This window comes from Dipteris shenzhenensis, chromosome 8 (assembly GCF_047967505.1).
Source record: "Dipteris shenzhenensis isolate YYH24624 ecotype China chromosome 8, Dip_SZ_1.0, whole genome shotgun sequence".
Taxonomy (NCBI): domain Eukaryota; kingdom Viridiplantae; phylum Streptophyta; class Polypodiopsida; order Gleicheniales; family Dipteridaceae; genus Dipteris; species Dipteris shenzhenensis.
Window position 1 is genome coordinate 46200795 of NC_141603.1, and position 72089 is coordinate 46272883.

Here is a 72089-nt window from a genome sequence, read left to right on the forward strand (position 1 = left end):
ACCTATGAAATCAAGACCCTTGAGAAATAGTGAATGGATACAATTCGACATGCTAATCTTGCTAAATGGAAACAATGAATACAATGAGAAATGTGAATACAATAAAAATGATCACACCTGAAACACCAAACGTGCAAGATATCCTCTTGTCAAAGGGTACCATTGTTTTTTCCCTTTTGAATCTCTTATCCTTGCTTTCTCAATGACTAGACATTGTTCACTAGTCAAAGTACTAAGAAACAAGGTGGCATTACACTCACATATATTGTTTGTGTTAACAAGAGTGTCCCATACACTAGGTTTAATGATAGCATACTCATTTAATCTGCACGAATAGACAAGGTTCAAATAGCATTCTAGTTATTAGTTTCCATATCAAATTGTGCATGGCATCAAAGAAAACATTCTAATGTACTTACGAATTCATTCTTTGCAATCCAGCAAGCAATGCAATCTCTGGAGTACGACGAGGGTCTATCACTATGCACATCACCCTAATGTGTCTTGCCTTAGTCATGTAGGCCTCAAAAATCAATTGCATCCATGCTGTGGTACGATGATTGCCCTCCCATGCATTAAACATCTTCTTACACATAAATTGCCACTCTTTCTTACTTGTAAGCTCCTTTTTAAATTCACCTTCAACTTCCCTCCACAATGGTGTCCATGTTTCTCTAACTTCATTTGTGACTTTTGTTTCCTCCCCATTTGAAGTGCAAAGAGAAACAATGAAAGCCCCTTTTTCAGGTAAGTAACCTTCATATTGAAAAGCACTTTTAAGTATTGCCACATCAGACCTTAGACCACGTACACGAGCATATGGAATCATCCTACACAATGGTATTTGTGGACACTCATCAGAGCTAAGGACTTTGCATCTGCCAATGACATCACCTCCTCTTGCCATCTCCACCTCCATTTCTGCAAGATCCACATCTATTTCTTCATCCTCTTGTGGAAGTGACCGCTTAATGTCTTCATCCATACCCTAAATTGCAACACTATCCACTTCAAGAACCTCTCTTTCATTCCCAACATTGTCATGCACAGATCCCTTACTCGAGGGGCACTCTCTTTTCCTCCTTTGTTCCCTTGCACGAGTGGTAAGAGGAGGCTTTTTGTTTTCACAAAGTTTCAAAGCCCTATTCTTTACCATGATTCCAAGACTGAAATCCACCAACAACAAAAAGCAATCCATGATGAAAAAACAATCAATCCGTTACTTTTCAAGGATTTGCTATATCAAGGTAGGTCAAAAATCACCTTTTTGCTCGAGCCCCAATAAATGGCTCCAAGAGTAAGCATGAGCACAACACTAATATGCCGTCGTAAATTTACACGAGGTACAACCTTTTGCACAGCGTATTAATACGCTGTGCTACAACCTGCAAATTGCCTTGTTTAATGACCTCTGAAATCTTGCCTTCCTCAAGCACAAATATGGAATTGTCACAATGTTTGGAACCGTGTATTAATACGTTGTTCCTTAGCCAACAAATCATTGCCTAAAACACATCATTCTTGCCAACAAATCACCTCAATGGAGAACTGAAAAAGGCAAACTATAAAATATTTGTAGCATGAGACAATGATACAACATTTGAAAAAATGCAAGATTTAAAGGTTTCCCACTGCGTATTAATACGCATTCTCTACCAATGAAAATAATGCATTCAAAGCTTGCCTGCAAGCCCTTCATTCCAAACTTGCTATGGTACTAGATTTTATCTCCACGGCTCTAGTCGAGTAGGAGATGACAATTTGATCAAAAAGCATTGTGATGTGTGAAAGTGGTTATTCAAACAGTGATTTAATTAAAGATAAAGTGGTAATTCAAACTAAGAGGAAGTGAGAATTCAAACAATGATTCAAGTAGAGGCAGTCATTTCAGCTTACTATAATACCAATTTGGCATACGCGGTGCTCAACCCATGAAAGGGCGAAGAGCGCTTGTAGAGAAGGCAGCCATTTCAACGTACATGAGACCAGTTTAGCACCGCGTATTAATATGCGGTGCTCAAGCCATGAAAGGGCGAAGATGAAAGGGCGAAGAGTGCTTGTAGAGAAGGCAGTCATTTCAGCTTACATGAGATGGAGGCTGGAGGCTGGAGTGTGGATGGATGCGCAGGAGCGAGCGAGCAGGCAGGAGTCACAAGCGGCCAAGGTAAGAGCGGAGCCATTCTGAGAGCCCCAGAGGCCAAGCCCTGTCTTCAAAATCAGAGAGAAAGGGCTAACAGGATCGTTGGGCTTGGATGTGAATTTGAAGGAAGGGCTGGCAGGAAAGAAAGTCCCAACATGGATAGCGAGGTCTTGGCCATTGCCCAAGGCGATGCCCGAGGAGAGGGGGATGCCTCCCACAGTGAAGGGGAGCTTGGCCCAAAGCAAGGGGCATCGCTCCTCACGAAATTGGAGCGATGATTTCACGTTCGGCAAGCAAGCAGCAGCAAGAAACGACTGAGCCAAAACGATTGGAAAAGCGGTTCTCAAGCTTCGATGCTTGATAACTGGGGAAGACGATTTAAAGGAAGCAGTGATGATACGTATCAAGAAGACCAGCGCCATGCTAAAGCAAGACGACCACCATAAGAAAGCAATATAATGCCTCCAAAAACCTCATTCATCAAGGAAAACGAGTTGCTCTTCCAAAGCTTTTTTCAAGTGTGTGAGGAGGAGGTGACGGAATCTGTTGGATGACAATGGCTGACGATGGAGCGTGAGGAGCACGGGCAAGCAATGCCACGCAAGTAAAAGAATGGATGGGGAGGATTGAGGGGAAGCTATGGCGATGGAGATGTGAGGGGAAGCTATGGTGATGTGAGGGGAAGATCATAGGCTGTGTGAGAAAGATGAAGAAGACCATCAACAAAAAGTACCCAAATCAAGCAACACTACATTTCCTCTCATCGGTCACTCCTGTAGAACACGCAAAAACCTTTCTTCCTCTCTTTGTCGTCATCTTCCTCCTCCTCAAACTCCCCTTCTCTTTGAATCCCCTTTGCCTTGCATCCCGCACCATAGCTCACACCTTTGGGACCCAACTACTCAACTCATCAACACCCACCGTAGAGCACAGACTCTCTACCCACATCCCTCACACGATGCAATAGATAGACACACTCGCAGACAGACAATTGCGAGTCAATTCTTGAGCCTCCCCCATCATGCAACATCAACAGGGAGACAGACAAATATCAACCGAGAATTGCTAGTCAGTTTTTGAGCTTCCTCGCCAACCAGAGCATGCACCATCAACAGTGATTTATATCATGCTCGTGAATGCTGATTTGAGGTTCAAGAGCGCCCATTATGCGAGATGGTGAGGAGTCCCCTCTGCCATTTATCATTTGCATTGCCTTGTTCCCTGGCAAATGCACTCGTTGCATGAGGTGCTATGCTTGAACGATCTGTGGATTACTATGCTAATTTGTTTGCAGCCCCTCCTCCTTTGCCTGTACATCATGACGAGAAGGTACCTGATGAGAAGGAGAAGAAGTGGCTGGTGCTGCTAGTGAGCTCACAAGGCAGGAGTCTTGGCATCAGGAGCAAAAGGATGTTTGAAGCAAAGCTTGAAGCAAAGATGGGGAAGCTTGAGAGCAAACTTTGCCTCTTAGATCCTTGACCCTCACAGAAGCAAAGCTTGAAGCAAAGATGGGGAAGATGGAACAATGGAGAGAAGATGAAACAATGAAGGAGCAACTGACAAATTTTCAGCATCCGTTTTTTAGTGTGATGGGGCGTCAGTTTTATAGTGAAGATGGCAGCCGCTTTGGAGCATGATGGAGCGTCAGATTTTTGGCAGCCGCTCAGTTAGGCAGAACGCTCAGTAATTTTTGTCCAATTAGGCAGAACGCTCAGTTTGGCAGAACGCTACTAATGAATCGTTCAGCTACAAATAGTTTAGAAGATTATTAGCATGATCGTTAGAAGTTAGCATGATGGATAGTTAGATCCTTAGCATGAAGTTAGAAGATCATAGTTCTGTTGATGGATAGTCACAAGGATAGTTACAAGTAAAAATGAACTTCGAATTTAGCACGATGTTAGAAGTTAACAAGAACTTGGATAGTTAGCATGAAGTTAGCACGAAGAGCAATCAACTTACTATGTGGCTATTCACACTCTCGGGCTTCATAGTCGACATCATCACTTGGTTTCCTCCAAAGTGCCATGAAGAAAAGTGGTAGGTTTCCTCCAAAGTGCCATGAAGAAAAGGAGTGGTGGGCTACCTCCAAAGTGATGGGTAGAGATTCACACAATGAATATGTATCTGACAATGTGCACCATCTACTGGTCCGTTGTTTTGGATTGTTCTCCTGCTAATAAAAATAACGCATCATGTACAAGTTCACAGAATAAATTCATATCCACCAATGGTAATTGGTAGATTTTATCACATTGAAACCTTTGTAATACAATAATAATATCAATTTAAAATTGTAAATTCAAGATTAATACACGTATTCATTCTTGTCAACTTTCTACCTATGGTGAGTGTTCTCCACTTCTTATCACCTTCTACTAGTAGCTTTGCAATTCTCAAAGCTCTCCATTTCTTATCACCTTCTACTAGTAGCTTTGCAATTCTCCAAGGCCTCCCCTTCTTCTCACCTTCTACTACCTTTGCACTTATGTTCTTCTATCTGAGACAATAAAATGTCACCTCAAACTATTCTACTACAATATCTGTAATCTCAAACACTTGTTATTAGATATGATACTGAGTTTTTTGAGGTTGCATTAACAGAAATTAAGGACCATTTTGCCATTGGAGATCAAGAGATTCAAGTACATCAACACATTGGAATTGAAGATGTTGCTATCTGTCAACCGTTGGTGGATTTGGAAGGGGGAGAGAAAGGCTTCAGATTGGATGACCGAACCCATCAACATTTCATGGTGGTCATAAGAAACATAGTGTCAAATGCATCATCAACTTCTCTTGAAGAGGTGAGTGTACTTACAATTTGCAAAGGCTTCCATTGTCTAGCTCTTTGCATGTCACCTTTTCAAGTGCATAATCAATGCATGTCATGCAAGAACTTCCAACGAGATATGATGGATATGTTTTGTTTGAGCTACCACCAATAAGTTCAAGCTCTCCTATGAAAGGAATGCATCAGAGGTGTGATGGGCATATTTGGACAGAGTATATGACAAGCACACAAGAGTTTTTTAGAGGTGGTGTAAGATTTAGTAGATGTGGAGGTTATTTGAGGTATTATAATGTGGATTGTGCTTACAATGAGCGCACTGGTTTAGTAAATGAAACACAGTGAAAAGGCAAGCTAAAGAAGACACCTTTGTTGAGATATCCAGCTCCACCACTCGTGATATGCCAGGGTGACCGTTGTGCATTTATGTCACCGACTTGTTAGCTACAGATGCGATGGGTCAGAGGTGTGATGGGCATATTTGGACAGAGTATATGACAAGCACACAAGAGTTTTTTAGAGGTGGTGTGAGATTTAGTAGATGTGGAGGTTATTTGAGGTATTATAATGTGGATTGTGCTTACAATGAGTGCACTGGTTTAGTAAATGAAACACAGTGGAAAGGCAAGCTAAAGAAGACACCTTTGTTGAGATATCCAGCTCCACTCGTGATATGCCAGGGTGATTGTTGTGCATTTATGTCACCAACTTGTTAGCTACAGATGCAGTTGGTACACCGCTCATGAATAATAGTTGGATGATAGCTATCTTTATGTACTCTAATTAGTGGCTCAGTTAGTATGCCACCTTAGTTAGCTGAGTTTAGTTTGAGACCCACATATAGGGTTCACCTATTCTTTTGTACTTAGAGTTCTTTTGGCTTTCACAACTAAGAAGAGGAAAACTATTTTCAGCCTCCACCCTTGTGTATATTCCCCCATTGTGTATGTGAGAAAGCTACAAGTGAGACTCCTTCCTTCTCTCCCACTCTCTTTACATGGTATCAGAGCTTAGTTCGTGGTAAGGAGCTCAAGAAAGCAAACCAAGTTCGCGGTGTCCTAGTAAGAGGATCAGTGTTGCTTTTCTTTTTTTCGAGTTTGGGAGCAAATCTTTGCAGGTAGCACAGCCGGAAAGTGCAAGAGTGCATTGTCTCAGATTGGGACGCCCTTCGCAGTGTAGTGCGGTGTGGCGAGAGGTGTGGTGCGGTGTGGCGAGAGGTCATTTCGGGGCCTGTTTTGGTGGCAGAAGTTTTCTGCAAGCACTCAGAAAAGTGCCCTATTTTTGTTGTGCGACCACTGTTCTGTAGGTCGGTGAAAAGTTGTTGCAGAAATTATATCGTATGCCTGTGCACAGAGATATTGGGAGTGACAAAATCATTCTTATTGCTTGTTGATGCATAATCGTTAGATTGGGATGCCCTTCGTGGTGTGGTGCGGTGTGGCGAGAGGTGTGGTGCAGTGTGGCGAGAGGTCATTTCGGGGCCCGTTTTGGTGGCAGAAGTTTTCCGCAAGCACTCAAAAAAGTGTCCTATTTTTGCTGTGCGACCACTGTTCTGCAGGTCGGTGAAAAGTTGTTGCAGAAATTATATCGTATGCCTGTGCACAGAGATATTGGGAGTAACAGAATCATTCTTATTGCTTGTTGATGCATAATCATCACTAGGAAGTGACTGTGTAGTCAAATACCACTCTCGTCAGTTTTGTAGATTTGCCCTTGTCAGGCAGAAGTTGTGTTTTTTGTAGTGACAGAATATTTTGCAATGTTCTATAATGGCGCCTGATGCCCTTTCACAGATTGTCAGTGAAAATCTTGACAAGAACAACTTCCAAGCATGGAAGTTTAGAATGACAAATTTCCTTAAGGGAAAAGGCTATTGGGAGTTCATTACTAGAGCTGAACAAGAACCAGTTATTCCTAATGTTCCCAATCAACAAGAGTTGCAGGCATTTAAAGGTTGGCATGAGAGAGCCATAGAAGTTATGTACTAGCTGTCTATCAATATTTTAGATTCTATAATTGTGCATATTCAGGATGCAAGCACGCCGAAGGAGGTGTGGGATACTTTGACAAAAATGTATAGCACAAATACGCAAGCCAGGAAAATGCAGCTCAAGCAGGAGTTGCATAATGTGCAGCGAGAAAATATGAGCATCAATGATTAGCACATGAAGGTGAAGATGATTGTAGATGCACTTGCTTCTATTGGGTCGCCAGTGGAAGATGATGATTTAGTTTCTGTGACCTTGAATGGTCTAGGAAAGGATTATGCACAATTCTGGACATCCATTGCCGTTCGTGAGAATTTTCCTAATTTTGAGGAGTTGATTGCTCTTCTAATTTCTGAAGAGCGGAGAAATGGTGGTGCATCTTCTTTAGGAGGAACTTCAAAAGAAGCTGTCTTCTACTCAAATTCTGGAAGAGGTAGAGGCAGAGGTAGAGCAGGCCGATTTGGAGACCGTGGCAGAAAAGGAGGCAGTCAATAGAGCGAGCGAGCCCAAAAAAGTGAGCGACAATTAGTTGAGGTGGTTGGAAAATCAAGCAAGCAAAGAAAGAATCTAAGTTTTTTATAAAATAATTGCTTGAAGTACAAAGTATTCAAAAAGATAGTTATGTGTCACAAAATTTATATTCTGATGCACACAAGTGATATTCATCTAAATCATGCCTTGTCATTTGATTTGATATGTAACATTATGCCATTTATATTTAATAATCAAAAGATGCAGGGATGATAAAAACTCATCTTTTGGGCCAAAACAATCAAATGTTGACATCTTGCCAAAATATAGGGATGTGAAAATGTCCTCTTTTAGGACAAAATAGGGAGCGCGTAAAATGTCCTCTTTTAGGCCAAAACAGGGAGCGTGTTAACGCGCTCCTCCCTGTTTTGGCCTAAAAGAGGACATTTTCACATCCCTGTATCTTTTGATTTACAAGTCCAAACGAGGTCCTGTTACATATCAAATCAAATGGCAAGGTGTACTTTAGACGATTATCATGTCTTTGTGCACCATCTAGTAAAATTTAATGCACCAAAAAATGAATTTGTGGCCAATTTGCTGCATTGGTAAGATTAGTGGGAGGTAAGAATAAATCATTAGGGAAGGATATTTTTGCAGTAACAAAGAAACATGGGTTTTGTTCCAAGAGTGAACAGAGTTAAAAAAATCTAAGCATTTATATATGCATGGAATCTAGACTAATCCATGCAAGGAGTCCTTGGAAAGATTATCTCAATTACTCTAGTGGAAAGAGAGAATTTGATTGTAGTAGGGTTTGTCTTTGATACAAACAATGACTTGAAAGTTAAACATACAAACTGTCTCATGGATGATGTGAAATTAGTGTTAATGGCTTTAAAGTTATATGCATGTTTAATCTTCTGGCATTGAGGGAACATATGCACTTTTGAATAAGTTATTATTTTTTACTACTAAAATGGGGGATTTATAAGTCTTTTATTGTTTTTTATCGCTCGCTTTTTTTGGCTTGCTCGCTTTTTGGTAATCCTCGTATCTCATGGCTTGCTCAACAAAAAAAACCTGCCATATTATTATTGGGTTGAAGCAGTTGCTACAGAGGTCTACATAATGAACAACACTCCCACTGCAGCAATACTCTGCAGCAATACTGTGAAGATAGTGGGAGAGAGGGAAGAAGTCTCACTTGAGGCTTTCTCACAAGCACAATGGGGGAATACACACAAAGGTGGAGGCTGAAAACAGTTTTCCTCTTCTTTGTTGTGAAAGCCAAAAGAACACTAGTACAAAAGAAATAGAAGAACCCTATATGTGGGTCTCAAAACCAAACTCAACTAACTAAGGTGGCATACTAACTGAGCCACGAACTAGTGTAGATAAGGATAGCTGTCATCCAGCTATTATTCATGGGCGGTGTACCAACCGCATCTCCAGCTAACAAGTCGATGACATAAATGCACAACAGTCACCCTAGCATATCGCGAGTGGAGCTCGATATCTCAACACTCCCCCTCGAGCTCAATCCCAAATCCTGCACACCAAGCAGGTCTCTGAACTTGCGCAGCTTCTCTGCGCCCAATGCTTTCGTGAATATGTCAGCTACCTGATCCTCTGTGCTGACATAAACTAGATCAATAAGACCTAGTAAAACCTTCTCCCCCACATAGTGATAATGCACCTCAATGTGCTTTGTTCTAGCATGAAAGACTGGGTTCTTTGCCAAATGTATACTGCTCATGTTGTCACAATAAATGACAACCGGCCTATCTGTAGACTGATGCATATCATAAAGTAGCTTATGCAACCAAGCTACCTCACATGTAGCCATTGCTGCACCCCTGTACTCAGCCTCTGTGCTCGACAAGGCAACTGTAGGCTGTTTCTTGCTGCTCCAAGTGACTGCAGCATTCCCAAAAGAGAACACATATCCACTGGTAGATCGTCTATCTGAAATGCTACCAGCCCAATCAGCATTAGTGTATCCATGCAACTGTATCTGAACCCCAGCCTCATAAAATAGTCCATACTGCAATGTGGACTTCACATACCTAAGTATGCGTCTAGCCGCATCCAAATGCAGTTTCCTTGGAGCCTGCATAAACTGACTTACCAACCCAACAGCGCATAGCTCAAATCTGGCCTAGTAATAGTCATGTAAATCAAACTTCCTACTATGCGTCTGTACATACTAGGGTCCTCCAGAAGCTCACCTGCATCTGCGCTCTCAGCTTCACATTCTGCTCCAAAGGAACTGAAATAGGCTTACAGCCTGTCATCCCATATTTGGACAGCATGTCCAATCCATACTACCTCTGCAAGAGCTGTATCCCACTTGGTGATCTAATCACCTCAATGCTCAAGAAATAACGCAGCTCTCCCAAATCCTTCATCTCAAACTTCTGCCTCAATAGCATTTTCACATGAAGGATATCTTCATCACTATCACCTGTGATGATCAAATCATCAACATAAATGACTAGCAGCATAATCCCTTTCTCTCTTTTTCTCACATAGAGTGAGAAATCTGCCTTGGAAATCTGAAAGCCAATAGTGACAAGATACTGTCCTATCTTGTCAGACCATGCTCTAGGTGCTTGCTTCAAGCCATACAAGTCTTTCTTCAACCTACAAACAAACTCAGGATGAGTAGCATGAACATAACCTGTTGGCTGCTCCATAAAGACCTCTTCTTGCAAATCACCATGCAAGAAGGCATTCTTTACATCCATCTGATGTAAAGACCATCCCTTTGATGCAGCCATAGCAATGGCTGCTCTTACGGTTGCCATCCTTGCAACCGGGTTGAAAGTTTCTTCATAATCAATGCCATACGTCTGTGCATACCCCTTGACAACTAATCCTTCCTTGTATCTATTCACAGAACCATCTGCATTGTGCTTGATCTTATAAACCCACTTACAACCAATTGCATTCTTGCCTTTAGGCAAAGGCACCAATTCCCATGTAGCATTAGCATCCAAGGCATCCATTTCTTCATCCATGGCTTTCTCCCATTTTTCATTTCCCATGGCTTGCTCAAAAGAAGTGGGTTCTGGTTCCTGTATCACTTTGACCATATAGGCATAGTGAATGGCTGTAAATCCATCATATTTCAGCCTATCCACAGGATACCTAACCCTGGTAGACCTGCGCAAAATAGGCTCACTTCCAGGTGCTCTCAAAACATCCCTGGTCTTCCTTACTCCAGGTGTAACAACAGAAGGAATACCCAACTCATCATCAATGCTCTGTTCTGAGCCACTGGATTCACCATCCACACAAGAGTGACCTGCATTCACATCAAACATGGGCTGATCTACCTTCTCTTTTCCTTTTCGTGATACCTGCGTACCACTCTCTGCATTGCTTTGAGGGGATTCTCCTGATCTCAATCTGCCTATCCATGGCGAAGTATGTGAACCACTGGTAGAGGACACTCTAGGTCCACTGATATTTTGTGATTGCTGCTGTGCATTCTGTGCAGCATTACCATTTTGTGCATCTACATCAATCATCACATTTACTGGTTTATACCAGCTGCTCATCTCATCAAAAACAACATCTCTGCTCACTGTGAACTTACGTGTAGAAGGGTTATAGCATCTATACCCTTTCTGCTGCAGAGAATAACCAATAAAGACGCACTTCTCAGCTTTTGGATCCAACTTGGACCTCAACTCATCTGGCACATGGACATAGGCAATGCAACCAAAAATCTTCAAATGAGAAATATCTGGTTTCCTACCAGTATACATCTCCTCTGGCGTCATGCCATGTATTGTTGCACTGGGAGTCCTGTTCATTATATAGACTGCTGTAGCAACTGCTTCAGCCCAATAATAATCTGGTAGATCTTTTTCATTTAGCATAGCCCGAGATACCTCTCCAATATGCCTGTTTTTTCTTTCTGCAATTCCATTTTGCTGTGGGGTATGACTGCATGAATATTGCTGCTTTATACCATGCTCCTGCAAGAACCTTGCAAACTCATTTGAGAGCTACTCTCCCCCTCCATCTGACCTTAGGCATTTTATTTGCAGGCCTGTTTCTTTTTCAACCATAGCTTTGAAAGCTTTGAAGTGCCCAAACACTTCACTTTTCTTTTTCATAAAATACACCCACAGTTTTCTGCTGAAGTCATCAATAAATGTGACAAAATAGTGACAGCCTCCAATAGATGCAGCTTTTGTAGTCCACACATCAGAGTGGATTAATTCCAATGGCTTTTTACTCTCTTGAACATGCCTAGGAAAAGGTTTCCTTGCCTGTTTCCCAAATTGACAGGCTTCACAAACCTTGTGCATTTCTGCAACCTTGAATTTAGGCAATCCTGCAACAATATTTTGGGCTTGCATTGATTTAAGTCGCTGTATATTAACATGACGAATGCGTTTGTGCCAGATATCAATATCTGCAACTACACCGGTCCCATGTGCAAACATTGCTGCACTCAATTCAGGCATGTCTGCATCCAACGTAAACATCCTGCCCTTCTTCTTTCCTTTTGCTATCAAGCGACCATTATTTTTCATATCCCCAACAAAGCATCCATGAGGATTAAATTTGACCTGCAAGCCCTGCTCAACCATCTGACCAACAGAAACCAGGTTCTTGGTGATGTTCGGGACATGAAATACATCAGACAAGTATTTCTTTTTCCCATCCTGCATAGACAAAGGAATTTTGCCAATCTGCACAATAGGATGTGCAGTATCATCACCAGTCTCCACAAATCCTGGCTTTTCCATTTTCCTTGCATCTTGCATCCATTCTGCATGACCTGTCATGTGGTTTGATGCACCTGAGTCAACATACCACACATCATTTTGTTCTTTTGCACTTGTCACAGAATTGGTCATATGCTGCACCATAAATAGATGCTCATTTCTGTCATCACCCTGCCTGCTAGAAGATGCATAATTGCCTTGCTGCAATTTTCCATTCATAATGTCATTCTGCTTTTTGTAGCAGTCCTTAGCCATATGACCCATTTTGCCACAATAGTAGCATTCAACATTGCTGTTTGCATTTTGGCTTCTCTGCCATCCACCACGGCCTCTTTGGCTCCCCCTACCTCTAGAGTTACCACGTCCTCCTGCATAGGACTGGTTTTCTTGCGTTTGCTGCATATTTTGATTTCTACCACGGCCTGCAGATCGGCCTCCTCTACCTCTGCCTCTACCTCTGCCAGCATTTGAGTAGAAGACAGTTTCTTTTGAAGTTCCTGCTGAAGAAGATGCACCACCATTTCTCTGCTCTTCAGAAATTAGAAGAGCAATCAGCTCCTCAAAATCAGGAAATTTTTCACGGATGGCAATGGATGTCCGAAACTGTGCATAATCCTTTCCTAGACCATTCAAGGTCACAGAAACCAAATCATCATCATCCACTGGTGACCCAATGGAAGCAAGTGCATCTGCAATTTTCTTCACTTTCATGTGGTAGTCATTTATGCTCAAATTTTCTCTCTGCACATTGTGCAACTCCTGTTTGAGTTGCATTTTCCTGGCTTGCGTATTTGTGCTGTACATTTTTGCCAAAGTATCCCATGCCTCCTTTGGCATACTTGCATCCTGAATATGCACAATCATGGAGTCCAAAATACTGATAGACAGCCAGTACATAACTTTCCTGGCTCTCTCATGCCATCCTTTGAATGCCTGCATTTCCTGTTGACTGCGAACATTAGGAAGAACAGGTTCTTCTTCATTTCCTGTAATGAATTCCCAATAGCCTTTTCCCATCAAGAAATTCGTCATTCTAAACTTCCATGCCTGGAAGTTGTTCTTGTCAAGCTTTTCAGTGACAATCTATGAAACAGAATGAGATGCCATCACAGAACACTGCAAAATATTCTGTCACTGCAAAAAACAGAGCTTTTGCCTCACACGGGCAAATCTGCAAAACTGACGAAAGTGGTATTTCACCACACAGTCACTTCCTAGTGACGATTTTGCATCAACAGGCAACAGGCATGAATCTGCAACTCCCAATATCTCTGCACACAGGCATACGATGCAATTTCTGCGGCACCTTTCCACCGACTAGCCGCGTAGTGGTCGCACAGCAAAAAACAGGGCCTTTTTCTGAGTGCCTGCGAAGAACTTCCGCCTTCAAAACGGGCCCTGAAACGGCCTCAAATCAGAAAAATATACTGCGCTCTCGCCACACCACGAAGGGCGTCTCAATCTGAAACAGTGCACTCCTGCACTTCTGGTTGTGCTACCTGCAGAGATTTGCTCCCAAACTCGAAATAGGAAAGCAACACTGGTCCTCTTACCAGGACACCACGAACTTGGCTTACTTTCTTGAACTCCTTACCACGAACAACGCTCAAGATAGTGGGAGAGAGGGAAGGAGTCTCACTTGAGGCTTTCTCACAAGCACAATGGGGGAATACACACAAAGGTGAAGGCTGAAAACAGTTTTCCTCTTCTTTGTTGTGAAAGCCAAAAGAACACTAGTACAAAAGAAATAGAAGAACCCTATATGTGGGTCTCAAAACCAAACTCAACTAACTAAGGTGGCATACTAACTGAGCCACGAACTAGTGTAGATAAGGATAGCTGTCATCCAGCTATTATTCGTGGGCGGTGTACCAACCGCATCTCCAGCTAACAAGTCGGTGACATAAATGCACAACAGTCACCCTGGCATATTGCGAGTGGAGCTCGATATCTCAACAAATACATGGCATGATGCTAGAGGAGAGGTATACTGGTAGGAAACTAGATATTTCTCATTTGAAAGTTTTTGGTTGCATTGCCTATGTTCATGTGCCAAATGAGTTGAGATCCAAGTTGGATCCAAAAGCTGAGAAGTGCATCTTTATTGGTTATTCTCTGTAGCAAAAAGGGTATAGATGCTATAACCCTTCTACTCATAAGTTTACAGTGAGTAGAGATGTTTTTGATGAGATGATCAGCTAGTATAAACCAATAAATGTCACCACAAAGTTCAATTTGATAAGAATGGTGCACAGACCTTGGATCTTCAAGGAAAGGTCATTGGTAAAGGTACACAGTGCAACAATATTTATGAACTCTCAGCTTTCAGTTCTCGAGCGGATGTGAAGAACACTAAGCTGTGGCATGAGAGGTTTGGTCATCTTAACCTTAGTTCTTTGAAGGAGATGCATAAATGAGGAATGATTGCAGACCTACCAGAAATTTCAGATCTGCTTGATGTATGTGAAGCTTGCATGATGGGCAAGTACCATCGGCAGCTCTTTCCTAAAGATGCCAGCAGGGTAAAGGCTCCTCTAGAGCTCGTTCACATGGACCTCTGTGGAAATATGGAGACGGAAGCTTTGGGTGGTTCCTTCTACTTCATGACGCTGATCGATGACTATAGTAGAAGGATATGGATATACTTCTTGTAGACAAAAGATGAGGCTTTCAGTAGGTTCAAGGAATGGCATGTAATGGTCGAGAAAGAATTGGGGAGGAAGGTGAAGAAGCTGAGATCAAATAGAGGTGGAGAGTTCACATCGACTGAATTTGAAAGTTACTGCAAAAGTCATGGAATCAAGAGGCAGAAACCCCCGCCACATACATCACAGCAAAATGGAGTAGCAGAATGCAAGATGCACGTCATCTGTGAGATGGGCCAAAGTATGATAAAAGGGAAAGATTTGCCCCTTTTGAGACCCCAATTCTCCCCTAATGTATTCTTATACTTTTATCTTTCAAATGACCAAACTTGTTGTCCAAAATCATTTTGGGACCCTTGGAAATGACATTCTACAAAAACATCGGTAAGGAAAATTGTACCCAAAAGTCGGTGAAAGCTTCAGTAAATAAATCGGTGGAAGGGTTTGTAGTAGTCGGTATGTATGTTGGTATGAGGTGTAGGGGTTGGTATATACCAACCTCTATCCGTACATATATATCGACTACCATACCAAATGATATTTTGACATCTACACCGACACCTTCCATGCCCGCCAACTATGCCGACGATCTTCTTACCAGTGCTCACGAAGCATCGATAGATAGCGTTGGAAAGAGGCCCGTGTCTTGTAGTGCTGGTTTAGCTTGACGGTCTCAACTTCACATATTAGACAATAACAAGTATATTGCTTTTCATTTTTGAATTTCACAATTTGAAAATAACAATATATTGCTTTTCATTTCTAAATTTCACAATTTCAATCAGTAATTGTTGTTTGTCTTGAACTAGCACCGGGTTGTTTTAGGACAATTACATTAAGTCCAAGCCATCTTGGTGTAGAAATTGAGTGGTATATGACCCGAATAGTAGGAAATTAAATTTAACTAATTTAAGTACTAAGAAACATTGTAATTTCAACCACTGGGACCAATAACAACTAATGTCTATTCAACCACGCTGGTTCAGGACAATCACACAACTGGTGATTGAGCTAAAGTAGCCATGGTTGCATGATGTTCCAGCCACAGGGCTAGTTTAGTAAAATAATAATATATTGCTTTTTTGTTGAGAAATATATGTTAGATTTCGATGCTCCACTCCCGTGTAACTATGCGGGAACCAGCTAACGCTACTTGTAAGCCCCCCATATGAGGAGAAGGCATTTGAATAGCTCGGTTATCCGGTAGGTCCTAGTTTGGACACCAGATGGGAGCCATTAGTGGCCTGATGGCTGGACAGCTTCAGATAGAGTTGGCACACCGCCAACTAGGCTACATGCAAGTATGAGAAGGCATCCCTTGATTGACTGCACTGAGGGTAGACAGAGCATTTCTTGGGGTAGCCCACTCTCGAGTTGTGGGGCCCGTTTGGAACCTCAGATGATTCCAGATGGCTGTGGGCTGAACGGTGGCCGTGGGTCAGTTGCTCCGTTTTCCACACCGGTTCTATCGTATGGTCAGTGGCCTATTTCAGGACTGACCCCCGTTTTGGGCGGACTAGGTTGGCCACCCAATTGAGCCTAACTAAATACGATTGGTGGGTATATAAGAGCAAGCCTGTGAAGCCCATTTCATCACTGGCTACAACAACCCTTATTCCTTAGCATTCAGCCTCCCTCTTCTACTATTTCAAGCATGCCATCAAAGCTTCTTTAATAGGAGCACACGGCTAGGAGGCAGCGCCATCTATTGTATCAGTTCTATAGTAATCAAAATTTTGATTCTCCACACTATCTTGTTTTCTCTCTTGTGTACGAGATCCTATTATCTGTTAAGCACAGACGTTGTATTATTTTCTTACATGGTATCAGAGCCTGGACTCTAGCAAGAAGATTTGGTAGTGTGTTTCTATTTGCAAGTAGATTGTGAGAGATGGCCTAGCCCGCAAGACTGCAAATCCCACCGTTCGGCGAAAGCAAAAAGTTGGATGGCTCTAACTATCCTCTCTGGAAGTTCAAGATAAGACCATCCTAAGCGCATATGAGCTTTGGGACACTGCTACTGGGGTGGGCATGAGGCCGGATCCAGCTAATGCAAGACAACAGATATTACCAACTGTGTGTGAAATTCTCGCGTGGACAAGAAGAAATGCAGATGCACTGTGTTCTATTGACTGCAGTGTTAGTGACTCCATCATGGCATTAATTCAACATGTCACCATAGCAAAGGAGGCATGGACGGTCTTCAAAAATCAGTACAAGACCATGAATCAGACACGGATTCAAAATCTGGAGACTCAACTCATGAACGAGAAGTTGTCTGAGTCTAAAGCAGCAGAGAAGTTCATCACCAAGGTGAAGAATCTACATGATCAGATGACTGCAATTGGCATCACCATCACCAGCGAGAATCTAGCACGAAGGTGCACACAGATTCTCCCACTAAAGTACGATGGTCTTGTTACGGTGCTGAATACATAGAATAGAAATCCGCCCCTCAACTTTGAGGATTTAAGCGCGATGCTTTTGGAGGAGGAGATGCGTCAAAAGATGAGGACTGGAGAAGATTCGGCTTTCTGGATTGGATCAAAGAAAGGTAAGGGTAAGGACTCTGGTAACCCATCTTCTTCTGATGATAAAAAGAGTACGAAGAAGATCAAGTGCTTCTATTGCAACAAGACAAGGCACAAGCAGAATGAGTGCCGAAAGAAGATTGCAGATGAGAAGAACGGAGTAAAGAAAGAGTCCAGCAACAGCGTGCAGGCAGTACCTATAGAGCTTTTTGTAGAAATTGAGGAGATTTGCACGGAGGCAGTTCATGTACATGCGGATGAACCTCTGATCATTGACAGTGGTGCATCATGCCACATGACCAGTCGAAAGGATTGGTATACCTCTCTATAGCTGGTAGGGAATGACATCATGGTAGCAATCGGCAATGATGCAAAATGTTCAGCAAAAGGAAAAGGTACGATTGCTCTCAAGTCAGATAGAGTTGTAAAACAGTTGTCCGATGTTCTTTATGTGCCAGATATCAAGAGGAACTTGTTGTTCATTTCTGCGATCACGGATTGGGACCTCAGAGTTCAATTCGATAAGAATGGTGCACAGATCTTGGATCTTCAAGGAAAGGCCATTGGTAAAGGTACACGGTGCAACAACATTTACAAACTCTCAGCTTTCAGTGCTCGAGCGGATGTGAAGAACACTAAGCTGTGGCATGAGAGGTTTGGTCATCTAAACCTTAGTTCTTTGAAGGAGATGCATAAATGTGGAATGATTGCAGACCTACCCAAAATTTCAGATCTGCCCGATGTATGTGAAGCTTGCATGATGGGCAAGCAGCATTGGTAGCCCTTTCCTAAAGAGGCCAGTAGGGCAAAGGCTCCTCTAGAGCTCGTTCACACGGACCTCTGCGAAAAGATGGAGACGGAAGCTTTGGGTGGTTCCTTCTACTTCATGATGCTGATCGACGACTACAGTAGAAGGATATGGATATACTTCCTGAAGACGAAAGACAAGGCTTTCAGAAGGTTCAAGGAATGGCATGTAATGGTTGAGAAAGAATCAGGGAGGAAGGTGAAGAAGATGAGATCAGACAGAGCTGGAGAGTTCACATCGACTGAATTCGAAAGTTACTGCAAAAGTAACGAAATCAAGAGGCAAAAACCCCCGCCACATACATCATAGCAAAATGGAGTAGCAGAATGCAAGATGCGCGTCATCTGTGAAATGGGCCTGAGTATGATGAAAGTGAAAGATTTGCCAAAGACTTTCTGGGCTGAAGCATGTAACACTGCAGTTTACATCCTCAGTTGTAGCTACACGAAGGCTGTGAACGGGATGACTCCACTGCAAGCCTTTTCTAGTAAGAAATTTTCAGCTGCACATTTCAGAGTTTTTGGATGTGACTGTTTTGTGCATGTCCCTGACACTACTGGGACCAAATGGGAACCGAAGAGCCGGAAGTGTATTTTCTTGGGCTACAGTGAAGAGGCAAAGGGTTACCGTCTCTATAACCTTGTTACCAAGAAGATAATTGTAAGTCGCGATGTGGTCTTCTCAGAACAACCGCATCAATTGGAGGAGGATGCTTCCTTCCCAGACAACCAGGACCAGGATATCCGTCTAGTACCACCACCAACAGTAGACCGAACTCCCCCAACGGTGCTTGGTAGGATTCAAGACAAAGAAGATGAAGAAGGGCCTGCAGAACCACAACGGCAATGGCCATTCCTGAAGTGGGTAAAGCAGCTTTTGGATGGCAAAGAACCTCCAGTTATTGAGGAGGAACCATCCGAACACCAACGGTCCAAGAGATTAGAGGAGCAAATAAGGGCACAGGAACACTTGGTCAACTATGCTTTGATGATAGAATTGATCCGTGCTGATGAACACAACTGTCTTGAAGAGGCACGGGGCAATGATAGGTGGATGGAGGCTATGCAGTCAGAGTATGGCTCCATAATGAAGAACAACACTTGGGACCTTGTAGATTGACCACCAAAACGCAAGGTAATTGGAACCAAGTGGGTGTACAAGACCAAGTACAAGTCCGACGGCACGTTGGATAAGTACAAGGCTTGGCTCGTGGCAAAAGGATTTGCATAGGTACATGGTTTTGATTATCAAGATACTTTTGCTCCCACAGCTCGACTATCCACAATTCGTAGTGTTTTGGCTTTAGCTACCTAGGGACGTTGGCCCGCGTTTCAGATGGATGTGAAATCTACCTTTCTGAATGGAGATCTCAAGGAGGAGGTATACGTGGAACAACCACCAAGTTTTGAGATCCCCGGTTCAGAAGGTAAAGTCTACAAACTAAAGAAGGCACTTTACGGGCTGAAACAGGCCTCACGAGCATGGTACCAGCGAATTGATGCCTATTTTCTGCAAAATGGGTTCAGGAGGAGCCCATCTGATGCAAATTTGTATATCTTTAGAGAAGGAGGCAGGTGTATGATCGTGGTCCTTTATGTGGACGACCTTGTCATAACAGGGAACCGTGAAGAGAAGATCTCGCAGACGAAGCATTTGCTAAGAAGAGAGTTTGAAATGACAGACTGATGCATTTCTGTTTGGGGATTGAAGTTTGGCAGGAGCCGAAACAGATCTTCATTTCATAGCTGAAGTATGCTGGAGAGATACTGAAGGCATTTGGCATGGCTGAGTGCAAGACACAGTTGGTACCCCTATGGAGGTTGACATGAAGCTCTCAAGCGAGGATTCATCACCACTGGTGGACGAAGCGCATTACAGAAGGCTTGTGGGTAGCTTGATTTACCTATGCAACACACGGCCGGACATCAGCTTTGCGACTAGTGTACTTAGCAGGTTTTCCAATAAGCCCAGGATAACCATTGGAGGGCAGGGATGCGGGTGCTGAAATACATCAAAGGCACACTTGATTATGGCATCACCTATACCAAGGGCGACATCTTGACCGGATTTTGTGACTCAGATTGGACAAGAGACGTGGATAGTAGGAGATCAGTGACAGGGTACTGTTTCTCACTTGGATCTGGAGTTGTGTCATGGGTCAGCAAGAAGCAACCCACAGTTGCTCTTTCTTCTACCGAGGCCGAGCACAAATCTGCATGATTTGCTTCTTGCGAGGCAGTGTGGTTGAGGAGGATTTTGGGGGACATGGGTGCAGTGCAGAACAAGCCTACACAGTTATCATGTGAGAATCAGAGTTGCATGGCGATTGCAAGGAACCCGATGTTCCACACTCGCACAAAACACATTGAGATTCAATATCACTTTGTACGCGAGCTGATCATGGATGGAGAGGTCAACTTGATGTACTGTCTGACTACACAAAATGCTGCGGACATCTTCATGAAGGCTCTTGGAAGAGACTTGCTAGAGAGGCATCTTCATCGACTTGGCGTTGGGCTGAAAAAGTAAGTTCACTTGCAGGTGGACATTGAGGGGGGGTGTTAGATATCAATGCTCCACTCTCGTGTAACTACGCGGGAACTAGTTAACTCTACTTGTAAGCCCCCCATATGAGGAGAAGGCATTTGAGTAGCTCGGTTATCCAGTAGGTCTTGGTTTAGACACTAGATGGGAGCCATGTGTGGCCTGATGGCTGGATGGCTTCAGATAGAGTTGGCACACCGCCAACTAGGTTACATGCAAGTGCGGGAAGGCATCCCTTGACTGACCGCACTAAGGGTTGATGGAGCATTTCTCGGGCAGCCCACTCTCAGGTTGCGAGGCCCGCCGTTTGGAGCCTCAGATGATCCCGAATGGCTGTGGGCCGAACGGCAACTGTAGGTCAGTTGCTCTATTTTGCACACCGGTTCTATCATATGGTCGATGGCTTCCGACCCCCAATCGACTGTTTTGGGCGGACTGGGTCGACCACTCAATTGAGCCTAATCGACTACGATTGGTGGCTATATAAGAGCAAGCCCGTGAAGCCCATTTCATCACTGGCTACAACAACCCTTATTTCTTAGCATTCAGCCTCCTTCTTCTACTGTTTCTAGTAGCATGCCATCGAAGCTTCTTTCACAGGAGCGCATGGCTGGGAGGCAGCGCCATCTATTGTATCAGTTCTATAGTAATCAAATTTTTGATTCTCCATACTATCTTGTTTTCTCTCTTGCATACGAGATCTTGTTATCTGTTGAGCACAGATGTTGTATTATTGTCTTACAATATGTTGATGTTACTTTCTATTTAACCATGCTACTAGGCTGATCAACAACTAATGTCTATTCAACCATGCTGGTTCTCGATAATTACATAATTGGTGATTGAGCTGAAGTAGCCATGGCTCAACTAATGTCTGTCCAACCACACTAGTTCAAGACAATCACATAACTAGTGATTGAGCTAAAGGAGCCATGATTGCATGATGTTCCAGCCACTAAGATGGTTTAGTAAAATAACAATATATTGCTTTTTTGTTGCAAAATATATTGCTATTAATTTTTGCTTAACCACACCACCGGGATGGTAAACAACTAATGTCTATTCAACCACGTTGGTTCAGGACAATCACATAACCGGTGATTGGGCTGAACCAGCATACGGTTGCATGATGTTCCAACCACATTTAGTCCAAGCTTGGTTTAAGAAATGAGAGAAGTAAAATATCTGAAGGCTCAATCACAAACAACCACTAGGCTTGTTTAGGCACCACTGACCTGTGTTGTATCAAGCATGTGTATGATGTGCTCCTTAAACACCTTGTGTCCCATCCGCTTTTTACATATGTCCTTTGTATTTGGACAAACTCTCGTATTTTTGTGCCAAAACGTCATCACTCTAGCAATGACTTCTGCACTTAGGTTGTCTCTCCTTTCTTCCCTTCTGGTGAAGCCCATGGACTTCTCGGATTGAGATGATCGTGCATTTCTTCTACTCTACATTCAACCGTTGGAGCCACTTTGGTCCTTTTGATTAACAAAATCTTCAACATTGTGCGCCCAAGATGTTTCTCCTTTATTTTAGGGGACACCAACATAGCCAATGTCGCCCTCTTTGTAGCTAGTTGATCTAAGCTGTGTACCCGTTTCACTTTCTATAGGCCATTTCTCAGGTTAGAGAGCATTGCCTCTTAGGCGTGCATCTCCCAAGGTGTTGGTAGGGTTGTTACTCTACAAACTTTAGGGTGCAGGCCAAAAGCTTGTGAAGACTCAAGACTGGTATTCACATGAATGGCCTAATGTTGCTGCCTTGAATGCTCCCACCAATTGTGATGCCCTAGGTCATGCTCTTTGCTCTGATGGCAATGATCAAATGTGTGCATTTGCAACTACTTCCTGCTGCTACTCTGTAAGGAGTATTATTTCTTCTCATTGTTTCTCCCTTCACAAATGTTGCAAAAATATCTTTTGCTGCCATTTTGATACCGTGCCATTGCTTTCCATGACCCACGATTTGTTCCTTGTGCCTTGAGTAGGTTTTCTATCTTCTTGTCTCGTAGCCTCTATCTACTTCTCTTGCAAGCCATGGTGAGCTACATGCACTACTACACGGGCCTTATTCTGATGGTTAAGCATTGATGTTTGGCACACGTGGGGCACAAATAGCTGGTATGCAAAGTGGGTTTAGAAAAGTGTCGCTATATAGCGACACTTTCCAGAGTTGTAGAAGGTTTTTATATAGCGACTTTGAGACACTTTCCTATAGCGATGTTTTACAAAGAGTGTTTTTTCCCATACTGACCTTTACAGATAGTTTTTTCCAATGACAAAATTTTTTTCTTTTCATACATGTTTGATCCTTTGAAAGGATAAAAGCACAAGAGCATGTACATCAAGTTTGAAGGTCATATATTCATGTCCAAGTTTGAGATGAAAAAAAATACAATGAAGAGAATTTACATTAATGGCTTCACCCTGAGCCAAGTCTAGCGCACCAAAAAAGTCTATCTCCAACCCTATACTGAGTTGATCTCCTATATAATCATCTTTCTATGGCATTGTATGTTCAGCTAAGCCTTGATCATCTTCTTCAATAAATTAGGGTGATTCTTGATGATCATCATCTTCTTCCTCAATATCGTGATCTCCATCTTCCTCTTGTATGATGTCATTATGTGCATCTTTCTCTTGGCTAATGTTGTGATCTTCATCTTCTTCACTAAATCCATCTGGATCAATTGGATCTGGCATTGGTAGTGGCATCTCCATATCCACATCTCTATCTTCAAAAATTTTCTTACTTCATGGTGCAACTTGGATCATGTACCACCATCTTGGATCAAGACAATCCGGATGAAAAACCACCTTTATTGAAGATGGGTGCCAAATGCCATCAATTATATATATGAAATTATGCTTAAGTACATGTACCAATTGATCTTTAAAAATGAAAGCTTTGATTAATTAAATCATTAGTATCCACGTGCTCACAATGCTTGGGAACAACAAAAGTATCACTTTCATCGGTCCAAAGTTTGGTGGAGTCTATTGCAAAGAAAACACTACTATCTTTCCTAACTGTTGCATGGGGACCGTTGTAAATAGTTCTAAACCATTTTATATCAAGAATGAAAATACTAAATCATCTGAAATCAATTTCATAGATTTCGTGTATGGTCCCACAATAATACAACTATGAGGAGAGAAGATTGGTATTCGAAGCACCTGCTTGGCTATCTTGTGTGAAGTTAGCCATGACTCCACAATCATATGTGACTCTCTTTGAATCGATGCATTCCACATGAAAATGTCATCCATATGACCATATTGTACTGTACTTTTTGTATTGCAAAAGAGCATCATTAAAACAATGAGGATGCCTCTATTTTATAGCATATATTGCCACAAATAATTACTTAATTACGTCAAGAGGTAAGAAACTTACATGCATCATACATGCAGATGATAACTCTCACTCGCGCTCATTTATTGTCTCTCCATCACTTTCGGCTTTACATAGAGCCAGTTCTAGCCAATCAAGTGACATGTGAGTGGGGAGAAGGGCGAGATCCCATGGATATGGTTGCGATCGCCTGTACATTACTCTGAATCTCCTCCTTGAATTTATTCCTTGTGCTTTGGCAGCTTCATATCTCTCAATCCACATAAGCTTCCCAAGAGGAAGGATGTATTTCTTAGACTATGTACCTTCCTTACCTATCTTCTTTACAAGATCCTATTTTAACAAGGCTCTCCTTTCAGGATAGCCAAGCACAAAGATTTTTACACCATTGCCAATGGGATACAATGCAATAGGGGAAGCCATGTGATGTGGACCACAATGTTTAAGCTATCAATACTTTGATGCACTTTAGTACTTAAGTAGGCCATTCTAAAAATTGGATGTGGAAGACCACAACATATCCTCCTACTCGACTAATATAGTGTCCCAGTGAGTGATCTCAAATGCCTTTTGCATCAATTCAATAGCCATTACATTAGCAGACCTAACATGACCATAAAATATAAATCAATACATAGGATGCTTACCATCATGGCATTGTCTCCTTTAATGATGCAAGCAAGGCAAATAGGTATAAACTGTAAACTTTAGACATGAAAACTTTAGGCATCAAAACTTTAGACATATTACCAGAAAACTTTGGACACGAAACTGTTAAAAGAGAAGGAGGAGGTGGAGAGACAATGAGCACAAGACACACGTGTTGAGGAGTAGTAGGAAGACTACTATGTGTGTCCCCTTTTCTTACTTTTTATTCCATCATACCCTAAGTCCACATATGACTAACATAGTGGTCATAGTGTACAAGACATAAGTCTATCTAGTAATATCAAATCCTAGATGAACAACTGGCGGGTAGCTATCGCTTACTCCACTATACATACTGCCGATAGAACGACATCCATAAAATAAGATCATCCACAAAATAAGATCAGGTAGATGATGACGGCTGGAGCTTGCTATATCTGCAACACTCCCCCTCAAGCTCGAGTCGAGCTTGTGAACTCCCATGAAGAATCGGAAGTTCTCAAATTTCTCTCGAGGCAGCACCTTCGTGAAGATATCAGCAACCTACTCTCCTGTCTGCACATAGGACATGACAATCTGACCTGCCAGGACCTTCTCTCTTATGAAATGGTAGTGAACCTCTATGTGTTTTGTACGTGCATGAAACACTGGGTTACTAGCAAGCTGAATACTGCTCATGTTATCACAATAGAGAGCAACAGGATCCTTGACATACTTCCCCAAATCTACAAGTAGGCTGCATAACCATATAGACTCACAAGCGGCCAATGCTGCCCCTCTGTACTCAGCCTCTATAGATGACAATGCAACTGTGGGTTGCTTCTTGGAAGACCACGTGATAGCGGCACTTCCAATGCTGAATACATACCCAGATGTGGACCTCCTGTCCATAGAACTACCTGCCCAATCGGCATCAGTGTACCCGAACAAGATGAGATCACCAAAAGATCTGTAGTGAAGCCCATACTGCACAGTGGACTTCACATATCTGAGGATCCTCCTCACAGCATCCAAATGTGGCTTTCTAGGCGTCTGCATAAACTGGCTAACCAAGCCAACTGCATAACTAAGATCAGGCCTAGTGATCGTCATATAAATCAGACTACCAACCATCTGCCGATACATAGCTGGATCTTCTAAGACATCACCTGTATCTGCTCTTAACTTGACATTCTGCTCTAAGGGAACTGAAACTGGCTTACAAGCCGTCATCCCATAGCGTGAGAGCATGTCTAGAGCATACTGCCTTTGCACCATCCAAGTGTCATAGGCATCCCTTATGATTTTAATGCCAAGAAAGTATCTCAGCTCACCCAAGTCCTTCATGTCAAATTCAGCCTTGAGTTTGTCCTTCATCTGCTGTATAAGCACATCACTGCTTCCTGTCAATATCAGATCATCAACATATAGAATCAGCAATATCATATGCTCCCCCTGAATATATACATACAAGGATGAGTCTGACTGACTGGCATGTCTGAAAACCAATTTTCTGCAAGTATGCATTTATTCTACCATACCAAGCGCGTGGTGCTTGCTTCAATCCATATAATGCCTTCTGCAACTTGCATACTTTTGTGGGCTGATTTGGGTCTTCATACCCAGGTGGCTGCATCATATACACCTCTTCCATAAGATCACCATTCAGAAATGCATTTTTAACATCCATTTGATGCATAGCCCATTTATTGTGCGTAGCCAAAGCAATGACAGTTCTAACAGTTGCCATTTTTGCAACAGGGCTGAAAGTCTCCTCAAAATCAATTCCATACTCTTGAGCATAGCCCTTAGCAACCAATCTTGCTTTGTATCTACCCACTGAACCATCAGATTTATGTTTCACCTTGTACACCCACTTGCATCCAATTGCTTTCTTGCCCTCTGGCAAATCTGCAAGTGTCCATGTGTGCTGCTTACTTAGTGCATCCATTTCCTCATTCATGGCATCAACCCATTTTGGGCTATCACATGCTTCCTCAAGGGAACTTGGCTCCCTCTCTTGGATAACCTTAACCATATATGCATGATGCATTGCCATAAAACCATCATAAGTAAGCCTCTGAACTGGATAAGTAACTCGCATTGACCTACGGGGAACTGTAGGTGCATTGTGTCTATCAACTATGACTGTACCTGGAGAAAAAGAAACCCTTCCTGATGATTGTACTTCTGGATTTTCATACGCAGCATCAAATCCCATATTCTCATCAAATCCATGAGTCCCAAAACTGAAGTTTGGACTGTTATAACCATTATTTCTTGGCTGTCCACTTCTTACTGCTGCACCACTATTTCTTGGACTGTTTTGAGTCCCCAATTGTTGTGCATTTCTCGCTGAATTTTCCAGACTGTCATGGGCTGATCTTTGCTGCCCTAAACCGCCCATATTTGACCTTAGTCTTCCTGTCCATGGAGTGACAGTTTTGGGACTGTTATCAACCCCTCCGGGCCCCAAACTTGCACTGTTTAGTGGGCTGTCCGCTGTGGGCCTGCGCACTGCATTGTTTTCTGTTTCTGCCAAAACACTGGCATCTTGCCCATTGGCATGAGGTGGCTTGAACCATGAGTTCAGCTCATCAAAAACAACATCCCTGCTAATATAGAACTTCCTGGTAGAAGGGTTGTAGCATGTATACCCCTTTGACTCTGAGGCATAACCCAAAAACACACATCTTACTGCCTTGGGATCCAATTTCCTTCTCCTTTCATCAGGGATATGTACATAGCATAAACAACCAAATACTTTCAAATGAGAAATATTTGGTTTGACACCTGTAAAGGCCTCTTCAGGCGTCATGTCATGCACTGAAGATGTAGGTGCCCGATTCATGAGATAAACTGTGCATGAAACTGCCTCTGCCCAATATGGTCTAGGCATATTCTTCTCATCCAACATGGCTCTGGAAACTTCTGCTACAAATCTGTTCTTTCTTTCAGCCTTTCCATTTTGTTGAGGGCTGTAACCACATGTTTTCTCCCTCTTAATGCCATGCTCCTTGAGAAAAGCAATTAAACTCATCAGACACATATTCGCCCCCATTATCTGATCTGAGGCACAAAATGCGCTGTCCTGTTTGCTTTTCCACAAGTGCTTTGAACTCTTTGAATTTTGCAAGTACTTCAGACTTCTGTTTCATAAAATAAACCCAAGTCTTACTTGAGTAATCATCAATGAATGAAACATAGTACTCATAGCCACTCAGACTAGGCTGAGATGGTGTCCAAACGTCACTATGTATAAGCTCTAAAATTCTGCGAGCTCTTCTCCCATGTTGGGGAAATGGCAACCTGGCTTGCTTGCCTATTTGGCATGAACTGCAAACTGTGGATGGACCACTAACCTTAAATGCTGGCACCCCTGTAACTATGCCTGAGGTAGGCAAAGTTTTCAGCCTTTGGTAGTTCATGTGTCCTATCCTCTTATGCCACATTTCAATATCTGAAATTTGCGCATCACTATGAGCATACATGGCTGCCTCTACTGCAGGCATATTGGCATCCAATTTAAACATTCTGCCTGTCTTTTTTCCTTTTGCAACCATCTGCATGTTATTGTTCATATCTTCAATATAACATCCTATTTTGTTGAAGCGAACCTGCAAGTCCCGCTCAACCATTTGACCAACAGAAATCAGATTTTTGGTGATGCTAGGCACATGCAACACTTCACCCAATGCCTTGATATTGCCTGCATCTGTATTAACTGGGACATTTCCCATGTGTGTGATCTCATGTTGAGAATCATCACCTGTGAACACATAAGATGGGGCTTTTACTGGTTCCAAGGATGTGAACCATTCCCCACGAGCAGTCATATGATTTGATGCTCCTGAATCGATGTACCAATCTTCTGCACTTTCCTGCATAGTGTTATCCATTGAATGTGTCATCGCCAATAGATGATCACTTCTGCTGGTACTCTCATAGTCTGTAGAAGCATAATTATTTTGTGGCAGCCCAATGTGTCAAACATTCAGTGCAACTACTGTCACAAGTTTGGACACTATGAAAGAGATTGCCGCAAGAAGCAGTACGACCAAGGCGGTCAATCCAACAGTAATCGAGGGAATTCCTGAGGAAGAGGAAATCATCGTGGTGGAGATTCTAGTCACAGTCATTTTGCAAATGAACATGGAAATATGTTTCTTGCAAGTGAGAAATTGCATCAGACTGATACAATGCACCTAGACACTGATTTCAATTCCAAAGAGGATTTTAGCTATCAAGTCAACCAAGTGGAATAGGATCCTTGGTACATAGACAGTGGTGCATCATCTCATATGACAAATCATCAGGAATGGTTCACAGAAATGAAACCATTAGAAGGTTAGAAAAATGTCATCTACACAGCAAACAATACACCGAATCCGGTTTAAGGGACAGGTGTTATCCCTATGAATAATTTCACTGGTACAAAAGGATTAGTCAAAGATGTGCTCTATGTTCCGAAGCTCAGCAAGAACCTTTTGTCAGTAGGTCAAAAGATGGAACACAACTATAAAGTCATCTTCAACGGTGATGAATGCATTATTAGAGACAAATCCAAAAGATGTCAGCTAGTAGCAAAAGGTGTCAAGGAAGGACGCTTATAGAGAATGCTAGCTACAGTACCAGATAAGCATGCCATGTCAGCTCAAATGCAATAGATGCCACTATTTGCAAAATGGCACAAGAGATATGGTCATGTCAACTTCAAGTACTTGTTAGATCTAAGGAATCAGAATATGGCAATTGGAATTCCGAAGCTATAGTTTCTTGGAAAAGTTTGTGAAGCATGCCGCTTCGGCAAACAAAAGCGAACCAAATTTGTCAGAAGTACCTTTCGTGCACGAGGTATTCTTGATTTGATACATACAGATGTATGGGGTTATGCCCAGACCCGTAGCATCAATGGTTCACTTTACTACTTGACCTTCATCGACGACTGCAGCAAATATTGTTGGGTCTACTTTCTGAAAGAGAAATCTGAAGTGCTTTCCAGATTTCAAGAATTCAAAGCCATGGTAGAAAACCAGACAGGCAAAAAGATCAAGGTCATGAGATCAGTCAGAGGAGGTGAATACATGTCTTCAGCATTCATGAACTTTTGTAGAAATCACGGCATTCGAAGACAATTCACATGTGCAGATACTCCTCAGCAGAATGCAATAGCTGAAAGGAAGAATGAGACTTTAGCAGATAGTGCTAGAGCAATGCTTAGTGAAAAGCATCTTCCAAATCAGTATTGGGCAGAAGCAATAGCTACAACTAACTACTTGCTTAATCGGCTTCCTACCAAACCGATACAAGGTATGACTCCTTATGAAGCATTCACTAGACACAAGCCATGCATTGGGCATCTCCGCATATTTGGTTGCATAGCATATGCCCACATACATGATGATCATCGCAGGAATTGGATCCGAAGTCATGCAAATGCATCATGGTTGGCTACAGTGAAGAAAGCAAAGCATACAAATTGTATGATCCCATCAACCGCAAAGTCATTATCTCTAGAGATGTAATCTTTGATGAGGAATCAGAATGGAAAACCTCACCTACACAGGAGATAGAAGCATCGACTTCACAGTCATCTACAGAACAGGTTGATGAAGAAGAGCAAGAATTGCCAGCAACACCCCAAGCAGCACCACAGCAGCTCAGACGGTCTACTAGGGAAAGCAGACCACCAGCCAGATTGACATATGCTCAGAAAGGCAAAGCAATTTAGGTGGAAACCACCAACTATGCTCTTATGAGTACCATCATGGCTACAGAAGAGCCAGTGTACTTCGAAGATGCGGTAGACAAGCCAAAATGGCAAACTGCTATGAATGAAGAAATGGATGCTTTGTATAAAAATAACACTTGGGAATTATGTGACCTTCCACCAAGAAAGAAGGCCATAGCCAACAAATGGGTATATAAAGTGAAGTACAATCTAGATGGCAATATTCAAAGATACAAAGCCAGATTAGTTGCAAAAGGATTTGCACAACAATATGGTCAAGAACTATGATGAGACTTATGCTCCAGCAGCAAAGATGGATTCCATATGGTTCTTGATATCACTAGCGACACTTAGTAAATGGAATGTGTATCAGCTCAATGTCAAGAATGTATTTCTCAATGGTTATCAAGACGAGGAAGTCTACATGCAACAACCCGCAGGTTATGTTGAACCAGGAAAGGAGAAAAAGGTTTGCCATCTCAAGAAAAGTCTCTACGGCTTAAAACAAGCACGCAGAAGTTGGTACAACAGAATTGACAAGTATTTTGCTGATCTGGGATACATGAAATACAATGCAGATCATACTCTCTACTACAAAGTTCAAGGGGAAGACATTACTATTGCACTTTTGTATGTAGATGATCTGATTGTGACAGGAAGCAAGGATAGCTTCATCAGAAAATTGTATCAAGACTTATCTGCAAAGTTTGACATGAAAGAATATCTTGGATTTATGCACTATTGTCTTGGAATTGAGTTCTGGAGAGATTCAGATAGCACATTTATGAGTCAGCTCAAGTATGTTGACAGTCTCCTGAAGAAGTTTCATATGGCAGATTGCAAGATTGCAGCCACTCCCATGGAACAAAGTTTGAAACTTACTAAAGGTTCAGAAAAGCCTACAGTCAATGACAGATACTACAAGCAAGTCATTGGATCTCTTATATATCTGACAATCACACGGCCAGATATTTGTTAATATGTAGTAAGCTCACTAGCACAGTTTATGGCAAATCCGAAATAGTCTCATTGGAATGCAGCCAAAAGAGTCTTGAGATACATCAAAGGTACAAGACAGTTTCGGATAGAATACAGAGGAAGTCATCCACGGTTGCATGGATACTATGACAGTGACTATGCTGGTGATCATGAGACAAGGAGATCGACACAGGGATATGCATTCTTCCTTGGTCAAGGTGCTATATCATGGTTGTCAAACAAATAGCCAATTGTTTCTTTGTCTTCCACTGAAGTAGAATATAGAACACTCACTACAGGTGCATGTGAGGCTATATGGCTTAGAAGACTATTGTCAAAAATAGATTACTTTGATGCAGCAACAATATACTGTGATAATCAATCGGCTCAAGCATTGGCCAAAAATCTAGTATATCACTCCAGGACTAAGCACATTGATGTCAGAGAGCACTTCATCAGAGAAAGAGTGTTACTTGGTGACATCACACTGCAGCATTGTGATAGCAAAGAAAATGTTGCAGACATCTTTACCAAATCAGTAAAGAGCTATTCAAGAAACACCGACTAGCTCTTGGTTTGGCATAGAGGAAGGACATTCTCATTAAAGGGGTGTGATGGAATGTAATGCTCAGTCCTTCTTCGACTCCCCAGAATCATCATCTTGAGGAAAGGCCTACTTCATGATCATGTTGATCTTGAGGGAAGGTGTTGAGAGTTCACGCTCAACATCATGTGATCATGTGTGCATAGCACCATCATGTGATCATATGTGCATAGCACTAACCTTATAGAGTGCTATAAAGGAAAGGGTTAGATCCCCTAACCCTAACCCTAGAAGGGTTTGTATATATTCTATTTTTTCAACTAAATCTAGTGTACAGTTAGTCATTTGTGGTGTGCTCTCTAGCTGTGCCCTCTCTCCTCATCTCCACTCTTCTCCTCTCCCCTCTTCATATTTTTGTCATATGTTTCATTGACATCTTGTTTTCAAGGTTTTGCTAAGTTGTATCATAGGTTTGTTTTGGCCTTTCTTACTTAATAGCCATAGCATAAGGGGTAGATTATGGAATGTCTGTTGTGCGTGTTGTTCTTAGTTTTCTTGCACTTGCCAGAGTGTTAATATCATGGATTAGAAATTGGTAGTGCTATTTACTTGCACCCACAGACAAGATCTAGTTACAAAAAATGTAACGTTCAAGTCATCACCAACTCATACTCTTCCTTACTATGGAGCATCTTCCTCATCATCTTTCACACTTTTCCCATCTAATGGTCTTGTTTGCAATGGCCACGGAGCATGTTTCAATAATTGGAATACTCACAAGAGCTAAAGGTCTAGGGTAAGGCATTCTTAGGTCTGCGAATGGTATGCATATAAATAGTGATAAGGAAGGGCTTTAATGTGGATCCCAAGTGTAGGCATTGGGCATGGGGACTCTAAAAAAGACCATATTAGGAAAAGAGGGAATATCCCAAGTCCCAATTCTTTTCGAACTTACAATTTTGGGGACTCTAATAAAGACCATATTAGTAAAAGTGGGAATATCCCAAGTCCCACTTCTTTTAGAACTTACAATTTTGGTTTAAAAAAGGATAAAATTTGAAACATATGTATCTTAAACTACATGGCATTAGTCTTAAAAATTTATGCAAAAAGGCTATATTGGTGAGTACACATTAAATTTATTAGGACCAATAGGTACTTCATATGACCAATAATCTATGGAAATTTTGGCTTTAAATTCCTTTTCATTTCCCATTTTGTCAATTTCAGTACACTACAGTTCAATTATTTTGTAGATATTTTGTCAATTTCAGTACACTAGAATTCAATTATACTCAATTATTTTGTAGATATTTTATTAAATTCTCTCTTGTTAAATGTGCTCATGTATTATTTTTTTGGTATGTACATAGATTATATTTGTATTGACAATGATATCAATTCACGTGTTTTTGGTCTTTATTTTTAGTTTTAGCAATTTATGAAATAATATTAAAATGTATTTTAGGAAAAAAAATTCTCGAGTTATGTGGCTTAACTTTAGCATTTCATGAGGAAATACAAAGAGGTATTTTAAAAAAAAATTCCTCAATCTACATGGCATCAATCTTAGCAATTTATGTGAAAATAATACATTCATGAGTACATATTGAAGTTAATATGACCAATAGATTCTTCATATTGCCAATAATATATGGAAAAGTTGGCTTTGAATCCTTTATCAAGATCAATTTGCAATGTGATTATACTAAAATTTATTTGTATTCACTTGTTTTGTAGATATTGCATTGTATGCATTTCTTGGATGCTTTCAATGTTAAATACTTATCTTTCTAACATCTCCAAATCCTCTTCAACAACAGTACCATAAGTTCAGAAAGCTGGTTTCAAATCATTTATCATTTCCCACATTTTTAATTTAATTTTAATGTATGTGCTTACTTTGTAGATATTGCATTGAAGTTTCCTTCTTTATATGTGCTCATATACAAAATTGTGAACATTCAGAGATTGTGTTTAATGTTGATCTCATTCTAGACTCTTCATCTCCTATGTCCACCTGGTAGCCTTAGAGTCCTTTTTTCCTTTATGTATTATTCAATAAGGTCATTTAGGAAACTCTAGGACCACAAGTTATCAAGTATTTGATGGGATATAATAGAAAAAAACAAACAAATAAATACCAAGTATACTAAGTGGCATGAACATGTCTAGAAATCATACTCAATAAATAACTCCCTAGAAGGGGCATGAACATATATATTGCAAAACCAATTTAAAAAATTCCCTTGAATCAGTATGAATATATGATGCTTCAAAGCATGAGTAAAAAAATTCCCTCATGAGGGAATGCATGTATAAGGCCCAATAAGAAAACTAATAATATATTTAATGAGGAAGAGAGATCAGCAGTAATCTCCTCAATCTGCATCACCCTTAGAGGCTGAACCTATAGACATCCTCATCTCCACTCCATATCCCTCATTGTCTCTAGATCCCTTGGCTGATTCAAATTCCTCATTTCCTCTAGAGCTAACACTTGGGTTAGGCTTCATGCAAATGGAAAAGCTTATCAAGTACACTAACTAGCATTATATAACTTGAAAGAAGTTGGTAATAATGGCAAAGGAAGTATCTTAAACATAATTTCCTCCCACAAGAGCATGCTTATTATGTGAACAAGAATAGCTAGAAGATAGGAATCAGGATATGTCAAACAACATACATCATTCGAATGAAATGCATTACCTTTTAACAAGAGATTGAGTAATAGGATACTTATAAAATACATTGTGAAGTCCCTTGCCATTGCTTCCAAGTTGAGAGAGTTGATATTTTGTTGTTGAGAATGTGCCACCTTTCGATGATCGCTCCACCTCTCAGGGCCTCTCTTGAGATCTACCTTTGTTGAGATCCTCCTTTTCCAACCACCAAACATCCAATCAAGTGCAGGTATAATATCTTTACAATGTCCAACTAAACAAATGATTGGCAACTCAATCTTCTTTTTGTGATTGTGAAATCCACAAGATGTGATTTATTGAAGTCCATTACTAGCCTTAATACCACATCTATGCTCCAAGCTCTATAAACATACCCTTTACCTACCTAAGAACACTTCTGACATCAATGTTGAAGGTTGCGTCCTACCCAAATGGATAGTAACTCTACCATAGTGTCTAGTTCTCTACACCTAATCACAATTCATGAACTTTGTCTACCGAGTGTTTGACATACTAGAAATGCCACACCTTTTCAATATGTTTCAAGCCCTTATGTCCCATCTAAACGTCTTGATTCAGTTTGGTGCTAGTTGTATATCTATCAAAGCCCCGTGCACTTCCTTCCACATCCTTGAGCCTAACCTCAACCTCCTCTAGATTCTTTGATGATGCGCTAGATAAGAGTGCTAAAATATTTGAAAAAATAGGAAATCCAAAATGTGGGTGTGGAGCCTGGTGGTGATTAGAACATGTTTTTAGAAAGAAAGATGTTGCAAATAAAGATGTCATCTGATGTGTGAGAGCTGACCACTAAACAACATGCCATTCATCAAACACTCTACCAAAAGGTTAACACATCATATGGTTAGGTCATAGCCAACACCTATTTCATTAATTTTGGACTTTTTGTGTTGTTTTTGGATGAAGCCCAAAAATCCTTCCCAAATGATTTACTTTGTGAAAATATCCTTCCCAAATCAAAATTTTACTTTCTGAAAATATTCTTCCCAAATCAAAAGTTCACTTTGTGGCACTATCATATTCACATAAAAATATTGTTTTTTCAATCTATACTTTTGCACCAACATGCAAGAATTTGAAATAATCCTATATTAGAAATTCTAGCTATATCTAAGTTATTTCTTAATTTAATTATTTTTAATATTTTTCCTTGACATTTTTCCTTAACGTGATAAATTTATAAATCCATGAAAGGAAACTTAAATATTTCATGAAAATAACATTGTCACTCGCAATATGCACAAAATTTTTAAAACTCTTAATAAATAGAAAAAAGACATGATGCCATAAGACCCAAGTTTTGTATTGAACCAAAGACGTATAATAGCAATTATAGCTATTATTATATGATTACATTGAGAGACGTTGCTCTCAGCTAGAGTCTTTATATCCAAAATGATATAGATTGAACATATGTTTACAATTTAAATTGTTGCTCTTAAAGAGCCTCAATTCGTGCCATCTTCATAATTTGACTCCCCATTGTATTATTGCTCAATGTCACGACAGTACCTTGCCAGGTGCCATCTGCATAATTTGACTCCCACTTGTCTTGCCAAGCCTTGCCCCTTGGGTGCATTGACTCCCCATTGTCTTATTGCTCAATGCGATAGTCCCTTGCCAGGTGCCATCTGCATTAACTCCCTATTGCCTTGCCAAGCCTTGACCCTTGGGTGACATCCAGTGCAAAATACAGGTGCCATCTGCATTAACTCCCACAAGTTGTCTTGCCAAGCCTTGCCCCTTGGGTGCATTGACTCCCTATTGTCTTATTGCTCAATGTGATAGTCCCTTGCTAGGTGCCATCTACATTAACTCCCTATTGTCTTGGCAAGCCTTGAGCCTTGGGTGACATCCAGTGCATATTTTGACTCTCATTTGACATAGGAGGTGATGACTCTGATTATAATTGTCTTGGATTGGCTTCTTTCCTAGTACCCAAATAAAATCCTTCAATGGACTTCAATACAAAGCTTTAATCATGGACATTCTTCATTTGCGTTGTCTCCTTCTACTTCCTCCATGGTGAGCATCCTTAAAAATTCATGTATATGCAAAATATTTTGCTGTGGTATTTTTATTTTTCCTTCTATCTCATATCCCATGCGCTTCTTTGATTTCTTTGCCCTTGAATGCCATGACACTATGATTGTCTCTGTCGAAACTTGAGAGACCGCTTCATCATTTGGGACCCACTCCTTCATTATACAATTAGTATACAATGTGTTGTTATCCATATTCTCCTTCTTGCCCTTTGGCTCATACCATACCGCTGTAAATGTTGTAGCTCTCCCTTGGTCATCTCTTTGCACATCAACTACTTTTGCAACCCAAAACTTCACGTTCTCATATTCATCATCCGATGGCCGAACCACAACAAAACAATCGACCTCTATATCTACTTGTGGTATAAACTCTCTCTTCTTCGGTCCACAATATGGACGTGGGAGTAATGATACAAATTCATTTTCAAAGACTGGACCTGGGCGCAAATCGTTATGAACATTTGGCCAAAACATATTGCATTCTTCCTTGACATCCTTTGAGCCTCGCATTCTCTCAAGGTCCTTTATTAAATTTCGTGTCTTGTTAATTACAGTGGTAGTGTGTTCTCTCCAAGTAGGCTTCGAATCACGATATCTCCGGAGCATTTCCTCTTTGTATGTAATAAATGCTTTTAATCCTTCTATTTCACAGTTAGACCTCTCATTGAATTCTTGTATAGAAGCCCATGTTGGATACCTTTTCCTCCATTACGATGTCATTATATGCACTTTCTTCTTGGACCATATTGTGATCTTCATCTTCTTCCCTAGATCCACCATTGGGATCAACTAGGATCTTTGTATCCACATCATAATCTTCAAAAGTATGTTACTTCGCAAAGCAACTTGGACCACATACCACCTATCAGAACAATGTGGATGGAAGACCACCTATGTTTAAGATGCAAATTAAATGCCATCAATTTTATTAATTTATGCTCGATTATATATGAACATGTACCAATTATTTAAAAATTAAGGCATTAGCTTAATTAATTAATTAGTACATACCTCTTCACAATGGTTGGGAAGAACAAAAGTATCACTTTCACTGGTCCAACGTTTGGTGGAGCCTATGGCAAAAAAACCACTAGCATCTTTCTTGATTGTAGCATTGGGACTGTTGTACATAGTTCATAGATTTCACGTATGGTCCCACAATAATCTGACTATGAGGAGAGAAGATTGGTATCAGAAGCACTTGCTCGGTTACCTTGTATGAATTTGGACATGACTCCACAGTTGTGACTCTCTTTGAATAGATGTGTTCCACAAGAAAAGGTCATCGATATGGCCATAATGCACTCTACTTTTTGTACTATAAAAAAAACAATGAGGATGCAGTTTATGGTGATTAGTGACCATGAATAAATTAATTGAGTAAAAAGGTAATAAGATTGCATGTACCATAAATCCTTGTGAAAATGCCAAACTCTCGCTCTCGCTTGGGTGCTATGTCCCCATCATCTTTGGCTTTATGAAGAGCCTATTGTAGCCGATCCACTGACAAGTCTTTGGGAAGACGAGCAAGATTGCGTGGATATGATTGTGCTTGCCTCTGCATGACTCTAAATCTCATCCTTGCATTTAATCTTTCTACTTTTGCCTCTTTATATCTCTCAATCCACTTTTCTATCTCCTTGCTATTGAGGATAAAAAACTTGAAGAATTTCTCCCTTTGTTCTTTGCTCATCTTTTGTTCAATCCCATTTCCTTGGGGAACCTTGGCAATGATACAATCATCATATTGGTTATGCCAAGCATGTGGCATATCGGGATCCATGGATGCAAAAAACTCTATGATATATACTATGCAAAAAACTCTTGCACAAGCCAACCCTCTACCATGCTTGCTTAGGGTCCCATGGGATAGTACAAGGGGGATGTCAAAAGTGCATTATGTCCCCCCTTTCCTTAAATCTACATTCTTTCTCAATTGTTTAGATTAGACCATAAGAAAATGTAGATGATATAGATTAGAACATATTCAAATATTCACCATGGGTCATATTTTTTTTTTTTCCTACCATGGCCTAAAAGTAGCCATATCTCGGGCTTAGTTCATCCACACTTGGTACATGACCGACTGTCACTAGTCAAATTTGTATGTCTATATAATTTTTATGTTTAGGGGGTAAAAACTTGTATTTCCCTACACCCCTGACTCCCCCCCCCCGCCAAAAAAAAGAAAAAGAAAAAAGTGAGGGCCCCCCTAATTAAATTTAAAGATTAGGAAAAAGTAAAAAGGGCCCCCACCCCTAATGTATAAGCTTATGCATGCCTCATCTAAAAAACCCCCTATTGTACACTCACATGATATCATACATTTCCCCTTGTGGATCCCTCGAGCTTTGGGTATTTCTCTTTTCCTTACAAATCCCTTCAAATCTTTCACAAATTGTTCAAGGAAAAACATCAAATGACTATGACCGATCTCAAGCAAGCACATAGATTCAATGGATTCCACCCTAGCCTTCTTAGTACTTGATATAGAGATCTCATTTTGAGAGATCCAACTATTTCACGTGCCCATGTAAGATTCACAATGTTGTGTTGATAATTCAAAATTGAATGAAATAGAGTCAAGGTGATATGATAGCAAGCATACCTCACAATGCCATTCATCTTGTAGATAGCTATTCTAACATCCTCTTGTGCCAGATATCAATATCTGCAACTACACCGATCCCATGTGCAAACATTGATGCACTCAATTCAGGCATGTCCGCATCCAGCGTAAACATCCTGCCCTTCTTCTTTCCTTTTGCTATCAAGCGACCATTATTTTTCATATCCTCAACAAAGCATCCATGAGGATTGAATCTGACCTGCAAGCCCTGCTCAACCATTTGACCAACAGAAACCAGGTTCTTGGTGATGTTCGGGACATGAAATACATCAGACAAGTATTTCTTTTTCCCATCCTGCATAGACAAAGGAATTTTGCCAATCTGCACAATAGGATGTGCAGTATCATCACCAGTCTCCACAAATCCTAGTTTTTCCATTTTCCTTGCATCCTGCATCCATTCAGCATGACCTGTCATATGGTTTGATGCACCTGAGTCAACATACCACACATCATTGCTTTCTTCTGCACTTGTCACAGAATTTGTCATATGCTGTACCATAAACAAATGTTCATTTCTGTCATCACCCTGTCTACTAGAGGATGCATAATTGCCTTGCTGCAATTTTCCATTCATAATGTCATTCTGCTTTTTGTAGCAGTCTTTAGCCATATGCCCCATTTTACCACAGTAGTAGCATTCAACATTGCTGTTTGCATTTTGGCCTCTCAGCCATCCACCATGACCTCTTTGGCTCCCCCTGCCTCTAGAGTTACCACATCCTCCTGCATAGGACTGGTTTTCTTGAGTTTGCTGCATATTCTAATTTCTACCACGGCCTCCAAATCGGCCTCCTCTACCTCTGCCTCTACCCCTTCTAGCATTTGAGTAGAAGACAGTTTCTTTTGAGGTTCCTCCTGAAGAAGATGCACCACCATTTCTCTGCTCTTCAGAAATTAGAAGAGCAATCAACTCCTCAAAATCAGGAAATTTTTCACGGACGGCAATGGATGTCCGGAACTGTGCATAATCCTTTCCTAGACCATTCAAGGTCACAGAAACTAAATCGTCATCATCCACTGGCAGCCCAATGGAAGCAAGTGCATCCGCAATTTTCTTCACCTTCATGTGGTAGTCATTGATGCTCATATTTTCTCTCTGCACATTGTGCAGCTCCTGCTTGAGCTGCATTTTCCTTGCTTGTGTATTTGTGCTGTACATTTTTGCCAAAGTATCCCATGCCTCCTTTGGCGTACTCGCATCCTGAATATGCACAATCATGGAGTCCGAAATACTGATAGACAGCCAGTACATAACTTTCCTGGCTCTCTCATGCCATCCTTTGAATGCCTGCATTTCTTGTTGATTGGGAACATTAGGAAGAACAGGTTCTTCTTCATTTCCTGTAATGAACTCCCAATAGCCTTTTCCCATCAAGAAATTCGTCATTCTAAACTTCCATGCTTGGAAGTTGTTCTTGTCAAGCTTTTCAGTGACAATCTGTGAAAGAGAATGAGATGCCATTACAGAACACTGCAAAATATTCTGTCACTGCAAAAAACACAACTTTTGCCTCACACGGGCAGATCTGCAAAACTGACGAAAGTGGTATTTCACCACACAGTCACTTCCTAGTGACGATTTTGCATCAACAGGTGACAAGCATGAATCTGCAACTTCCAATGTCTCTGCGCACAGGCATAAGATGCAATTTCTGCGGCAACTTTTCACCAACCTGCAGAACAGTGGTCGCACAGCAAAAACAGGGCCTTTTTCTGAGTGCCTGCAGAGAACTTCCGCCTCCAAAACGGGCCCCGAAATGACCTCGAATCTGAAAAATAAAGTCATCAAGGGCTTTGCCCTTATCCCGCAGCATATAATGCCCTCTCGCCACACCGCGAAGGGCGTCTCAATCTGAGACAGTGCACTCTTGCACTTCCGGCTGTGTTACCTGCAAAGATTTGCTCCCAAACTCGAAAAAGGAAAGCAACACTTGTCCTCTTACTAGAACACTACGAACTTGGTTTGCTTTCTTAAGCTCCTTACCACGAACAGGGCTCTGATACCATGTGAAGATAGTGGGAGAGAGGGAAGGAGTCTCACTTGCGGCTTTCTCACATGCACAATGGGGGAATACACACAAAGGTGGAGGCTGAAAACAGTTTTCCTCTTCTTAGTTGTGTAAGCCAAAAGAACTCAAGTACAAAGAAAATAGAAGAACCCTATATGTGGGTCTCAAACCAAACTCAACTAACTAAGGTGGCATACTAACTGAGCCACAAACTAGAGTAGATAAGGATAGCTGTCATCCAGCTATTATTCGTGGACGGTGTACCAACCGCATCTCCAGCTAACAAGTCGGTGATGTAAATACACAACGGTCACCCTGGCATATCGCGAGTGGAGCTCGATATCTCAACATGTCATACCTAATGGCCCTTTATATAGTTGACTTCAGTCTCTTTAAATGCATTAAAGGTCCAACTAAAATTTAGGTATTAAAATATTTGACAATGTAATATATTGGCCTAAATAATTTGCCATCATATTGCACTCTAGCCTCCCCCCGCCACCCAAAATCATGGATTTTTTTTTTGGAATTTAAGGGGCCCTATGTTAGTACAAATGACATCACCCTTAACAAAAACTATTACATTTAGTCAAAAACTATTACAACACAGTTTCAAAACTTTTACATTTATTCAAGTGCTATTACAACACACTTCAAAAACTATATCATATTTTCAAAACTATTACAACACACATCAAAAACTACTAATTTTATTAAGTATACTCATTTCCAGTACAAATGACATCACACTTCAAAAACTATTACATTTATTTAATACCAGTATGAATGGACAAGTTACAACAAGGAGGCTTCCATTTCTCAAGCATTGATGTTCCTTCGAGTCGCCTCCTTACTATCTTCCCATTTAGTATAAAGAAAAAATCACTATCATCAAAGGTGATAGCGATGTATTCTCAAACGTGCTTCAAGCTCCAACTACCTATGACCTCAAGATATTGGATATCCCCATTGGGCATATGTACCTCTACCTCTGTGGTGTCCACTACATCACAATCCATAGGTATTCATGTGCCATGATTATTTTTCCAATGTTTGTAAGCATATTTCATTAGCAAATAGTCCGCACTACTTGATATCTTATTACTATACTTTCTTTAGTAAGTATACATCAAAAATGGTCTCCCTTACCGAACATCCCACATTGGGTATAGAAGAGTATCAAGAAATTCATTTTCTAGGCCAATGCATACCCACATGGTCTTTGTCTTGTGAATGAAGACTGATTTGAAAAAAATAAATAAATGTAATGGAGGGCATGAACCAACTAACACCCATAGATTTTGAACCGAAAGTAAACTTCATTGATGATTGAAAATCCGATCTCATCTTCATTCTAAATGCATCTACGAGAATGGATCAGGAAGAGGCCATTCTGGACTACCAAAGTTAGGGAGAGGAATAGGACGTAGGCTTCCATATGCACCTTCTCTTTGAGGAACTTGGTAACATGAATTATAGAAAAAAATACTAGACTTTGTCAAGGAGGCAGCACTCTGTCCTGAGAACATTAATTCCCCAATATTTGAATGGAAAGCTTAAAATATTCCTTTGAGACTATCCAGACGTTGGGTTTCAACTTTGGTAAAGGGAAAGATATCTATATAGAAAGCAAAGAAAGATGTTAATGGTCCAATCAATCTATCTCTCTCACTCTCTACCTATCTCACACACACACACTTCTCTCTCTCTCTCTCTCTCTCTCTCTCTCACAAATCTCTCCCCTCTACTATCTCCCCCTAACACCCCTCAACCCCTCCATCTCTCTCTCTCTCTCTCTCTCTCTCTCTCTCTCTCCCTCCCGCCTTCCCCCTCTACTATCACCACCACAAGACACCCTATGCATGCTCACATACAATCATTAGAATACACAATTGAACTAAAAATGAAAAAAAGTTAATGTAAAAGAGAGATACAATTTGAAGGAAAGCAAGTTTGACTGGCAGGATCCAAGTTCATGTCTTGAGCCATATACAGGTGTTGAACCTTCACCTTAAGTCCTTTTTTTGTATTACAAAACCCAAGAATGCGACCCTTCTAATGCTTCTCTTTCTTTGCTCTATCCTTTCTAGAAACCTTGAATGGACCTATTGCAGATGGTTGCATTGTGACCCATGACATTAACCTAAACTCTTGAGGGATCCAAATATCATTGTTGTCCTTCAAAATGTGACCCACACAATATTGAATTGATAGCTTTGGCCCAGGGGAAGGGGAGTGCTTCACCATTGTAGAAAGAATGGGAACGCTGCAATACTTTTGTAACATACTCTTTTTGTGAGAGCCAAAGGAGTTTCCTACTCCGATCACGCGTGATGCGCATACCAAGAATATGATCTGCAAATCCCAAATCCTTCATATCAAAGGCCTCATGCAACTTGGCCTTTAATGCATCTAGCTCATAAGTATTCTTGCTAGCCAATAGCATATCATCCACATATAGTGCCAAGATTATCAGGCTATTATCCTTAGCCCTTTTAGTGTAGAGGCAGTGATCAATTTCACTCCTTCTAAAACCTTGGGACCGAATGAAAGCATCAAACTTCTGATACCATTCTCTAGGCGCTTGCTTAAGACCATAGAGACTCTTCTTCAGCTTGCAAACTAAATGCTCTTTGCCCTTTTCTTCAAAGCCTTCCGGCTGCACTATGTAAATTTCCTCATGCAAATCCCCATGCAAGAAACCTGTCTTGACATTTATTTGCATAAGCTCCATATCCTCTGATGCCACTAGTCCAAGCATGCATCTAAGTGTGGTCATCTTCACAACCGGAGAGAATATCTCATCAAAGTCCACACCCTTCTCTTGCTTGAACCCTTATCACTTGATACTCAAACTCTTATCAAACATAGAAGAAAACAATACCAATGCCGAATAAAAAATATCAATTTTTGGTGTCACAGTAGCTCTTACCTAGACTTGAGAGACATCCTACATTCTCCATGCATAGTCCATCTTCCCAAAATTTGCATTGTGTTTGAGGTGCATCTACTTCCTACTAGCATCTATAGTCCATGCTGTAGTAGTCACCGTGCAACTCCTATAGGAGGGTGCTACTCTCCCTCCCACCCATGCGACTAGAGTACAATAGTAGCAATAATCACACAATGCAAATGTGGTGTAGACCAAAATAACAAACATTTGCCAAGCAGTAGACACAGCTAAACAACAAACAAGTAGTGCTATATAGATGCAACAGGATAGCAAGTAGTGTAAATGCACTAGACACCTGGATGTAAATGTGAATAGCAAGCAATATGACCATATGGGAACTACATAGCAAATAGTACTAAATAGCCAATGTGACTAAATGGAAACAATCAAATGTAATTAGACAATGCATAGTAGATAGACTAGGAGTAAAGGGTCATGCATCACATAACACTGACCACCTCAAAATTCACAGGCACATAGACTAGCCCAAAATTCTCACTCAACTTGTAGGAAAACATGGTGGGGGAAGACACGCACGCGCGCGCGCGCACACACACACACACACACAGAGAATGGTTTGGTTCACTCACCCATGACTAACTTAAGGTACTCGGTGCTAACCCAATCTTGTAAAGCCCTCGGTGAAGATGCTCACTCTTGCAATCTTAAGTATGACATGCTCGGGTGATGAAACAAACAACATTGATGACGAGAGAATTCCAAGTTCACACACACTTAGGAAAGTAATATAAATTGCAATACACCATAAAGGACAAGAGACTATGAGCAACTTATATTGATCTTTTGCTTACAACCAAGCCAGCTCGACTTGCAAAGAATGCTCATCAAGCTTCCTAACCTAGCAAGCTCAAGTGAGAGGGAGAGACCTAGGCACACTACTCTCTTGTTCCCTTCCTCTCCCTATTACAATGGTTTTCTACTAACTACGCAAAACTGTCTTCCAAAAGACATTGCACTCGGTGTGCCACATCGATACTTGGTATTGTTTGATCTGTCACAATCTCTTACACCTCCAATTGCAAACGGTGCTTAGTCCATAATCTTCCATTGTTGCCGAGCAAGTCCACGCTCACTAAATGCACTTAGAACCCTGCCAATGTTAGCCTAACCCAAGGGTTATGTGAGAGACATGTCCTCACGGATTGGCAGGAACCAACTACTACTCTAATATTGAGGATCTTGGATTGATCTGTGAGGGCACCACAAAGGATGGCGTCGTCGTTGGGGTGGTGGATTGGGACGAGTTGGTTGATTGGAGGGACTAGCTTCATTTGTAGGTGAGGATCATGGAGCTCAGTGCCAAAACATTATTTCCCTTAGAGAGGCCAAGGATATAGCAAGCTACTGTTGATAGGGGTCCTCTCCCAGTTGGTGATCCAATCGATGGTCCAAATCCTCTCGTGGATTGGTGATATCCTCTGCCATCTCAAAATTAGTCGCATAGCGGCGCTTGCCACTTGGTCAGCGAATCCTTGCATAGGTCCCAAATGTTATTTCACATGGCCATTGCTTTGGTGACATGGCTACTAATTAACTTCTTGAGATCCCAAAAAATCTTTGAATAATAAGAAGGAAGCTTTGACATAGTTGGTTTAGGTGGTAGCTAGTGGATACGAGCAGCAATTAACCGTTGCTTAGCCTTGAAAATATTATGCTGCCACCACAGGGCTCACTCTTCTACAAAATGGTTAAAGGCTTTTATATCCCGATCATACAAGAAGATAATGGGATTCACTTGTCTGAGTACGCCCTAATGCATAGATTGTGGGGGAGAAGTGAGCTCAATCTTTGTGTCTGTCCTCTATCAAGTGTGATGTGTCTCAATCTCAGGGTCTCTGCCTCTTCTGCTATCTATGGTCAGGGGGGCAACATGCTCTGGCAGCAAGAACTGGGATGGAACAAACAAGGCCTCCCGCCCCTGTCTCTTTGATATGATGAGCCGCTCTTGTTAACTGCCATTGAGCATGCTAACGGATCTGGCCCATCCAAACCCTATAGGTTTTGAGCCACAAATGGCCCAGTTTCAAAGTAGTCATCGGGATCGCCCAAATTGGCAAAGATAACACAAGAGCCATTTGGATCCCATATATGGATAATACAAGAGCTATTTGAATACAGAGAATTAGCATATGCCTTGGCGCCATATGGGCCCAAGTAGTTGTAGCAAAAGAGAGAGTGGTATAAGGAATAGGGTTGGCCCTCCCTTCAAAAGGTGACATGTATAAAAGGCCAAGTGATTGACTTTGGTCTTCATTGTTGTCTGCAATCTTTGAGAAATACAAGCTCTCTTTTTTCTCATGTGTTAAGATTGAGGTTTGCTTGCTCTCCTTGTTTGCCTTTGTGTTTGCCATGATCCCCCTTCACCTTCTTCTCCTTCTCCATCCCCTTCCCTTCTTCCCTCCCCCTCCCCCCTCTCTTTCTCACCCCCTTCTTCTTGGTGGAAACCCCATTGCAAATGAGCCGGTAGGCACTTGAGTGACACGCGTGAAGGCTTTACTACACAATGCTCCCACAAGGAGTAGCATGGGAGTGAGTAGCTCTATCAGTTGACCTCTAGCATCCCCACAACATGTGTGTCTCCGGTAGACAACACATCTTTGGTGCTGCTTCCGAGGAGATACGAGGTATGCTTTTATGTTTGTTTAGCTTTCTCTCATAAACAACCCATTGCACATGTCCTTAGGCCTTGTTAATGGAGATTAGGAGTGGATTGGAAGCGGAGAAGAGTGATTTTAGAGTAGAAAAACGTAATTTTCAACCTGCCGGTGGTTAACCCTATGACCATTGCCATCTTGCCATCCTACCGACTTGAGTTATCCCATCGCCTATTGATTTAATGTTAACCTACCGACTCGACGGCATACCAAACCCAACCCAACCCACCGACATGTGTCATCTGGTATCCCTCAGACCCAACAGCATACAGCTAAGTGGGAACAAATTCTTTGATAGAAAATACCTAACTGAATTTGAAGTAGGGTGTACCTTCATAGGGATCTCATATGTGCACTTGAGGTTCGGGAGAACTTTGTCCAAGGAGCCTAAGCCCGAGGACGGCATTTGGAACTACACATAGCGCACCTTTTGCCCTAGTTTTGGTCCATCAGCTCCAACAAGGAGTTCAATTCCAAGCTCTCATTCAGTGTTAGGGCCCCAACGTAGTGATCCCTCTAGTTCGGATGAGATCGAGAGCTTGAAAAAGGAAATGCAAGAACCCATTGGCCGGAGGGCCTCCGAAGCCCCCTACACCAGCATAGCTCCACCTCATTCTCCCGCTCCTTCCATAGCCTCTAGATTAAGGGGGACTATATCCAACATGTTTGGACGGTTGGGCCGAATGAATTCAACGAAAATGGAGAACCCTTTCGCTAGTATGCCCACGAAAAGGGGAGGCCAGGAACAACACGTCCTTGAGCCACATGCAAGGACTGAGGACGATTTTGTGGACTCAGGACCCACAGTCTTCACTTGGCACCCTGACCCGAAGCGCAAGGAAGACGAAGACCCATGGATGAAGGACTTCGCAAGAGAAAACCCTGGCTTGGAACCTCACTAGACTTCCAAGGGGGAATGAACCTCCGACCTTCCAGGTGCCCACAACATTCGCCGCCATTAGGTCACAAGCCACCGGCTATGTACCCCTGCAAGTCCCACCCTACAGACCAATGCTAGGAGTTTCCATGTAGATGCCTGTCGTAACCTGCTCCCTTAGGGTGTCCGACAGTTTACTCCCATTGTTACAACCCGATGTTCAGGGGAGTAGGCCTTATAGCCCCAACGTCGGCACCGGTGAACCAATGGACCCCGCTACCAGGGCAAGGTTTGAGGTCGCCTCTACTTTTTTATTAGGCCCACAATAGTCCTCAAGCTTCCCAAACAATGTTATCGGATGAGGCGATGCACATCTTGGTGGATGCACTAGGAAGAGGGGCCGCTCCACCCCCTGGCTGTACCCGTATTTCCAGTAGAAACACCAATCCCTCTAGGAGTCGACCCATAGCCATCTCCAAGCTGATAACTAAATTTCTTGGGGAAGGAGATCCGCTCTCCCACGTGGAGCGATTTGAGCAAATATGTGAAGCATGCGGTGCTCCAAGAGATCTGGAAATGGTTAACACATTCGGCCTCAGCCTGAATGGCAAGGCAGGGCCTTCAGTTTTGAGGAGAAAGTCAACTGGGAGGTGCCTCAGCCTAAATGGCAAGGCAGGCCAATGGTGTAGGGCCTTCACTTCTGAGTAGAAAGTCAACTGGGAGGCGCGTATGGACCGGACCTATTTGAATGTGGCTGTAAGTAAGCTTAAGAGCTTATACTTTGGCAGAAAGGAAGGCGATTGTTCTCCATTTCCATGGAGCTTCTTTCAAGAAATTGCTCTGCTGGTATGTGGCGAGTAATGATAAGAATCGATAATTTCTTGATCACACCTCAGATTTCTTGTTCTCTCTAAGCTCTGCATCATCTCTGAGGTTCATTATATGCTTCGGATGAATCATATCGAACTTATCGTCCAGTTTGAGAGGGTTGTTAAATTGTTCAACTCTGTTTATTCACCAATCCTGGCTTTCCAAGCTGACGATGGAGTGTGAAGAGGACGGTTCTGTCTCGCAAGAATCGAAGAGCAGCGATATTGGAGTTACAGCGTCATAAGGAGGAACGTTGTCTTTCGTGAATCGACATAACCGTCGATGTAATTATACAAGATGTGCCATTTGCTAGTTGATCCGCTTCAGCATCAAGCTGAGAGAGTAGTCTAGTAAGAGAATTTTGGACGAGTAAGGCCTATGGACGATTGTAACGGGAGATTGATCAAAAGCTAAAACGAAGGACGATTTCGTTTACGGGGTTGGAGCTGTTAAATTATCGGAAGGGAAGTGCAATTCATAAATCGGTAGGCTCGTTTAAGGAAATGTTTAAGATCCTCATCTCTTAGAACCTAGCCAAATTAAGTATGCGTACGTTGTAGGCGTGAACAGCACAGGTATGTGGATCGCTGTATGAGCGTACAGAAGTTGCATCAACCCGTTCTGATTTTATCAATCGGTGGAAGACTTAGTGTAGAGATGGCTACACTTTCTTAGACTTACAAAAGTTAGTGAGCGATGTGAGTTACTTTGAGCTGTTTTCAAGGCCTGCTTAGAAGCCTGGCATCAAACGCTCCTTTAAACTTTTTGAGATTTGATCAAGGTTAATTTTGATTTTTGCATCCTGCTTCGTCCAAACTCATAGTGGCCACTCGGAGATGAAGGAAGGGGGCTAGGGTTGGAGCTCCTGTGAGCTCCAGAAGTCTGAGAGTCATGCAGATGTCGCCAGAAAAGTGCAGAAACTGAGTGATGAGAAAGGTGGTCCGAGCAAAGAGTCAGGCTCGTATGCCGAGGCGTTAACTCGGATTCAGCAGCAGCAGCTGATGCGATCGAGCTTGCATGTTTGGAACAAGATCTGCAACGCATCAATCTCAGGAAACGTGATGGCTTTCAGAGCAGAGAGGGTCCCTCGAGGAAGGTGGTTCGCCTACAAGTCGACATTAAGCCAGAATCCTTGTGCCGAGAATACAGTAGGTTGCTGGACTGTGGAGTCTTTCTCCTGCTCCTTGGTCGTGTCCTGTCCGAAGACGAATTCCCAAGGTGGGTTGCTTCAGCCTACCAAGGAAATGTCACTCTGGTGGACTATAGATTTGTCGGAAAAGGCTTCTTTCAAGCAACGGTGCAGTCTGCAGGAGAACGCGAGTGGCTCATCTCTAGCTCCATCGGATACAGGGGGAATCTTGTGTATGCAATTCCTTGGAGCGCATCCTTCACCCCAGAAGAGGTCCTTCAGTATGAGTTTCCCTGGTATTAACGAGCTGCTCATTCCGCAGCTGGTCACAGTGGCGTCCTCTCTTGGGAAGGTTCTCTACCTTCCTTCTATGCAGCCAAAAAAAGCTTCCCCCAAAGTTTCTCTCCTGTGGGACAGAAGAAAGGAGCTACCAGAGGCTTTGGAGTTGGAGATGCCTAATGGGTGGAACCTGTTCGTCGAGGTGCGGTTTGGAATCTTCCCCGTGTTGGAATGGTCACCTCCCCATCTGTAAGCCCCCATATGAGGAGAGCGTGGGGGAGGGAGACCTTGGGCAGGATGTGCCCCAAAAGAAGAGAGGAGGGTACCTGGCTGATCTGCAGGAGCATAAGGCGGAGCAGAGGACAGCAGTAGGGACCCAAGAGAAGAGGCCATGAGCTCACGGATGACGTCAGCAACAGTACGGAACAGTACGGAGCCGAGGCGCACAGGTGTGGGCAGATCAGGGAGCCAAGAAATAGCGCAGCATAGTGGGGGTCTATGGGCAGGTATACAGCCTGCAGCAGGGTCTCCAGCAGCAGCAAAGCGGAGCCTAGCTGAGCCAACCAGGTCTGTCCAGTTGGCCCATTTAGGGCTGGCTGGTCGGTCCATTTGAAAGGGCCTTGAGGCCTATAAAAGGAGAGGCACTTGCCTCATTTCATTATCCAGCATAGCCAGCAGTTCCAGGGCAGAATGGAGCAGCAGGAAGCCTACTCTCTGGGCCTATCTACAGGAGGTGAGAGAGTGCAACAAGGGCTGTTGACTTAGCCAGGAAGGGCTGGACCTTGGCTGTCTTCTAGGGCAGCAAGGTGATGTGATCATCATCACTTGAAGCAGCAGACAGCCAGCAGATAGGAGCAGCAAAGGAGCTTCCCTTGGGCCTATGTTCAGGAGGTGAAGGGAGCACAAGGAGCTGCAGACTAAGAGCTGAGAGAGCTGCCCACCTAGGCTGGTGCAAAGACAGCAAGGTGGAAGGGATTTGGACGGATAGTCTATAGAAGCTCGAGGTGGAGCACGCAGACTGGAGTTTAGAGATAACTGGCTGATAGGAGAAGGACCTTGTGGTAAGATCAGAGGACCACACCATTGGTGGGACTCTGGATCTATATCTTTTGTATTGTGTCCATAGTTTTGGACGGAAATATATTTTTCGTGGTTTCTCTATCTGGCTGGTTCATTGTCTATTGATGAGTCTGCACATCTAATATATGTGATGCACATTAAGTAAAGAAGTTTGTGATTCCACACCCCACACGCACACTGTGTGAGCTCCTGGGCATCACTGTAAGTCTTCTGCTGTGCGTACCCTCTGTTGGGTCATTTCTAACACCCCGATGCATGTTACTTCTGCAAAAAGAGCGGCCATTTTGCTAGAGAATGCCCTGAACGTGCGTCTGAGAAGACGGGAGCAACCAACTTTCCAGAAGAAACGGAGAGAGAGCAGACAAACGACGTCAGGGTGGAAGAAAACAAGCACAGCCAAGAGGTGCGGGCATTACTGTGGAGTGGCGATGCTCCATTGGAAAAACAGCAGGAGGAAATGGACGCTAGCCACTTACATAAGAACAAGCACAATGATATGGCTTCGGAAAGGAGAGGTGAAGCTAGTGAGACACATACGGAAGGTGCTCAGAGGAGAAAGACTGAACAGAGAGAGATGCATGAAGGCTCTCGAGGAGACGCGAACCCCACAGAAATGAGCCCCGAAAGGATTGAGTCCCTTAGAGACATCAAGAGCTGGGTGAGAAAAGGAGCGTTTATCAACATCTACGCACCCTTGGCGGATGAAATGGAACGGGACGATGATGACGATGATGAAGGATGAAGTAGAGACCAGAAGGCCATCATTGGCCTTCATTTCCTGGAACATCAGGGGTGCATTTGCTACATGGAAACAGAAAGCTGTAAGGAGGTTGCTCAGTGTACATAAACCGACAATTTTGGCTCTACAGGAGTTGAAGACGGGATCGAAGAACACGGAAGGTCTGCAGGTGCATGGATATAGATGCCTTAGCAACTACCCATAGGAGGGGAAGGGAGGGACTGCCTTGCTGATCAGCGAGCAGCTCTGGGTCCTCTCTGTTATCAATGGAGATGAAGGTGAGTTTCTAGTTGCAGAGATGGGGATTCACGATACTAAGTTTTTGGTTCTGTCAGTTTATGCCCCAAACTCTTCGGCTGGAAGGGAAAATCTTTGGGGAAGGCTCAAAAATATTGTGGAAGACAAGCAGGCGGTACTTCTGGGCGATTGGAACAATGCCCTTTGCTCGTGCGGCCGCTCCCACGAAGGTGCTGAAATCTCAGTAAGTGAACTGGATGCCTGGCAACATTTGGAGAAGTGTTGCGACTTGGTAGACTGGGTCACCTTTGACAATCTCAACAACGTTCAGGTTTTCACATGGCACAATAAGCAGGTTGGTGAAGCTTGGAGAGCGGCCCGTCTAGACAGGATTTACCTCACACAGGGAGCATGGTGGATTATGCCTCGGTTGCATGGGTGTGTGTTGACAGACTCAATCACCTCTGATCATTTTCCGTTAGTGATTTATTTTGATCTTCATGCGGCTAAAGCATCTAACAGAGGGCCGATGCCTTTTAAGTGGAACTCGTCCCATATAGGGAAGAAAGGGTTTGATGATTTGATTTGCACGGCTTGGAGAGAGGCTGCCCGCTCAAGCTCCCACCTGGTTGGGGACTGGAATAGATGCATTCAGGCAGTAGTGACAGCAGCAAAAAGCTATGGCAGAAACAGAGCAAGATGCAATAGACTTGCAGAGGCTAATGCCAGCATGGCAAGAGGGGCACTTCTACAGGCTTTGCAAAAGAATCCGAAAGACAGTCATCTGTCGACGATGCTTAATGCCACAGAGCTGTTTTTGAGAGAGCAAGAGCACCGCAGACTAGCAGCAGCCCGTATCCATTCGAGGCTTAGATGGCTTGAGGAGGGTGATAGGCCGTCTGCCTACTTCTTCAGAGCAGTCAAAGAGAAGAGACAAAGGGAGGCTTTAGTGATGATCAAAGATGATGACGGCAACCTGATCACAAGTGATGAAGGAATCACAGAAGTATTTGTGCAACACCTGTCAAGGGTCTCAGGTTCTTCCCCTAACAAACCAGCAGATTATGGAACCAGGATGAAAGCATTCCTGGCTGATATGCCTCGGAAGGGCCATGACTTTGAAGTGACTATGCTACAGAGACCCTTCTCTGAGAACGAGGTCAAGTTTACAGTTATGAAACTGGCGAAAGAGAAAACTCCGGGACCAGACGGAATTCCTGCTGAGTTCTTTCAAGCCTACTGGGACACCTGCAAGGGTTAGATGGTAAAGCTGATCAATTGGTGCAGATCTAAGGGTAGAATGCCCAGGAAAATGAACACTAGTGTGATCAAACTGATCCCTAAGGGACACAATACACTAAGCCCGGGTCAATGGAGACCGCTTACAATGCTGAACACGATCTATAAGATTATAGTTAAGCTGATAGCAAAGAGGATTAAATTCCTGCTTGCAAGGCTTATTCACCCCCATCAGTTCGGGTTGTAACGGGCAGAAATATCCACAATGCGGTACTGAATGCGACTATGCATTGGCTAGTAATGAGAAAATAGTCATGCTCAATCTAGACCTGGAGAAGGCATATGATAGAGTGACCTGGGAGTTTTTGCTCGGATGCTTGGAAGCGCTTGGCTTTGGAAGAGGGTTTTGCAGGATGGTAAGCATGCTGTTCACAAACGCTTGGACCTCAGTCTCAATAAACGGCTATGAATATCAGAAGTTTCAACTGAAAAGGTCAATACGTCAGGGCTGCCCACTGGCACCTCTGGTATTTGCCATTGCTACAGAACCTTTGCTGGTACAGATAGATAGACACCTCAATAGTGGAAGCATAAGGGGTATGAAGCTGCCAGATGATTCTCTGTTCTGTTCACAATTTTTTGCAGACGATAATACTAATTCTCTGGTTGGAACTGAAAGCAACATAACCAGATTTTTAGAGATAGTCAGTGAGTTTGCTGCTTTATCTGATTCGAAAGTAAATAAGGATAAAACTACAGCTCTATGGATAGGATGGGATGAAAACCCTGAATGGGCAAGCAGGTTTGAGTTTAAGTGGGTCCCGGAGGGGCAAGTGATAGTACTTCGGTTGTCCTCTCGGAGTTGGACTCTCTCTAAAAGATAAATTTGATTGGGCAGTCCGAAAAATCAAGGAGAAGCTTGACAGATGGAATGGGAAGTCTATATCCTTAGCTGGTAGAATCACCATTGCCAAACACATGCTCGAGTCAATGCTGGTTTATGTTCTCTCGGTTATGCCCTTTTCTAAGGTCAATCTGAATAAGATGGATAGGCTCATATCGAACTTCGTGTGGGAAGGGAGGTGGCACGCCATGAAATGGGAGTTATTGACAGTATCTAAGGAAAATGGAGGTGCAGGACTGATTTCCACGAAGTAAAAGAATGATATGTTGTGCAGCAAATGGCTACTGCAGCTAGGCAGCAAACAGCCGTGGGCAGTGATTTCAAGGTTGCTCATCTGTCTAGACTATCCATGGCAAGATGTGGTTATATCTGAATTTGCAGTCAAAATACCTCAATCGGAGCTACTCATAAGACTGGTCCAAGTGTGGAATCAAAGGTAAAAGGCTGCACGTGGGGAGGATTGAGGTTGCTACACGGTGATGCTTCTCTTGGGAGATCAATGTGGCTGTCTGAATGGCCGTTTGTCAGTGGACCCCTGCTTCCTAAGAGTCACCCAAGACTAGCTGCCAGGATGTTCAAGAAAGGACTTCAAACTTTCTTTCAAGTTTGGGACCCTGGTGGAAAGAAATGGATGGAAACTGAAATTATTGGGCAGAAATACGGGCTAACTGCATGGGAAGAGGAGGTGCTAGCTGTCCTACTGAGTAGGATCAAAGAGGACTGGCCAACTAGCCAGATTCTTCAAGAAGGGGTGGGCTTCAGGGGCTTCCTCTGGGCGAATGGGAAACCCTTCACTAAAGTTTGGGAATGTTCCTGGATTCATCTAGGTATAAACCGTTCACTAAAGTTACTTTGAAAGACTTTAAGGAGAGATCATCTACGATAGTTCCTATGACTGCAAGAGGACAATGGAAATTTCAGGCTCCCAATGACAGCCTGACAGTGTAGGGAATACGGCTTAGAAGGGCATGGGGGGCAACCCCATCATACAAACTGAATCTGCTCCTTTGGAGAGTGATTGTTGGGAAAATGCCTATGAGAGCAAGAATTGCCAAATGGAATCCCAATGTTGGCCCTACTTGCTTGCTTTGCAAGTCAGGGAGGGAAACCCATATGCACTTATTCTGGCATTGCTTCTTCAGCAAAGAGGTTTGGAAGCAGACAATTCACAGTCTGGCCAGAGCTCAGATCCATCTCAAAGTTAGCTGGAAAATGGCCCTCTTAGGAGATAGGGGTGGACTGCCTGACCCCTTATATGATTTTTGGCAGCTGGTTAGAGGGTTCGTGATTCAACATATTTGGAAGGAGAGAAACGACTTAGTCTATCACAGACCCCATCTTGGGAGAATGCTGGCTGCAGCTATACTAGATGATATAAGAAAGGCTGTACAGTTTTTCGGGAAAGATAATGAAAGCTTTAGAGTGATAGGTAGAAGCTTGAACTAGAGGTGTTTGCCTCTCTTTCTAAGGCTGCCTTCTCTTCTTGTACAGTCCACTTTACCTTTAATACATACTTTCGTTACCGCAACAAAAAAAACCTTTTTGAGATTTGATTACATGAATGAATGTATTCATCTACAGCTTCAGGACTGCCCATTATCCTTACAATGATTATATCAGCCTTTGTGCTTTGATCTAATCTGTCAAGCAGAACCCAGGATGACCAACTATCTACCTTCCTTAAATCACTGTTTCTCCTTAAGGTGTTTCGTGAAAGGAAGAATATTGTGTGTGTGTGTGAGAGAGAGAGAGAGAGAGAGAGAGAGAGAGAGAGAGAGAGAGGGGAAGGATATTGAAGGATATTGTGTGTGTGTGTGTGTGAGAGAGAGAGAGAGAGAGAGAGAGAGAGAGAGAGATCTTAGTGTGAGGAGGTGAACACTTTACTTACTTTTGTGCATTGTGGGAGCCTCATATATCTTATGAAATATCTAGGTGAAGTCCTTTTTCGAGTTTGCTCAAGTTCTAATGTACGTTGTTGATATGCAGCTGTACTTTTGAGGAAAGTCACATGGCTTCTTGTGCTCATGTTCATCTTAACCATAAATCACCAAGGTTGGGCATTTGCAATGGAATTTAATGTCTTCCCAAGTACACTGAATCGTTCTGGTGATGCTGTTACTATTAAATGGAAAGACATTGGCTTACCTAATAAGCTGGACTGGATTGGATTGTACACACCTCCTTACTCTGAGGACAAACATTACATTGGATACATCTTGCTATCTTCATGTTCAGGCTGGTATCAAGGATCATGCGCATTGAACATGTCTCTAATGAACATGCGGGAAGCTTACCAATTCCGTCTATTTCGAGGAGAAACAGTGAACACGACAAAAGATATTCCCACAAACCACGATTTTACTCCTGTGCCCAACACCACTCACCGCCTTGCGGTAAGTCCAAACATCGTGTTCAAAGATTGGAATGAGCCAACACAGATTCATCTCTCCTTGACCTCAACAAGTACCGAAATGCGGGTCATGTTTGTTACCCGAGATGCAATCAAAAGTTATGTGAGATATGGTTTGAAGAGAGATGATCTTAGCTACACGCATGAGACCTCCAAGGCTACTTATCAACAATCTGACATGTGTCATGCCCCTGCAAATCATAGCTTCGCTTGGAGAAATCCTGGCTACATACATGATGTGGTGATGGACAACTTGGACCCTGGTAGACTGTATTTCTATCAGGTAGGCTTTGTATGCACAACGTTTTTTTGTTGGAATCAACAGTATTGAAGTCTGCCCTATACATTGAGAGAATAACGTTATTATCCAGAGTGATTCAAGGGGTTTAAATCCGTTTAATGAACCACATTTTCCATTAGCCACTGGTGTGTGCATCACATAGATATGTGTCTTAGCTATAGGGTTTGAAATCGTTAGGATCAAAGCATTATGACCCGTTTCTTAAGGATCCAGATGTTGAGCAACCTGCAGGGGTGACATCGTAATTTGTGGACATACCATGCCTAACAGGATTGTGGAATTGAGCTGCAGTATACCCATGTGATCCTTATGGTCATATGTGCACTTTTCTGTTTTCCCAGAATTCTGATCTTGGTTTGGTTTCATGCACTGTGACAGCTCGATCAACTTTTAATTATGTTCTTTTGATATAGGTTGGAAGTGATGAAGGAGCTTCACATCGATGGACTTTAACAGTGATGAGACGAATGCATTGCTGTTTGGTGACCTGGGAACATCACCTCCTTACACAACTATAATAAGGACACAACGAGAGAGTTTAAATACAGTGAAGTGGCTGAGACGGGACCTAAATGAACTAATGGGCAAACCTGTTTTTATTTCTCACATCGGAGATATAAGTTATGCTCGTGGTTATGCCTGGTTATGGGATTCTTTCTTTACACAGATAGAACCAATAGCATCCCAAGCTCCTTATCATGTCTGCATTGGCAACCATGAGTATGACTGGCCCTCTCAACCTTGGATGCCATCGTGGGCAGAGGGTGTTTTTAGGACTGATGGAGGTGGAGAATGTGGTATTCCTTACAGCATGAGATTTCACATGCCCGGCAACTCTACTTTCCCAACCGGAGTGGGCTCATTGCCAACGAAGAATCTGTATTACTCATTAGATGTTGGCATTGTTCATTTTGTCTATTTCTCCACAGAGACTAATTTCCTCCAGGGCAGTCCTCAATACACTTTTCTTGTTGAAGATCTCAAGAGCGTAGATCGGTATAAAACTCCATACGTTGTATTTCTTGGTCATCGTCCCATGTACAGCAGCGATGGTTTTAGTGACAAACAGACATTTTTTTTGTCACACATCCGAGAGCATCTAGAACCCATCTTGGTGGAAAACAAAGTGAACCTTGCCTTATGGGGGCACGTTCATAAATATGAAAGGACATGTGCAATACATAATTTTACTTGTGCAGACGCTGATTCAGGAGAGATTCTTCCTGTACATGTTGTCATTGGGATGGGAGGTGCCGATTGGCAACCTCACGACAGACCAATGCCGGAATATAAGGATATTCCAATTTATCCTCAGCCTGTTTGGTCTCGTTTTCGTAGTACTGAATTTGGTTATACTAGGTTGCATGCTTCACGCAGTACTTTGACCTTGTCCTACATTGGCAATCATGATGGCAAAATTCATGATGTTGTTTCAATTGACTCCACATTTACAACTACTGCTTCGTCAAAAACATGTAACACTGGGGACTGGTCATGCAACTGGTTCATGTTCCGAGTGGTGGGAGTTGCTAGTGTTGGATTTCTGTTGACCTTTATGGTAATCTCTTATTTCATTCGCAGGAAACTTGTGAGGCAACTGTGGCAACCGATTCAGAATAGTGAGCCCGATTTGTGATGAGGTTGGAATTTCAGTCAAAAACTTGTGTTGATATTGGCAGTACAAAACAAATATTTACAAAGCAGATGATAGTGTGAGGTGAGGGTATTGCTTAATTATATTTAACTGCAGGAAAGGCTCCAAAGATATAGCAGAAGCTTTTGCATGTTGAGCCCACATCTCCTTCGCTAACTGCAATTACAAAAAACACAATGAAGTGGAGGCTGAGGGGTTTAGTTTGCCTTCTGTTCCTGCTATTCTCTAGGTATATTTTAGTGGGTACAACTTCTTACATGGAAGGCTTGCAGACTCAGATGATGCCACAGAGGCCTTTTAAATCACATTACTTCAACTCTCTGATTGAAAATGGTATTTTGTCTTTGACAACCATCCCAGCTGCTCATGCCATTAAGGAGTGTATATGTTCAAAACAAGAAAACGTATACTTTCAAGTTTCCTTAGAAAGGATTAGACTGTTGCGATGCTTGGTGATTAAAAGTTAAACTTTTGTTTACGGCCAGAATAAGCAGATCCTAAGTGTTTAGCTCTTGTGAAGCCACGTGCCACAACATGTTTGGTTCACGGTGGATCAACAACGATAAGTCACTATGAGCATTTTCAGCAGCTAGCTCTATTCTTTTACTGACTCCTCACCTTTGGATTTTGACATGAGATCAGAGGAGTTGGTTGGTTGCAACTCATGGACATGCGCAATGCATAGTAGTTCAAACACTGCTCCCTACTGAAGTTTTCAAAGGAATTGAATGGGTACTGATTTTCCAAGTGTTGCAAGATGAGTGGAGGCTTGACATGTTAAATCTGTCTAGTCCAGGATCTAATTGACAGACACCTGTCTTTTGCAGAGAAGGAATTTGTGCGTTGATTTTGACTTCTTTTCCTTTCTTTATGGGAACTGTCGCTGAACAAGCACAAGTTCCTGTGAAGATGGAAGAATTTCTTGCAAGATAAGAAGTGTTGGTTTCTAAGGCTAGTTACAGTCTTGATTGACTGTCCAGAAGGGATTTCATCCCATGAGAGTGCAAAGGTTGTGAGCCAATCTACTCGGTTAGTATTGCAGGTCTTTAATTGGATGGGTACTTGTATCTGTGAATCACGACGTGACCTATGTGATGCTTTTGTTGTTACTATACCTGATTAAAACTTAAGCACGATGGCTGCCTTGGGTACTGATGCAATCATACCTGTTGTTAGTCTCTCTCTCTCTGTCTCTCCCCCCCTCTCTCTCTCTCTCTCTCTCTGCCTTTCTTACCAGAGTTCTTTAGTAATTCTCAATCTGTAGGATTGAATATATGCTAGTGCTTTAAGGTATATTGAGTTGTATATCTCTCACATTGTTGGGTTTACAGGTCTCGAAGTCACATCATATGTGTGTGTGTGTGTGTGTGTGTGTGTGTGTGTGTGTGTGTGTGTGTGAGAGAGAGAGAGAGAGAGAGCAAAGTAGATCAGCTACTACTCAGAACTAGAAACAGTAATAAAAGACTTCTAACTAAGCCAGAGGAAGGTCTCCATGGGTATGAGAGACCGATACAAACAAGAGTGGTAATATCTACAAAAAGAGAAAGTGTGTGTGTGCTATGAGTTCTGATTGTAGCTGTCCAAGCTGTCCAAGTCCCGACCTTGGGTCGGCTATGAATGGCATTCTTCTTAATGGAAAGGCTCTTTCACCCCCCCCAAAAAAAGTGTGTGTGTGTATGTGTAGATATATTATATCTACATACATCATACATACATGTATTTGACAGAAGAATTCTCAGAATTACAAAAAGGACCAAATGAAGCTTCCTGTTTGGATTCGATGTCAGCTCATTACGTTAGCACTAGCTTAATCATTTTGGAGGGCAACACTTTATTTTCTAGACAGCATTATATGCATTTGGGCCCTTTGAAACGGCTGTATTTCAAGGTGGTTTTAAGAGGTAAGAGTATGGAGTTGTGGAATGCGGTTTCGAGCACAGCTCTTCTAGGCTCTTCAAGTAGCATTACTAAATGTCAGATTTTACAATTGACAGGTCAATTTTTATGTAATGCTTAGCCCTAAGAATGTTGCCAAGTGCCAATATTGCACCAGGGTTTGCCTAGAAAGGTTGTAAGTTGACATTGGTACTTGAATTTCTGTTTTCAGTATTGCTGGATGCTGATGCAATTTTCTTTCAGAATGGCACAAATTTATATGATTGGAGGCTTGTACAAATTATGTAAGCAGGGATATCTTCATGAGGCACTTGAGGATCTAATCCACAGACACTCAAAATTACCATGACCTGTCATTTTGCAGAGAAAGAATTTGTAATAATTCTCTCTTAAATGGTGCGTTGTCCTATCAGCTAGATTAGATGCTCGTTTGAGAGAGACAAATGAAATTTTTTAGACTTCACAAGCAGTTGTAGCTTGAATAAAGAGATTTTGGACTACTTTTTGATTAGCCTTCTTCTTTAGTGCTAGCCGTCGTCATGGCTGAGTCTGCCCTTCACCTCCGGAGTGCCGATAGAAACTTAGTATGAAGACTTCGTATAAATGGTTTCTCAAGTATGTGTGGGTGTGTGGATTTGTATGTGTGAGAGCATATTTTTATACTATGGTCTACACCCACTATTGGGCGCTGATGACGTCAGTGGGGATGTCATAGTAGCTAGTCCTTGCTATGCGTGATGGAGTTATGGTTTTCAATCTTATGAGTGACTATCATGAGATGGAAACTGCACTATCTTGTTTCTAGAGGATGAGTTTGGGAATGTTCCTGGATTCATCTAGGTATATAAAGAATTTGTGTGTTGATTTTGACTTATCTTCCTTTCATTATGGGAAGTGTCATTGAAAAGCACAAGTCTTGCAACGGTGGAAGAATGCCTTGCAAGGTAAGCATTGATGATTTTCTAGGTTGGTTATAGTCTTGATTGACTGTTTGGAAGGGATTTGATCCCATGAGAGCAGAGGTTGTGACCCAATCTACTCAGTTACTATTCCAGGTCTTTAATTGGATGGTACATGTATTTGTGAATTATGATGTGGCTTTTGTTGTTACTATACTCGATTAAGACGTAAAGCATGATGGTTGTCGAGGGTACTGATGCAATCGTACCTGTTGTTGTTCTCTCTCTCTCTCTCTCTCTCTCTCTCTCTCTCCTTTTCCTTTCTTACCAAACTTATTTAGTAATTCTCAATTTGTAGGATTGAATATATGTTAGTGATTTAAGGTATATTGAGTTGTACATCTGTCACTTTGTTGGGTTTATGGGTCTCAAAAGACACATTGTAGTGTGGTGTTGGCAGCGTACCTCATGGGATTTTCTTCTGAGCCACATTGATGCTGCCCTTTTGTTACTCATTTGCTTTCGGACCGGAAGCACATCCTTTCCAGGGACACTCTTGTAGGAAATTCTTTGCGTGTTGAGTGCCTTAGTTGGTCGAAGGCGTTTATGCCTCCGTTAGCTTTGTAAGAACTTTGCCATGCGTACTGTCTCTAGTCTAAGGGAATCTGCCTAGTTGATGATGTATTGGATTGTGTTGGTATGGTGATCTCTTTTCCTGCAGCATTATATGCCTCTATGGATTTTTTTGTCACAGATGCTCCATGAATTTCAGCTAGTATCTCAGCTTGAGATTCATGACCGTCTCAAAGATTGGGTTTTACAAACAGACGTCATGCTTGCCACGTCCTTCCATTGGCCGATATCACGGTTGCATCTTTGTTTAAGATTTTGTTGTCTCCTCCGGTTTCTCTTCATGCAAATCATATTTGGTCTATGGCACGCAATTCTTGGTGGTGGTGCAAAAGATTGCATCACATTTGGGCTTCTAAGCTCCCTCTTTGGCAAAAATTTTCCTATGCTTGGGGTTCTTTCTTTTGGTCAGATTTTGTCTCATTGGCTTATTGCTCTTGCCACTTGTCGACGATGCGTATCTTTATGGGAGTCTTATCTCTCATCCATTTAAGCATTGTGCCGAATCTAATGATCTTACAACATCTTTAGGCTTGTTTTCCCACTGCTTTCTTTAGTGTTAGGGTTAGTGGTAGTTTACATCATTGTAATGAGTTTTGAGTTTAAGTTTTTGGCTCTTAATGAGGGTATTGAGTGACTATGTCACTTTGTGTGGACTATGTCACTTTGTGTGGATTAAGTTTTTGGCCTTATGTGACGGATAGTGAGTTATTGTGTCTTTTAGCTTGTATTATACTACCTTCATTAAAAGCATGCAATATTATTTAAATGAGGGTCTTGCCAAAATGGCCACGTCTCCACTCATATTTAATGGTCCATCTCCTCTTTCACCTCCTCTCTTCTCTTTTCACTTGTCTACCTTTTCCCATATTCATTCATATTCACTTTCATTTTTCTCTTTCCCTTTTCTTATAATTTATGCCTTTATTGTAATATTTATCTAAGGTACTTTACATTTCCTCTAAATGCGGACTTAGTGATTGTGGCACCTTGTTGAAAACAAGGTCACAATGGTGACTTCAACATAGATATGTCTTAAAAACACCACAATCGACAAATCTTCAAACCATGATGAACTACTTTAGCTTCAATTTAAAACACAAAGAACTAACAATATCTTAATGGCTCTCATTTATAACATTTATGAAGCAACCTTGACAACCCCAACAAACGGGTACCTCATTTGCATACTTGATAGATTGCTTTGTTGCAAACATAAACACAAAACACAAATAAATACTTACACCTTCAATATCATTCAAAAGGAAGGGCCTTCATGGGATTCTCACCTTGTTGATTTGGTGGTCATGCCACACCTTCCTTCTCTAGATTACAATTTGCAACCAATCTAGCCTCAACTATAATTCATTAAGATTTGTTAATTCATCTAGCCATTTCTTAGAGCTTTCTCGTTGTTATTCATGTCATATACCGCTACCCCTAGGCTATTTGACCAACATGGTCACCTCAAGGCAAATGTCAATTCAAAGGGCATATGCTTTGTGGAGACCTTGAAGGCTACATGAGAATCCCAAAGCATAGTTTGGAGCTTATGATCCAATCATTTTGGTGCTCATTAATGGTCTTATAAAGAATGGCTTTAAGCATTTGTTTGTGGCATCTGCTTGACCATTCATTAACATTTTATGCTAAATTAGGAATTTCTTTATCATGCTTTGTATTATTAAGTAGATAAAGTGAAAGGATTCCCAAGCGTATGAAGGGTTAAGTGGCAGTCAATTTTGATTTCCCACCCACTAGCATATATATCACACCTCTTGAAGTGCCTTATTAATTTGCATACTTATCCTCCACCATAACCCATGATTTAGTATCTTTCTAAAAATAATACTAGTTAAGAAATTATCTCCCACCTCTCCATGATGTGCTTCGACCCTTTGATGTGGAAAGATGCATCTTCGAAGAACTATATTCTTACCTTTTATATATAGATGTTTGGTAATCAATGTATATTTCCAAGATTTGAGTGCAATACTTTGCCTTTTGTCTATTGACATGCCTTTACGAAATTTGGCTATGGATAGGTATTATATGACCTCCCCATGCTTGTCTTTATACATTGACATAGAAAACGCTTCTGTACTAAGTAGCTCTTTGCCCATCTCATCTTTGGATCTTTTGTCTTTAGCACAAGACAATAATTTGCCCCATAGTGAGACAAGCATGACCTTGAAATGAAACTCTTGCAATAGAAGCATCCATTAGATCAGTCTTGGTTTCATGATTGTCATTTTAATGAAATATAATAATGCTTTGTGGTTCGCAAAGAACATGAAAGGGTTACCCAATAAATAGTAACAAAACTTTTGCACATTATACACCATTCCTAACCCTTCCTTTCTGTGGTACATAATTCTTTTTTTCCCTTAAGAGCATTGTCTTGCATAGAAAATGGGGGAATCCATATTTTTGTTAGGTTGAGCCAAAATGGACCCAATTGCTATACTTGATGCCTTATTTCAATGGGGATTGATGTCCAATAGTTGCCCTATCAAAACCATTGCATTTTATTCATGGAATTTCTCTGATGCTATATTGAATTTATTCTACCTAACATCATCACTTTTTGGCTTGTCTTCTAAGATTGGTATTGTGCCTTCTTTGTGCTTTGATTTGTTGCTTGACTATATTCAAATTCTTTGCTGAGCTCTATAAAAGGCTCTTTTTAGCTCAATACCTTGTGGCTCCAACTCCCACATCTTCATTCTCTTGTTTCTAACCAAGCCCGAGCTCTTTTGGCTTCTCTTGATTTGTTTGGTCCTTCTAGATTTCTTGCAACCTTGTGACCACATTTGCTTTTAACGTGTGTCAAATTGAGGCTAGTAGTCGTGCCCACATCTTGGTCACATGCCCCTTGTAACATATCTAGCTACAGCCTATAATCCTTGTTATTATGACCTTCATTTCTCACATGTTGGAATTCTTAGATCTATCTATTTAATAGGGTCTTCTTCCCTCTCTCTCTACTTTGTGGACTTGGACGGTCTTTTTTTGTGTGAACTAGCCACATGGCCCAAACAATTACATATGTTGTATTATCTTGATGGACATTCACTGGTATACCCTTCCACGTTGCCTTGGTGCACCAAACTTCTCCTTTTTCTAGGGATCCTCTTGTTCCTATCTCTTTGAGAAGCTTTTTTAGCTCCTCCCTTTCTATCTTTAATGATTCCTTTTTTATAGCTAGCTTGTCTTCTTTTTTTGCATCTTGGCTAGGCATGAAGGCCACCTTCTTCTTTATTTTGGGCTCATGGATGAACCCCTTCTTCTTTCTCCTTTCTCCTTTCTTCTTTCTTCTTTCTTTTGGGCTCACCGATGGTGGCTACCTTCTTCCTCTTTCTTTTGGTCTCATAGGTGATCCCCTTCTTTATCATAGTTTTCGTTTGTGACAATTCATCATTCATCCTCATCAAGTTTGTGATCTCCATGTTTCTCAACTCTGAACTATTGGTGGGGCCACTCTAAAAAAAACAAAGCACCATTTTGTCTTTGATGATAGCTAGTTGATTGGTGAGCACCCTCATTTGGGCCAGAAATTTGTTCACTGATTTTGTAGAGTTTTACTTGATTTTGTTATGCTTCAACATCACATCTTCATTGCTGAACTCATGCTAAAACCTATTTAGGAAGGCTTCCCTCAATGCATTCCATGTCATGAACTGGTTGCTTTAGACACTATTTAAACCACTCAATGGCTTAGTCCATGACCATCGTATAGGGAAGTACAATGTACCACCATTCACAGGGAGCTCCACAAGCGAAAATGCAAAATTTCACCCTCTTGTTCCATGTACTTTAAAACTTGGTATTCACCTTCGGTCCTACCATTACGGTGGATACAATCATGAGTCTTCCATTCTCACGGAGTGCACTACTGAACTTGGATCCCTCCCTTGCCATTGTGGATTTGGTGGGGTATTACTTCCTAATCCCTCATGTTGTGATACCTTGGTTTCTTTTTGGATGCTCTCTTGACCTTATTTTGCTCCTAAGTCTTTGTTTTCCTTGGTGTCGTATTCCATGTTGAACTACTCAAGTTTTCCACTTTCTCTATTGGCTTGGGTTTCCTAATCATTCAATGGTAAGATTTCATGAGCTTGCTTATTCATTCTTTTTCTAGTCTTGTCTCCTTTGTTGACATCTTTGCCATCAATGATATCTTGTATCCTCCTTTGTGCTAATTCACACTACTTTCTTTTTTGTTTTCTTTGATCTTCGTCACAAGATCATCCTAGGGTACTCTCTTCATGCATTTGACCTGATAGGTCATCTCTTAGAAATTGCATTATTTCCAAAAAATTAATTCATAGTAACTTCCCTTCCATAGTTCTCGATGTAGGGCTCGAACTCAATCTTCCCAAAATGCAAGTTGCAATGGAGGACTAATGATATTAGATTTTCTAGTTTGGGCAATGCTAGCTTTATAGAGGGTTATTTTATCATGGAACTTCTAGCTTGGCTTGTTGCTTCTTGCATCTTGACATTGATTTGAGATTGCACCTCTTGTGGAAGTTGTTGGTACCTTTTCCTTCCTTCCTCTCATCTTACTCCTTCATCAATAACAAGGTTCGTTTGCCCATCCTTGCAGACTCCATCCCACTATCCTTCCTTCATGAGCACATCCAGCATAGACTACCCTAATAAATCACAAATCTCGTGCCCATTGTAGAACCTAGGAAGGCATCTGTGCCTTCATGTGAATAACTTTAGAGGTATGAAGTCCACATGAAATTTAAAAGTTTTGACTGTTGTTGAATTCGCCATAAGATTGGTTCATGTAGGCAAAGGATGATCTAGGGTATTAAGTGCTTAGGACTTTGAAAATTTCTCTATGGCATATCTATGTGACATTATTATTGTCTCTATCATCATAGTATAAAGCTTATTATGGTAGCAAGTTTCCACGTCCATGTAGCAAGTGTCCACATCCATAAGGAGATATGAATACTCTATGTATGCAAGCATGAGTGCTTGGATTTGAAGCTAGCTTTTCTATAATGCATGTGTGCATTGAACAAAAGTTATGTGAGGGGCTATGATAGGTTTGTATTGCATATCTAATTGCTCAAAAGATGATATCATGATTTCTAAAATGAGGGTAACCAATTAGTCTTGGTGATGAAGATCAAATTATGGTAATCTACAAAAGCAAGATTTTGTGACCTATGTGCTAGAGTAGCATGAAGATATTATAACCTATGTTGAGATGCATGTAGCACATCCAAACGTTTTTATGATGAGTAGTTGTGAGAGCTAACACGAGATGAAGCATCTTTGATGGATGCCATTGTTAGTATTATAGATTGATGCATAATTGCATAAATGGTCAATTGTGTTACATTGAGTGGTTAATTGCACGGAAAACTGTGAGCTAATTCCAAATAAGATATCATTTCACTCTTTTATCTATGGAAAATGGTTGTCATGAATGACATTGCCTTTGGTAGTTTCCTTTAATCAACTAGGGATGATAGACTTACTGATGTATTTCTATTTATGATTTAGTATGATCTTCGAACTAGGCTGAGAATTACGATAATTCCAATCAAATTTTTGACACATAGCAGTTTCTAGTACCTCTGATTAACACTAGACTTTAAAGTGGTGGTCTTTTCTTGAACATGCATATAATTCGTAATTGCTTGTGATGAAAGTTGTTTCTAGTTTAATGAATTAAGGTACCATCCTATATTCCACCAATGTTGATAATCTTGTGTCATTTGGATAGGATGTCTTGCATTTATTATGTTTTTGTATTCTCTAATTTCCTAGGAAATTACTCTGTATAAAATGTAACATGGTAGATTCATTAATGGAAGGGGATTTTTCAATTTGGGGGACTTAGGGCCATATATGTGGATAGAAAGGGGCTTAAAAAATACTTATCTAATATGATTATGATATGTATATGTACAGAGGGTACTTCAAAGTTCAAAATAACATGTATACATATGGGAGAGGAGAAAATAATTATACAAAGAAATGTAAAATTTTAAACATTGGGTTTTTTAAATGTGTGCTTGATCGCACATGATACATGTTTTATAAATAGAGTGATTGCCCTATGCTGATTTCTTTTGGAGTTGATTTGTGACAATTCAAAATGCATTGGCATATTTGGTGGCATATCATTTGACCATAGGTCTTGTATCTAGGCAGAGGTGTTTTGTGACCTTTGCAAGAGGCTTACCAAATCTTCTTTTTTGAGACTTTGCCCATTATGGTTCAATGATCACCAATGAAAGCTTAGCTAAAAGAATGATTAGATTGTGGATACTTCTATTCTAGAAGGCTTATGCCCATAATGTTCAACGAGTGCTTCATAAATAGAGACTTATGTCATGAAACCATTATGTTATGCTTCAGTTGAGAAAGTGTTTTACCATGCTTCAATATGGAAGGCATATGGCTATTTGCAAGAGGATTGCTTCAGCTATGGTAGGCTTATATCAACATGTATTTTTGGCAAACATTGGATTTGCCAATTTGGAGCTTACATATAGAGATGTTTCTCAAGGAATAACAATTCCATAAATTCCAAAGATGATGATCCTACAAAATATATCACTAAAAAAGTCAACTGTATTGGCAATAAGGCAAATAAAAGTTCATTTGGGAAATGACCAACATTGTCAATGTAGACCATACATGGTACTTGGCTTGAAAATAGCCTAATATTGAAGATGAAAATATCCTTCTATGATGAATGATGAAATAAAGATGAGCTTCAATAGAGGGACAATATATACTAATCATGCTAGGATGCCAATATGTGACACAAAGTGCCAAAGCGTGTCTTCTAATGATAGCACCTCATATTGCTCAAATTTTCCTTTGATTGGGTAGGGAAAAAAATATATTATATATATGTATGTATGTATGTATGTATGTATGTGTATGTGTATGTGTATGTGTATGTGTATGTGTATGTATGTATGTATGTATATCACTTTGCCACCTAAACCAAAAGGTATTGGTAACTAGGTACTCAAATCAAGTTTTTGAAATAGCATTTTGTGGTGTTTGATCATCAGATTGACCCAATAGTTGATGTTGAAAATCAAAGCATATAGTAAATCAATGCTGTGGAATGTATATTGGTTGTGAAATGCTATGAAAGAAGTGTGTGTGGCATGCTATGATGACATGGCACTATCTACAACATGATGTGGCATTATGTGTGTCAAATGACATTGCAAGTGCATACTTCTATTGGTTCCTATCATGAGTGACTGTGCACTATTGATAAGGAAACTATGAATGCCACTTGTATATATGCTAGATCTGATGCTATTAGGGTTGTAGACTATCAAAAATGAGTTGGGATCTACAATTGAGGGCTAATACAAGATGTCTCTTCTTGGTTGGCATAGGATTTGAAGTCATCTATTGAAGGCACTAGAGGCCAAATGGACTTTTACAAGCAAGGTACTTTAAGGAAAGGTAGGGAACATGGCATACTGGTGGCCTTTTGCTCTAGATCATCTTTATGTGTAGGCAGTTGTGTGGGATTAAGGTGCATGAAAGAGTGGCTAGGAGAGAAGACTATAGATAGAGATGTAAATAGGATAACATGGCACCATCAAGAGTAGCTATGTAGCTTTGGGGTATATGCTAAGGGACAATGGTATTCATAGAGGTAATAAATGAGAGTGCTCTCAACGGAAGCAAGAACGGAAGAGGGAGAGAGAGAAACAGAGAGCCACACAAGTTTTGGTGGGTGCAGAACACCCTAATCTTCTTTTTCATTCATTTATATATGTGTTTGAGTATTGTACATAACTGGGGTAAAGGCACAGTGACCTTTAACCCCCACAACCTCCCACTTAAAGGACAATGTGCCTTTAAGGGAGAACAACCAGCGAGCATACTATCCAATGCCCATCAATACACGACTATACTCAAACCGCTGACTAGGTAGACTCTTCGTCAGCATGTCTATAGGGTTATCATCTATATAAACCTTGACAAGCTCTATGCGCTTGTCATCAAGGACCTCCCTGATGAAATGGTACCTGAACTCAATGTGTTTGGTCTTTGCATGAAAGACCGGATTTCGTGCTAGCTGAATAGCATTCATGGAATCACTATGCAATGTCGGTACACCTGTATGAATCCCCAAATCTCCCACTAGCCGATCAAGCCATACAGCCTCCTTGCAACCCTCTGTGGCTGCAACATACTCAGCCTCTGTGCTAGACAAAGCAACACACTTCTGTGCATGAGACATCCACGACACTACACCACCTACAAAGGTGAACACATAACTAGAAGTGGATCTCCTACTATCCACATGCCCTGCATAGTCTGAATCTGTGTACCCAAGTACATGCATGTCTCCTTTACCAAAGTAGATGCACATCTCCTTGGTACCCTTCATGTACCTCATGATGCACTTAATTGCCTCCCAATGCCTCTTTCATGGATTAGCCATACACCGGCTAACAACTCCCACTACAAATGCAATGTTTGGTTTAGTAGCTATCATAGCATACATAAGACTCCCAACCACTGATGCATAAGAACCTTGGCCATCATGGCCCTCTCCTCATCTGATTTGGGACTATCTATATGACTCAATTTCACATATGGAGGCAATGGAGTACTCACTGCCTTCCCCCTCTCCATATTGAAATGCTGCAATACTTTTGTAACATACTCCTTCTATGAAAGCCAAAGGAGTTTCCTACTCCGATCACGCATACCAAGAATATGACTTGCAAGTCCCAAATCCTTCATATCAAAGGCCTCATGCAACTTGGCCTTTAATGCATCTAGCTCATAAGTATTCTTGCTAGCCAATAGCATATCATCCACATATAGTGCCAGGATTATCAGGTTGTTATCCTTAGCCCTTTTAGTGTAGAGGCAGTGATCAATTTCACTCCTTCTAAAACCATGGGACCGAATGAAAGCATCAAACTTATGATACCATTCTCTAGGTGCTTGCTTAAGACCATAGAGACTCTTCTTCAGCTTGCAAACTAAATGCTCTTTGCCCTTTTCTTCAAAGCCTTCCGGTTGCACCATGTAAATTTCCTCATGCAAATCCCCATGCAAGAAAGCTGTCTTGACATCCATTTGCATAAGCTCCATATCCTCTGATGCCACTAGTCCAAGCATGCATGTAAGTGTGGTCATCTTCACAACCAGAGAGAATATCTCATCAAAGTCCACACCCTTCTCTTGCTTGAACCCTTTAGTGACCAAACAGGCCTTGTACCTAGGCACATCATCACCTGTGACCTTCATTTTGTAGACCCATTTACATGGCAATGCTTTCTTTCCATGTGGCAAAGAAACCAAGTCCCAAGTCTTATTCTTCATAAGTGAACTCATCTCTGATTGCATAGCATACTCCCACTTGTGTTGATCCTCACGCATCATAGCTTCTCTGTAGCAAGAAGGCTCCCCGCAATCAATAAGCATCACATAGTCTACCCCTGGAACAAACCTATCAGGTGGTCTAGACACTCTAGATGATCTTCTCAAGGGCATTTTAGCTTGCTGTCCCACCTACATATCAGCCACATTTGGCTCATCATTGCCACCAATAGATGATCCATCATCTACCCTTGATTGTATACATGTGGGAGTATTTGGTGGTACCATTTCTTGCACATTTGGTGCATGGACAACTTGCTGTTTATCAACATATGCAGGTGCATTCACATCCTGGAAAGTGATTCTCCTCATTTCCACATCCCTCATGGGTGCCTTATGCATCTTCTCATTGAAGACTACATCATGGCTGCGTATGATCTTCTTTGCTTCTGGATCCCAGAGACGATAGCCCATCTCTCCACTTTCACCATAACCCAGAAAGATGCGTTTCCTAGACTTAGGATCTAGCTTCCTTCGAAGCTCTTTTGGCACATGTACATATGCCTCACACCCAAATATATGCAAATGAGAGTAAGAGGGCTTCTTGCCACTCCATGCCTCTTCAGGAATACCACTATCCAAACTCTTACTAGGTGATCTATTGATCACATGTAC

General features: G+C 41.7%; 1 protein-coding gene and 1 pseudogene across 1 annotated transcript; one reads left to right on the forward strand and one right to left on the reverse strand.

The window, feature by feature from the left end:
• Positions 1 to 25217: 25217 nt before the first annotated feature.
• Positions 25218 to 25886, reverse strand: LOC147899584 (secreted RxLR effector protein 161 pseudogene; annotated as a pseudogene).
• A 22700-nt stretch (positions 25887 to 48586) lies between these two features.
• On the forward strand, positions 48587 to 59828 carry LOC147899585 (putative inactive purple acid phosphatase 2). Its single transcript, XM_087378528.1, is given in 4 exon segments — positions 48587 to 48648; positions 56266 to 56981; positions 57061 to 57073; positions 57404 to 59828. Coding segments are annotated over 4 exon segments (1983 nt in total). The 5' UTR covers positions 48587 to 48617; the 3' UTR covers positions 58627 to 59828.
• The last annotated feature ends 12261 nt before the right edge of the window (positions 59829 to 72089 follow it).